Below are 71690 nucleotides of genomic sequence, written 5' to 3'. Positions count from 1 at the left end.
AAGTGTGCATATAAATTGTCAACAATAATATTAGACTAGGCATAAATCACATTGTGGCTCCTACATTGAGATAAGAGGTGTCTGCCCAACAACAACAATATAACAAGCTTGTACACAATGTGTGTAACCCTTTTTTGAATTGAAAACATGACTGCCACTTGTCCTTTATACAGCGACACTTTGTTTTTGTTTGTAGCACTGCAACTTGTTAACAAATCCCTGAAATGTGTACTCATCTTTTTTTTTATATTTTATATTTCCTTTGTTAGTTTTCTTTATAAATGAACATTAGGGAAAACAAAAGTAATTTTCAATAAATGTCAACGAATGCTTCAAAATGCTTCTATCTCCTACACAGACACTGAGAAATGCATGTATTTGTGAACGTTGATAATTCTGTTTTTCAGAAAACCTTCGGGTTTTAGTGGGTACGCTATTTACAACAATTCCTTAGTAGGTTTTGGAATGCGTTTTAGAGCCTGGGGGTCTTAACCCATTTAGGACGGGAAGCCCTTTTGGTGTTTTAAAGCATTATGTTATACTTTAGCTATTGAAAAATAGAAGATCTACAAGCTCATAGGTCTGCTATTTTTGAAAAATTGTGAAAATGTGCCTCAAATCTTTGAATATATATTCTTTCAGAGTTTCAGTTTGTAACTCAAATCTTTGCTTCTGGGGAGGGTCCCTGGAACAACATATTTTCAGATGCGGTCGGCGGCATATTACATATAATTTTTGGGGTCCTTGACATGAAATATTAAGAACCACTGATATAGAAACATGTGGTTTTTCAGAAAAAAATACATTTTAAAAAGACATTTTTTTAAATTTCCACTGAGCTTTTACCAGACATGTAGTAGTGTTGCTGAAGGAGCCATATGGAAAAACAACATGTTTTGGTTTGATTTAGTGAATGAAAACTAAAGCAGTCCAGCAGCATTCACTATTGCAGTGGTTCCCAAACCTTTTCATGCCAAGGACCCCCAAATGGACACGTATCAGCCCACGGACCCCCATTTGAAAAGATATGACGGGGACCCCCATAAGAGCAGGTTTTTACAGCTCTAGCAGTGATTCTCAACCCGTTTAATTTCAAGGACCACCAGTTTATAGCAAAAGGCCGATGTACACCTCAAAAGGCTAGTGACTAAGCGACCGAAACGTTGACCTAATAAAGAGCAAACGTTTTTTGGCAAGTGTGGGGGACCTTTTCTTTGTTTTTCAAAGATACGTACCCTTTTTAAGGACCCCCAGTTTGACATGCATTAGTCCACGGAACCCCATTCCTCCATGTATTGGCATTTCTATCTCTGAGACCCCAATTTATATTGTAAAATCAAAGTTAATTTAACTGAGTACGGTTCCATTTGTACACTCAGAGTTACAGACCCATAAGGGTCCATTTTGGTTCCAAACTATCATTTAGCTGGAACTCCCTCAAGGAACCCTGGGGGTCCCCAGACCCCACTTTGAGAACCACAGCACTATTGGATAGTATACTGTAACTGTTGCCTGATCCCAAAGTCACATGAATAATCATCATGGATTCCAGTTCTCGGTCGTCATGCCAACTGATTTCAGTCATTTGGATTCCAGAGCAGCCAGCATGATGTCATGATGTCATGATGTCAGATGTCCCACACCAAAAATAGTCTATTTTCGGTTATTAATAGTTATTTTTAAGATCATAGTGTGTTTGAAGTGGTCTAACTACTAGCAATAGAATATGATTAAAGAGTGTTTCTTGGTGCTTTATTTGATTGATTGATTTAAATATTTATTAACAGTTTGCAGAATTACAGTACATTTCAAGCACAAACTCAATACAAAAGACTGTTAACTGTGAGTGGACGACCCAATTAAGCATTACACTTGTTTACAATAGGGTCCACCATGTTCAATTCATCAAAACATTTAGAGACGTACAACTAGACACTTCTATATAGTCAAAGAACAGAACAGGAATTCATCATAGAGGTAAAAAGGGAAAAGAGACACAGTGAGGGAAAAAAAGGGAGGGGGGGCGATTCAGATTTTTACGGGGGCCAGTTTCGAATTGCAGCCATCCGTAGTTGCCCTTTGAGAGCGGTTTTGAAGGAGTCAAGGGATTTGCATGTCTTAATGACTGTTGGTAGGGCGTTCCACATTTTGGTGGCATAGGAGCGAAAAGAATTTAGTCCCTTGTTTGTGCCGAATCTGGGTTGTAGCCTACATGGTTCGTTGCACTCCCTCTGGTGTTGTGGGTGTGGACTTCGTTAACATTAAGGAAGTATCTAGACAGGTACATGGGTATCTTGGTGGAGTATCGAATCTTGTGGACCAGACCCATTGCAAGATGCTGTACTCTGTCGTCGACCCTAAGCCATTCCAGTCTGTCAAAGTGGGCAGGGGTGAGGTGGGTTCGGGGGGTGAGGCCAAGTAGGAGCCTGACCAGTTTGTTTTGGGAAGTCTGGAGCCTATTTCATAAAAGCAAAGTTCTGGTTGTCTGTATGAAAACAGCAGGAACATGGTCAACATACTGTAGTTACACTTACACCTAAATATCTTAATTCTACATATTGTGATAAGGCCTAATTGTTTAGCAAACAGATCAAGGACAAGGAGGACTTTATTTCATGCCGTTTGTCATTTGATGCGTGTAACGTGCGCCCCCTGCTGCTGAGAGACGGGTATCTCCATACTGCAGCCTGCTTGCCGTGTTGCCAGATTTTGGGAGAGAAACAAGCAACCAGTTCTAGGACAACAAAAGCACCAAAGGAGCTAAAATGTTGAGATAATATTAATATAATTGTGAAATATTTGGAATATTTTCGAAACATTCTAAAGAACACAAATCTGGTACGGTCGGGTACTCCCTGTCACAAAACATTTTCAGATGGGGGGGGGGGGGGGGTTATTAAATGGAAAGAGACACATTTTGGGCGTTTCTTGACCACTGCCTTGTGCACGTGGTTTAGAGAATAATAATAATAATAATAATAATAATAGTAATAATAAAGGAAACAAGTAAACCAACTACACTTTAGAAACAAGCATAAAAAATACGCAAACTGCAACTGCAACTTTACAGAAAAAACAAGCCCAAGGCCACTTGTAAATTAATAAGGGGACATCATGGCAACACTGAAGTGTACTACGGCAAGTCTACAGGGTCCAAATTAACTAATAACATCCTACAGTCAAAAATACAAACAAACATGGTGGCTAAAAACGAGGTTGGTGTTTTTATTACTACACTTTTAACAGAAATAAAGCGTTTAAACTAAAACATTTACAATTTTGCCATGCGGATAGTTTGTATACCAAACTGACGAGATCAATTCAAGACTCGTATATGTATTTAGTCTCGTATCGATGATGTTCACATAATAAACAAATGTCAACATCGATCAAATTAATCTACGACAGTCTTGATCTAAGATTCTAAGGCTAGGTGTATCTTTATTTGAAGACACAATGTTGACAACGAACGAGTGACGAGATTGTGATCATGATAGATTAGTGACACACACTCACAATGTATGTTAATGGTAATAACACATTTGTAACTAATATGAATGATGGACTTTTTCCACCCTTTATATAATTCGATTGATTGGTACATAAATGATAAAAATAGGTCCTACAGTTCAGAGTACATGTCATGGTCACAGAGTGAAGATGAATTGAAGATGAATTGAAAATGGTGGACCCTGTTGTAAACAAGTGTAGGCCTAAAGCTTTAACAGAGTATCGTCCACAACATTGATGATTGATTGATTGATTGATTGATTGAAATATGTATTAACAGTTTGCAGAATGACAGTACATTTCTAGCACAAACTCAATACAAAGACTGTTAACTGTGAGTGGACGACCCAATAAAGCATTACACTTGTTTACAACAATACAATACAATTTACCCAATTGTTCAATTCATCTTTTTTATTGAGTTGTGCTTTGAGTTGTGCTTTCATGTGAAATGTACCCATTATGCATACTGTTAATACATACTAATAAACTATATTTGTTTTTTTAATTACACATGAAAGCATACAGATTGTGCAGTTTGACCCACCAGTCTTGGAGATATGGCTTATAACATAAGCCATTTCTGTCTTTACAGAGATACTGAGAAAATGTCCACCTCTTTGTTCTGTGAGATTGTAAACACAATCTAATCTATTTAATTCACATTTCAGTGAATCTGTCTGGAGCAGGCATACATAATGACATCTCAGTTACCATTTCTTTCTAATTCAAAAGTAAAACAATAAGATCATTATTAAAGCAGATATATAACATTAAGATCTGAGGTTTACTATTTGCATGTAAAATGTACAGAAAAATAATAATAATAAAATATACTATGCCATTGAACAACCCACCCAGACAAAAGAAGATATTTCCATATTCCCAATTTAGTAATTAAGCCAATTCCCCAGACCCCAGCACCCCTGCTTATGTTATGTACGTGTACGAGTAGCCTCGGCACCCAGGCTTTTATTTTCGTTACTGCACGAGTGATCCATATGATATCCCTTTTAACCTCCACAGCCACAGTAAGTCACTGGGAGGACGGTGAAGACGGCAACGAGGCTCCTCTGATAACTCCAGCCATCAAGGCAACCACCTTTCTTTTCACCTGGACAGTGAAGGACCTACAGTAGCACATATGGAGGAGGTACAGTACACGCTCCCCAACCGGCCTCCTGGTCATTTTGTAGGGATCGTACCTACCAGGGACTTGCAGAGAGTGTCTGAGGGGCAGGGGCTGAAATCCCGTAAGAGGGCACTTTTGGACAAACATAGCAGATCTACAAGCTCACAACGCGTCGCGCTGCGATGCGTTGAGAGCTTGTAGATCAGCTATTTTCGGGGCGCAAACCCAGCACTCCTTAGTGGAGATGCGGTGTACGACAGTGGATTTCTAAACAAATTTGTTCAACGCAAAATGTACTGTGTTCAAGTTCAGGAGACTTCGGGGGGAAAAAAGCAATTCTCCTGAATGCTGCCTTCCTACATTCGTGGTCTGGAGAGGGCAGTTGTTTTACAGACGGGTAAAGGGGCAGGGGCTGAAGCCCCCTTTGATGTCTATGTGTGCTGTGCACGTCCCTGGTACCTACATATTTGACCAACTGCACCATCCATCCATCCATCCATCCATCCATTCATCCAGCTGGAAACGGTTATTACTACTTACTAGTTATTTATGACTTGCCCCCATTCAAATTGGCACACATTTGATCTCAGGTGGAAATCAACTTAATAAATGCCAGAGACGTTAAGACGAACTAAATCTAATTATGCACTGTTTGCCAGAGCCGTAAAGACGGCTTTTTTGAAGAAAAAAAAAATATATTTCTTTTTTTTGAAAATTCCTCTAATCTGGTGTGCAGGTGATGACATGCACAATATAATTACATTTTCTTTCTTTTATTTATAATGTGCTTCGAAAACTGGTGTCCACCAGGTGGCACTGTTAAACCGGGTAGCTAGCCTATAATTTTCGTTTTCTTTTTTTTTTTAAATGGGCTGGTAAAATATAATTCTTTTTTTTTTCTCCAGACCGTTTTCGAATGAAAAAATATGACTTGTTATTTGAATGTAGACTGTACGTTTCTATGAGCATAAAGAGGAAATAAATTAAAACATAAATTAATAGCAGTCCGGATAGGCACATTTCTATTGTACCCCCATTTGAGAAACAGTGAGCCTTTTTTTAACGCAGGACTGTTATTTTCCCTATGTTGTTCCTTTAGGTACATAGCAGCGTTTTTCTCAAAACAAACCCACCGCAGGTGACCAAATGCACGGAGTGCTGTTCCCTGTTCCACTGCCCGCTGTGCCCCACTCGCCGCTACAGGCCTCAGACGACAGAGGCCAAGGTCTTGCAGCACTTGGAGGTGCATAAAAAAAAATCAGTCCAATATGAAGGTTAGTTACTGTCTATATACGCTTTGTGGAGTTTGTGCTATGCCATTATTACCTGTTTGTTTGTACTGCTGCTAAGTAAACGTACTCGTAATAACACCACATACTAATGTTAGGAGGAATGCAAGAGCGCTCGCCCCAAACCACACTTGCCCCGGGTCAAATATGGCGTTCCTTCCTAAACCTTGCCTTATTCCTAAACGTAACCTCAGTAAAACTATACCAAACATAACCTTATTCCTAAACGTATCTCTGTAAACTATGCTGAAACATAACCTTATTACTAAACTTAACCTCAGTAAAACTATACCTTGCCTTATTCCTAAACTTAACCTCAGTAAAACGATACCAAACATAACCTTATTCCTAAACGTATCTCTGTAAACTATGCTAAAACATAACCTTATTACTAAACTTAACCTCAGTAAAACTATACCAAACATAACCTTATTCCTAAACGTATCTCTGTAAACTATGCCAAAACCTAACCTTATTCCTAAACTTAACCTCACCTCTGTAAAAACGAATACGAGAATACAACGAGCGTTCCTATTACTGTTAGCGGTATAGGGTTTATACTTACTTTCTTTTTGTTTTCTCGTTTCTTTAAAACACTTGGACTGACCCACCTCTAAACAATGTCTCTGTTTTTTGAAAGCCAGTCCATCTCCTTTTGTTTCTTACTTTCCTTGGTTTTCACCTCTATCTCCCTCCAGGTTAGTGTTATTTCATAGCAGGGAAACCACACAATGTTGCACAATATGATGCTTTGGTCTCTTTATAGATTTCTACATTACGAGATGCCATCAGGCCTGCAGGACTGGAGGATGCCATTTTCACTGCCCTTTCTGCAGTAAAACAATAATGAGAAGGGAGGATACAGAGAAGCACTTGACAAAGTGCCGACCACAGCCTGTTTTCCAGGTGCATATTTTATTAACCCTCTGGCACAGCTGGGTGGTTCTTTTTCTCCACATTATTCACTTATTGTTTTGATCATGTGTCCATGTGTCCATACATTTTGGATTTATTTTTATGTTAGATGTTCAAGCTTAGCTCCTGCAGTACTTTATGTCTAAAACACATGTGCAGACACAAAAGTTGCATTAACGAGTGTTACACAACAGGTGGTTTCGAGGAAGCAATCTGCCATCTAGCCGTGCTAGACTCAAAGCGAGCATGATGGAACGCCTATGATTGCTAGGCTAGTGATTTTCTTGGGACATTTGTGGTCGTAGTGGCTACATCTGTCATTACGAAAATATGTTTTTTTGAGCGAATATCTAGTTTTAATGAAATTGAGTTCACATGTTTTTTTAAAGGCTGTTCCTGCAGCAACGCAGGCGTGCATTAATGGCGGTAAAGCACACCCGCTCGTGTAATATTGCTTAATTAAGAGTCAACCAATGTACTATACTGTACATATACATTTATACAAACGTCCCAATGAATTCCAATCAATTTTGCAGCAAATGTACATATCCCTAATAGGTGTGCATTGAACACCCTTTTGTGTCTCAGGTAGAGGATTGTCTTCGGGAAAACAAAAAGCTAGGTGATGATCCCATCCCTGACAGACAGGACGACACATCCGATGACAGCAGCAGACAGGAGGAGGACTGCAGAGCAAGGTTATCATCCTTTTGGATTTTTCATTTTAGTTTAGTTCAAGTTCGTTTTCTTTTCGAATATTTTTTTTAAACGAAAACTAAGGACGTTTTGTCTATCATTTCAGTTCGTTTTAGTTTGTTTTGTAAACACAATACAGTTTCGGTTAGTTATCGTTTTTTTATATATATCGCTTTTTATTTGGTTCAATTAACAAAAAATACTTTTTTCAATTTTAATTTTCATTATTTTGTTAGTTTTCGACGCATCCTCGAGGAGGACGACTGCAGAGGACGGGAGGACGACAGCAGAGGACGGGAGGACAGCTGCAGCCCTGGCCTGGACAGCCCTCCCCGACGGGGGGACGACAGCAGCCCCGGCCTGGACAGCCCTCCCTGCAGAGTGGAGCAAGCAATTAAATCCACCACACGCACTAGCATTTGTCAACACTGCAACGTAGAGATCCTTACAAAAAACATGAAGAAACACATTTACAGGAGACACGCGGACACTGCTGTCCGAGACACTTATGCCGATTCTCATCATCGGGATGCCAGTGTCCCACCCACTGCATCCACTGTTGTTGAGACCAAAGGACCTAAACGCAGAACAGGAGAACACCCGGAGAAGAATGGCTACCACAAGCGACTGCTTGAAGAGTTGGATGAAGACGAATATTTCTTTTTAAGCTTACTCCCTGCCTGTAAACGCATGGCTCCGAGAAAGAAGGCACAGCTAAAACTAAGTATTATGCAGATGGTTGCACAAGCCGAGTTTGAGGACACCGATGACGGGTTGTTATAAATGCAATCGTGGTGCAAACTGTCTTTGTGTTATACCTGTCATTGTGCACCTCTGTTGACGAGACACATTTAACTATAATCATGCAGTTTGCATCGAAATTACATATTGATTGATTGATTGATTGATTGATTGAATACTCAAGAAATGTAAACGAGGGCGTGGCGGTCGCTGGGGTGTGGTCAGCACTGGTCTGCTGCACCTGGCCGGCAGGTCACTTCCTTCCCTGTTGACCGGGTGTGGCCAATGCTATAGCTGGTGCTGGTTTACACCTCGGTGATGGCTGCGGCTGGGGCGCCCCTCCGTGGATTGGTCTATAGCTGGAAGCCTGGAGGACAGGGGCATTGACTTGGCCAATCACTGCTGACCCGCCAACTGGAGAGTGCAGTGGTTGAGGGTTGGAAGGTTGGAGACCACCTGATGACCTCTCTTCCAGGCCAAGGCTTCATCCATTAGAAATGGATTATAACCACATCTTTTGTGTTGTATTTACAAACTGACATCAACAAATACAAACACTATGTATATGTACAAAGGAGTAAAAGAAAAAACGGTGTCCGTGAATGACACCTGCTTTAATATAACCGGTGTTAACCCCTACTACACGCAGCTTTGAGGATGTTTATTTTATGTAAATTGTACTGCATCTGCATGATCTGATGACAAACTAGAAAAAGTGCCCTTCTGGGCACAGGTCTCCACCAGGAGGATAGGAGTGTGTGTGTGATCTTTGGCAAAATGTTTAGGAGCATTATAAACGTGTGTGTGTGACGCGGCTTGGCCTGTTGTAGCGCCACCATGAGGCTGATTTGAAAACTGTCAAGTGGCATTTCTTCCAAAGCCTAGTGGGAATATGCATGCACAGTTTCACCACAATCGGACGCTGCGTTGAGTAGTTGTGGCGATTTGTACAAAGCGGGTACAAAGCGGGCTACTCCTGAAAAGTTTAGAAGCCAATCGTAGCCAATGAGGGTGGATTATGAGAAATCAAACAAACCCGTCTTGATCACATGACTATGAAGAGCATGTGTACCGATTTGCGTGAAATGTGGCTAAAATCTGAAGGAGTAATATCAGAAAATGTGTTTTACATATGTCGGCCTCCTGGTGGCGCTATAAAGATCAGATGTGAAAAATTCCAGGCAAAGGTTTTTCCTTGGCCTCTAGGGAGTTGGCATACAAAGTTATCCACAGATCCGTGCAGTTAGAGGTAAAAACACTTTTCGGCCAGTTATAGCGCCACCATGAGGCTGAGTTGAAAATGTTTATGTGGCATTTCTTCCTCTGCCTAGTGGGAATGTGCGTGCACAATTTCACGGAAATCACACGATGTGTTCATGATTTGCAGCATTTTGTTTGAGACTGAGCACTCCTGCGAACTTTGGAAGCCAATCTTAGCCAATCAGGATGGAGTCTGAGAAATCTGAAAGACCTGTTTCGTTGAATGGCTCTAGAGAGACTGTGTACCAATTTGCGTGATGTTTGGACAAAATCTGTAGGTGTACTGTCCAAAACCTTGTTTTGCACAAAGCGGCCTCCTGGTGGCGCTATAACAGGCCGTTCTGGATAATTTGGTGCAGAGGTTCATCGTTGGCATCCAGGGAGTGTGTGTTCAAAATGTGGCATCGACCGGGTTAACGGTGCCGGAGATTAGCTGTTCACAGACGGACGGACGGACAGACAGACAGACAGACAGACAGACAGACAGACAGACAGACAGACAGACAGACAGACAGACAGACAGACAGACACACACGGACGGACGGACGGAGTGCAAAACATACTCTCTCCCCATGCCTTCGGCCTGGTGGAGACAATTATTTCAACACAGTACGGATGTGAAAGTTTTGCATGTCAAGTAGTGTATATGGTATCAGGTATGGTCGCCCCTAAACCATCTCGCCCCTCGATTTTTTTCCGCTGACTGCTCGGTGCCGCGGTTCTTGTATTCTTTATTTTGTTTTACCGAGAATAAGGTTAGAAATAAGTTTAGGGTTAGGCGTAGTTTTACTGTGGTTAAGTTTAGGTATAGGGTTAGGTTTAGGCATAGTTTTACTGAGGTTAAGGTTAGGAATAAAGTTAGGTTTAACCGTTTAAGCATCATTTACTTAGGTCACTTTAGGAATGCCAGGCCGCGCAGTTCCGCCAGCTGCACGCCCGGAGCCAGTTGGTAAAGGGGCGACTCGTCTGGTGTTCGTGTATATCACTACACACACTTGCAGGAAACGGCAGGGCAGGATTATAATGAAGTGGCCACAGCAGGTGAGCTATGGTCAGGGCGGAGTGGCTGGAGTAGAAAGACAGACAGACAGACAGACAGGAGAGAGAAACAGGGAAAGACGGGTTGAGAGACAGATCATGACAGTAAATGGTGCTGTACAAGGTTTAGCCACTTTGAAAATAGCCGATCTACAAGCTCATAATGCGCACTGTGAGCTTGTATAGATTGGATCAAATGAAACTGGACGTTCTTGAGTACCTTTGGTACTTTGATACCAATACTTTTGTACTTTCACTCAAGTACATTTCGAATTCGGTACTTTTACTTGTAAACAGAGTATTTCTACAATGCAGTATTGATAAGCCTATTTTAGTAAAAAAAGAAAAGTGAACTTTCCCCTAGCTCTGGTCCATAGCCCTAATGTCCTTTGCTGCCGTTGCATTAAGGCTCTGCCACTCTTTGCTTCTAGCCCTCGCATGAAATGCAGACCAGCCTCTCCTCTGTAGCGGAAATATAAAAAAACGTTTTACCTACTCACCAATACAAAGGCGGTTTGTGTAATTAGAAAGCCTACTTTCCTTAGTGGATGCACTCGGAGCCCCCCCACCACATGTATAAAATGCACAGAAAGGGATTGTTTTTCCACCAAAAAACAAAACAAAAAAACTTTTAGTTACTCCACTGCCTATAGGCCTACCGCTATTGCCAAGAGAAAAATCTCATAGACAAGATTTTCCTTCCGGAGAAAAGAAATCCCTTTCTGGCCTAACTTTCCCCATAGTTATGGAAAGTTAGCAGAATTCTGGACCAATCTGGTAAATACATGTGTTCATAAAGATGTCTACTATCACCTCTGAATTAGTTCCAACCCAACTCCCTTGCTTTAAGTAGCATGTGATGGGTCAAACTATAGCACGAAAAACTAACCTTACGGCCTTAGCCACTTTTCCAAAATGTGATTGTATGTATGCTTGGAAGTTGGAACTCAAACTCAAAAGCACATTGGCTGGACCCGATTGACCCCTGTCCCATCCACCCATCCATCTTTTATTTTGAAGGCACCAGACGGAAGCCTCTTTTCTCTTCCCACCGCGGCTGACTTGACGCTGCTTGATGTGATGATGGCGGTTGTTTGTTTGGGTACAGCCAGGCTTCTGCGTGTGCATCCCGCATCCCTTCCATCTACAGCCGATCATTGATCAATCATTTGTGATTAATTACCCCCCGCTGGCCCCGGGTTCTGGAGGTTCATCATCACCACTGCCGTCCGTGGTTCTGTTCTGACGCTGATGTTTTTAATATAAATATATGCACTAGACTGACTGACTGACTCCATGGAATCCAAACGGGTCGAGATTCCTTCGGGGGTTCTGGACGACCTCTGCAGGTAAACCAATGATCATCACAACAGGGGAGGGGGGCATATAGCCCCTTTCGGGATCCTTGGTTACCGAGTCGACCGTATACAGAAAAGGTAACAGAGGGTCCCGAAAGGGGTACATGGGTGTGACCCGGCCCGGGTACCCGGCTGCTGAGTGACAAAAACGGGCCTTGACAGCCCATACATCCACACAGAAAAGTCCTATATTTGATTGCATTAAACGATGTTAAACTCACTTTGCCATTCCACTTGCCACTCACTTTATGCAGTTCCCCACTTACTTATCTTAGTCCCCTGGGACCCTGGATTTAGGCCAGGGACAGGGTTTATAGGTTTACTTTTAGGTTTATTGTAAGCTGGGAACAAATAACCTTTTTTTGCAGGGTAGGGAAGAACCACGTAGCCTATATGTACGGTAGCCGCAATTTGCAACTCTAGATTTTTTTATAATGGGATGAATCTAGAGTTGCAATACCCTCCAATGACTCCCCACTCATCATTTTGCGTTTGCGATCTGCTTGTCTTAAACGACGTTAAACTCACCAACATTGCAGCTGTAGTCCAAGCTTGAATTATTCTCTTTCAATCTGCCGAGCTTGTTTTTCATAAAAATCCCCCGTAGACATGTTATGAGCTACTTTCTGTCAAGAAATTCTGTGCAAGTGATTCTTTTTCTAAGTGCTGGAGTTTGGAAGCGCTCGTCGTAAGTCACTGAACGTCCCTACATGCATCTGTTTCGCATTTGCACATAATGCAGGAGGCAGCAGCGCGACCCCTTAATACAAACGAGCGCTTCCAAACTCCAACATTTCTTCTTCTTGACAGAAAGTAGCTCATAACATGTCTACGGGGGATTTTTATGAAAAACAAACTCGGCAGATTGAAAGAGAATAATTCAAGCTTGGACTACAGCTGCAATGTTGGTGAGTTTAACGTCGTTTAAGACAAGCAGATCGCAAACGCAAAATGATGAGTGGGGAGTCAATGGAGGGTATTGCAACTCTAGATTCATGCCATTATAAAAAAATCTAGAGTTGCAAATTGCGGCTATATGTACGGTAACACCCTGGTTGGTTCCGAATCATCCTGCAGGTTCTTCTGTCTGATCCACCAGTTGATGCCAATATATAGCTGTAGTCTTAATTGGACCATCTCAGAGATGTCTTCTGACTGTGTCTGTGTGTCTGAGACTGCTGTCTTCTCTCTGAGACTGACTGTCTTGTCTGCATGTGACATTGTGAATTTGGAATATGGAATTGCAGAGTGGGAGAAAGGCCCCTATAGCCTAATAAGATTTAGACTCTTGTAGATGTATTTTATCGATCAGTTATTAGTAGATTCTATTTCTTGATGATACTAATAGTTGTAGTTAGTTTTTATTCGTTTCAAGTCTAATAAAAACACATTATTTAGTTTTAAACTTATTAAAACTGTGTTAGTTTTAAACTCAATAAAAGATATTTAACAATTATTCATATAAATAAATTGACAAAAAACGAAAACTTATGGATCATTTTTAGCTAGTTTTGGAAACACAATACAGTTATACAGTTTCAGTTATTTTTATTTAGTTTTGTTTTCGTTAACAATAATAACCTTGCTGTGCAGTGGACAGGAGGATGACTGCAGAGGACAGGAGGACGACTGCAGAGGACCGGTGGACGACTGCAGAGGACGGGAGGACGACTGCAGCCCTATCCTGGACAACCCTCCCAGACGGGGGGACGACTGCAGCCCTCCCGGCAGAGTGCAGCGAGCAATTAAATCCACCAAACGCAAACGCACTAGCATTTGTCCACACTGCAACATAGAGATCCATTCAAAAAACATGAAGAAACACATTTACAGGAGACACGCGGACACTGCAGACGGCTGCAGCCCTATCCTGGACAACGCTCCCCGACGGGGGGACGACTGCAGCCCTATCCTGGACAACCCTCCCCGCAGAGCGCAGCGAGCAATTAAGTCCACCAAAATCACTAGCATTTGTCCACACTGCAACATAGAGATCCATTCAAAAAACATGAAGAAACACATTTACAGGAGACACGCGGACACCGCAGACGACTGCAGCCCTATCCTGGACAACGCTCCCGAACCGGAGGACTACTGCCGCCCTATCCAGGACAGCCCTCCGCGATTGGAGGACGACTGCAGCCCTATCCTGGACAACCCTCCCTGCAGAGTGCAGCGAGCAATTAAATCCACCACACATAGTATTTGTCCGCACTGCAACGTAGAGATCCATTCGAAAAACATGAAGAAACACATTTACAGGAGACACGCGGGCACTTCTGTCCGAGACACTCATGGCGATTCTCATCATCGGGATGCCAGTGTCCCACCCACTGCATCCCTGAGGGCTGTGGGCCCCTTTGCACCGCCTTCAGGTGCCCGGCCCACTGTTGTTGAGACCAAAGGACCTACACGCACGACAGGAGAACACCCGGAGATGAATGGCCTACACAAGGGTCTGCTTGGGGTGTTGGATGAAGATGAATATTTCTTTTTAAGCCTGGTCCCTGCCTGTAAACGCATGGCTCCCAGAAAGAAGGCACAGCTAAAACTAAGTATTATGCAGATGGTTGCACAAGCCGAGTTTGAGGACACCGATGACGGGTTGTTATAAAAGCAATCGTGGTGCAAACTGTCATTGTGCACCTCTGTTGACGAGACACATTTAACTATACTCATGCAGTTTGTATAGAAATTACATGATATATAGAAATGTAATCGGCATGAGGTTTATACTCTAGTCATACATTAAGGCTAAAATGATAACACACAAAAAGTCCTGGGACCCGTTTCCATTGTGGTCCTATGCACAATTCATCAACATAGCGTACAAAAACCATCAGTGAATGCACCTCCTTTAATATAACCAGTGTTAACCCCAGCTTTGAGGATAAATGGTAAATGGTAAATGGTGCATTTATATAGCGCCTTTATCCAAGGCGCTTTACATAGATTGTGCATTACATTCACCCATTCACACACACATTCATACACCGATGGCAGCGGAAACCATGCAAGGTACCAACTAGCACATCGGGAGCAATTAGGGGTTCAGTGTCTTGCTCAAGGACACTTCGACAGTAACTCTGGGGGAGCCCGGGTTCGAACTGGCAACCTTGCGGTTCCCATCCAGGCACTCTACCCCTGAGCCACCGCCGCCCATTATGTTTCTTTTGTAAACTGTACTGCAGGCTCTGATGACAAATTGTTTCAACACAATACGGATATGTGAAAGTGTTGCATGTCAACTCAAGTAGTGTATATCTGATCTAATGTTTGTGTATGACATGCTCAGAGAATACGGATGCTAGGGTTCATGTAGTCATCTACCATCATCCCTCAGTGGGCCAACGTGCAAAGAGTATATGCACAATATACACTTTACTCTATAGGAGGTTAAGATTGATGATCTACAGCAGTGGCATTCAACCTTCTCACTCAGGCTGTGACAGCCCCAAAATAATCATATTTGAACTGGGGACCCCCCAAAATAATCAGATTTGAACTGGGGACCCCCCAAAATAATCATATTTGAACTGGGGACCCCCCAAAATAATCATATTTGAACTGGGGACCCCCCAAAATAATCATATTTGAACTGGGGACCCCCCAAAATAATCATATTTGAACTGGGGACCCCCCAAAATAATCAGATTTCGGGACCCCCACTCTGACAAGCACAGGAAATGTAGGAGTTGAGTCATTACATTTAGTTTGACTTGGTTCCACAGTTAAATATTGTGAACACCGCAGATCTTGCGAGTGGTTGTAGATCAGGGTTCCCCAATAGGCGGCCCGCGGGCCATTTGCGGCCCGCGGAGCGCCCCCCCTGGCGGGTCCCAGATATAAATGGCATTAAATGGGGGTCAGTAGCCTATGCATGTCAAACTGGGCATCCTTTTCAAATGGGGTCCTACCCTGAAAATGAATTTTCAGGGCAAGACCTCGACCTCACGCGTGCGGACTCGGCCCCCAGCCTGGTACCCTAGTCAAAATATGGCCCTCGAGGAAAATTAATTGGGGAACCCTGTTGTAGATCAACTATTTTCAACTATTTTGGCCAATGTTTGACATTCAGGCCAATGTTTGACCTGTTTTATAGCATAGTCTATATTAAACTAATACAGTTGGGCGGGGAAGAAATATATAATAACAATAATACATTAATAAAGTAAAAGTAATCGAATCATAGCTCAGAAAATGAGTTATTTTCATTCCCCTCAACAAGCCACTTATAGTGTTTTCTATAACCCATTACAATGTAATTTTATGTTAGCGTTGTCCGTGGTCCCCCACCCGTCTCCTCCTTCTGTGGATGATGGTAGATGGATGGTATGTTGGTAACCAAATGGACCCTAGCATTCCTATTCTGGGAATGAGATAATAGGCCAACATTAGATCAGCTATGTTCACTACTTGACATACAACTAAATGTACTGTGTCAGGATGTGGAGCATTAAGCAGATTAAGCATTAAGCAGACTAGGCAGGGCATGTCTAACTGCAGCCATGGCCTGTCCATGTATCTGATTGGTTGAGGAACTCATGTTTGCATTTGAGCGCACACGCGCACACACGACACACACACACACACACAAAATATGTCGGTATGTTTTTGTCACATAAATCCACAGACCCTGACATTGACATGCTCATAGATCGAAGGGACAGTGGTGACAGAGCAACAAGGGCAACTACCAGAGGGCACTGCAAAGTGCCATCCAGATGGTTTGGTAAAACAGTCTTCTCTGTTCGAGCCTCCCATCACTGGAACGGTCTCCATAGTCCCTACAGAAGTAAGAGAGACCTCCAACTATCTGACCTTCACATTCAACCTGAAGAGGTGGCTAAAAACAAATCAAATCTGTAATCATGAGTAATGATCAGCTCTATTTATCACTGGTGTCACTTCTCACATCACTCTGTGGTTGTTCTGTCCCCTGTACCATGTTTACAGTTCTTGTATTGTATGTACTTGTATGTGTTTTTGTATGGATAGTTTTATTGTATTGTATGTTTTTGTATGGATAGTTTTATCATAATTTTTAAGAGCCTGCTCAGGGACTACCGAAGATGGAAATTAACTTCTGGCTAACTGGCCCATTTACATGGATGTGAAAACTGACGTGTTGATTAATTAGCATTGTCCCTGTCAAATAAATATAAGTCCAGTATTCACTAACCACTAGGCTACTACTTGGCCTCACTCCCCAAACCCACCTCACCCCTGCCCATTTTGACAGGCTGGAATGGAGTACAGCATCTTGCAATGGGTCTGGTCCACAAGATTCGCTACTCCACCAAGATACCCATCATGTAAATACTTCCTTAATATAATGTCAACGAAGTCCACCCACAACACCAGAGGGAGTTCAACAAACCATGTGCAACCCAGATTCGGCTCAAACAAGGGACTAAATTAATTTCGCTCCAATGCCACCAAAATGTGGAACGCCCTACCAACAGTCATTAAGACATGTGAATCCCTTGACTCCTTCAAAACCGATCTCAAAGGGCACCTACGGACGGCTGCAATTCGAACCTGGCCCCTGTAAATAAAGTTGGAGAACCCCCCCCGAACCCCTTTTTCCCCTTTCTGTATATGTTTTTCCCTTTTTACTTTCTTTATATGATGATTTCCTGTTTTTTGTTACAGAAGTGTATATTTGTACGTCTCTAAATGTTCTGATGAATTGAAAATGGTGGACCCTGTTGTAAAGTGTAATGCTTTATCATGGTGTCGTCCACACAGTTTTTGTATTGACTTGTGCTTTCGTTTGAAATGTACCCATTCTACATACTGTTAATACAATTTTCAATCAAATCCACTTGCAGGAAACGGCAGGCATTGTGAGCTTGTAGATCGTCTTTTTTTATACAAATTACACACTTGTGAAACTGGACATTCTGCATAATGAGTGTATACTTTATACATTTGGTACTTTAAGACAAGTACATTTTTATACAAATACTTTTGTACTTTTACTCAAGTACATTTTGAATTCCGTACTTGTTCTTGTAAACAACCTTCTCCATTGCAGTAGGCCTATTGATAGGCAGGCCTACTTTAGTAAAAGGAAAAAGAAAAAGTTAAAAGAATGTGAATGCTTTTTGCAAAATGGTCAAATCAGCCCTCAACAGCTTCTGGGGATTAACAACCTAGGCCTGTATGCAGGCAAAATTTACACATTTTTATTCTGCTTTAAGTAGCATGTGAGGGGTCAAACTAGGGGGGGTTCATGATTAGAATCATTGTTGCATGAAAAACACTCATTGGGCTACAAAATGCAAAAGGCTACAAAAGCCACTCTTCCAAATGTGATTGTCAGTAGTGGAAAGTGGTATTTGTACTTTACTTGAGTATTTCCAATATGCAAACTCCACTACATATCAGATCAAATTAAATATTGTACTTTTACTCCACTACATTTATTTGATAGCTTTAGATACTAGGTAGATTTGGAATAGGCCTATTACAAAACATACACTTCAATCAGCCCTATATACATTTTGGCCATTTGAAAATAGCTGTGAGCTTGTAGATCAGACATTCTGCATAAAGAGTACCTTACACTCTGGGTACTTTTAGTACATTTTGATGCCAATACATAATTTGTACTTTTTACTCAAGTACATTTTGAATTCCAGATTTATTTATTTTTTAATCATTTTCTTAAATCCATTTTTTTGTTTTAGTAATAATACAACATAAACATTACAGAGACTTTAGTTGTTCATGTCATGTTGCACACATGCCTAAAATAGCTCTTATTTGCGCCGCCCTCGTTGAAAACAATGCATTTCCAACTCCAGCTTGTCCCAGTTGTCAGTTCAGGCTGCATTCAATGAACAGCTAACTCTGTCACTATGGCTCTCGAGTCAAGCATCATAGCTTTTATTGTGAAGGCACCAGCCGGATCGCATATTTTATTCCCACCGCGGCTGACTTTGAGGTGACGTCGCTACGCTGCTGCTTTGATGTGATGATGGCGGTTGTTTTCCATCTACAGCCGATCATCTTTGATCAATAACTTTGTGAATACCACCCCCCCACCCGGGTTCTGGTCTGGAGGAGGTTATCGATCATCCTCCGCATCATCATCACCATCACTGCCCGGCCGGCGTGCATGGTTCTGTTCTGCCGCTGATGTTTTTAATATAAATACATGCACTGACTGACTGACTCCATGGAATCCAAACGGGTCGAGATTCCTTCTGGGGTTCTGGACGACCTCTGCAGGTAAACCTTAATGATCATCACAACAGGGTAAAGGTAACCTATATGTTGTTGATTCCCCAGCTGGTCCCACTTACTTTAGGTTTATAGGGTTTTTTTTAGGCCAGGGTTAGGATTAGTTTTAGCTGTAAGCGGGGAACAAATAACCTTTTTTTGCGGGGTGGGGGTGGGTTTATTATTGTAAGTGGCGAACAAAGAACTTTTTTTTGCGGTGTGGCGACATGGGGAAGACGATTCTGCCCTGCAGTGCAGAATCGTAGAAGCAGTAGAAGGCTATGGACCAGAGCTAGGGAAGAACCAACCACGTACCACCCTAGTTGGTTCCGAATCACCCTGGTTGGTCCAATCACATTTTAAACGAGGTGGACCCTCTTGTAAACGAGTGTAATGTTTTATTGGGTCGTCCACTCACAGTTAACAGTCTTTGTATTGAGTTGTGCTTGAAATGTACTGTAATTCTGCAAACTGTTAATAATACTGCTAATATTTCAATCAATCAATCAATCAAAACCCTGCCTGGTTCTTCTCTGTCTGATCCACCAGTTGACCATCTCAGAGATGTCTTCTGACTGATCGATTCTGTACTTTTTTATTTTTGTGTATATCTCTGAGACTGACTATCTTGTTGTCTGCATGAGACGTCTTCACGTAATTCTTCTCCTCCCACTCTGCATCTTCATGAATGTAGCCATACAAAACAATATGCACCCATGACCCATGCATCTTCATGAATGTAGCCATACAAAACAATATGCACCCATGCATCTTCATGAATGTAGCCATACAAAACAATATACACCCATGACCCATGCATCTTCATGAATGTAGCCATACAAAACAATATGCACCCATGACCCATGCGTCTTCATGAATGTAGCCATACAAAACAATATGCACCCATGACCCATGCGTCTTCATGAATGTAGCCATACAAAACAATATACACCCATGACCCATGCATCTTCATGAATGTAGCCATATACATCTAATACGAGAGTGAAATGAAATGAAATGAAATGAAATGAAATGAAATCTATATTTACCCAGGGTATCTGGGCTAAGCTCAAGAACTTGTTTCCAGCCAGGCCCTGCTCATAGAACACATTTCATCGTAGTGGTTGATGCCTTGTTCAAGGGCATTTCAGCGGTGGTAATTTTAACGTGTCGGACGGCTGATTCGAACTGGGAACCTTCCGGTATCTAGACCGCGCCGCTATCCGTTCGGCCACCGCTGCCACAAATGACAATGAGTAATGACACTCCCGTTGACTCTCATTGTAACAATGGAATGCGGAAGTGCTCATTCTATCTCAATGGAATAGTTCCAGCCATAGGAGCAATGTTTGGAACTATCGCCCATAGGCACCCGCTTTGCGGCGTGATCAAAGCGTGTCACCACTCACCACTCTCTTACTAGATTACTCTGGTTTACCCTAAAGCAGTGGTTTTCAACCAGTGGTCCGGGGACCACCCCAGTGAGTGGTCCTTGAGGGGGTTCCAGGTGGTCCCCAGCTAAATGAGAGATGTTATACAAATGGCCTTTCATTAGATCTTTAATTGTTTCATTTACGCTCTCAAGAGTTAAATTATTGTTAACCCATTTTGGGCGGGAACCCCTTTTGGTGTTAGCATTATGTTGTGCTTTAGCTGTTGAAAAATAGCAGATCTACAAGCTCATAGCGCGCCACGAGCTTGTAGGTCTGCTATTTTTTATCAACGTTTGCCTCAATACAGGCAGCAACGAATTGTGGACAATCTTATCCAACAATAACACAATAGTCTTAATTGTGGGACAGCGAGGCTAAAATGTCATCACACGGTGGTCCGTGGCTCAAATGTCATCACACGGTGGTCCGTGGCTCAAATGTCAACACACGGTGGTCCGTGGCTCAAATGTCATCACACGGTGGTCCGTGGCTCAAATGTCATCACACGGTGGTCCGTGGCTCAAATGTCATCACACGGTGGTCCGTGGCTCAAATGTCATCACACGGTGGTCCGTGGCTCAAATGTCAACACACGGTGGTCCGTGGCTCAAATGTCATCACACGGTGGTCCGTGGCTCAAATGTCAACACACGGTGGTCCGTGGCTCAAATGTCATCACACGGTGGTCCGTGGCTCAAATGTCATCACACGGTGGTCCGTGGCTCAATGTCATCACACGGTGGTCCGTGGTAGCCTGGCTAATAAGCCAGACTAATATCACACAACACTGTCGCGGTATATCAGTCTGGGCTGGCTCCACTTGGATTTCATTTCCCGGGGAACATTTTCTCTTTGACGCAATTGGTCAGAGCTACTGTCAGTCAAAGGTCTCAAGCATTGAACGTCACTGCACCAAAGCCCGCCTATATTGCATACCGTGTCCCGATTGGTCCGACCTGTTCTCTGCTGTAGGAAAGAGGCGTGCTACTGAGCCTCGCCAGACCGTAATCCGCTGGTAGGCAACTTTTTTTTGCCAACGGCTGATTCGGTCTGGTTTATTAACCAGGCTAGGTCCGTATCTCAAATGCTGAGTAAATAATGGGCCTTGAAATGAAAAGAGTTGAAAACCTCTGCCCTAAAGCCAAGGATGTTTACCCAACATTTGACTTTGTCAGAACTCAGAATAAATACATCTCTGACAGTCTATGGTTTAACCCATTTAGGCCTGACCTCAAAATTTAAAAAAAATATTCTAAATCCTCCAGTTTTCTGAAATAAATATTTTCACGATTTTTCAAAAATAGCAGGCGCGCTACGAGCTTGTAGATCTGCTATTTTTCAATAGCTAAATTATAACAATGTTTAAAACGCCAAAAGGGATTCCCGCCCAAAATGGGTTAATGCTTTAATGTCAGTGATTCTCATTTCTCACCCTTTTTGTTTTTTAATGTCAAGGACGGGACCCTTCATAGTTTGATATGTTTTATCTTTATAAAAGCCTGCAGTTGTTCATTTAAATTTGATAGTAACTCAATCGTCCATCATCTGCAAAGTAACTCAAGTTGTCAACTTGTCAAGTTGTAGTGGACTAATGTTGTGGAGTAGAAGGCCTATAATACTGAGAAATGAAATACCGTACACGAGTAGAAAGGTACACTTTTTACATTTCCTAAAAGTACTTAAAGGGGCATTCCACTCATTTTCAACATTTTACTATGTCATTAATATACCTTAGAGCTGTTGTGTGGAAATAATAAAAAGTCCCCCCGATTCTGTGTTTCCTAGAACTAGAGATCTGAAAAAAATCATTAACATGGTGAAACACATCTTGATGATGTCATCAAGATGCGTTTCACCATGATTTTTCACCATGATTTTTGAGTGGTGTAAACCACTCCTACAACTGGCTTTGTTAGTCTGTGCAGAAAAAATGAGCATGGTTGCTATGTTCACCCTGTTCACCCGGGTGTGATTTCATTACGTCAGACAGGCTATATAAGACCTTACACCACTCAGTTCACACGGGTGTGATTTTTTTCATACTTACAGTTCTAGGAAACACAGAATCGGGGGGACTTTTTTTTATTATTTCCACACAACAGCTCTAAGGTATATTAATTACATAGTAAAATGTTGAAAATGGGTGGTTTTCCCCTTTAAATGCACTTACATTACCATTTCCCGTATCTGTGAACATGGCTGGGTGTGTGAACCTGATTGTGTTACCTAAACTAGCAGTGATATATAAACTATTTTAATCTCTGGGAGTGGGACCCCATTATAGCCCCTTTTGGGACCCCCTTTACCATTTTTGAGTGGTGTAAACCACTCCTACAACTGGCTTTGTTGAGTGGTGTAAACCACTCCTACAACTGGCTTTGTTAGTGCAGAAAAAATGAGCATGGTTGCTATGTTCACCCTGTTCACCCGGGTGTGATTTCATTACGTCAGACATGATTTTTTTGAGTGGTGTAAATCACTCCTACAACTGGCTTTGTTAGTCTGTGCAGAAAAAATGAGCATGGTTGCTATGTTCACCCTGTTCACCCGGGTGTGATTTAATTACGTCAGACATGATTTCATTACGTCAGACAGGCTATATTACACCACTCAGTTCACACGGGTGTGATTTTTAGTTTACGTGTCTGTCCGTACCAAAACAAATGAGCATGGTTGCTATGGTCACCCAGTTGACACTTTGTTGTCTGTTGCATTTCTTATTCTTTTGTTTTGTTTTGGGGGGTTGTGATCCAGTCGGTTCATCCTGCACATCCCCAGTGAGGAGAGGGACAATGCCATCCGCGTGTGCTTCCAGATCGAGCTGGCCCACTGGTTCTACCTGGACTTCAGCATGATGAACCAACCGGGCCTGCCTCAGTGTGGCATCCGGGACTTCGCCAAGGCCGATATCCTTCTATCTATTCTGAGGGTAGCCTGGGCAGCATTCCATTTCGGGTTTATGATCCGGTCGGGAGCGGATGGTAACTTTCGTCATGTTTATAGTCAATGATTTGTAGTCATCTGGCAGGAAACCAAGGGGGGGAATCAGTACTATGACTTAAATTATCATCCGCTCCAGACCGGTTCACACAGCGATTTTAGAACACAGACCAGGCTGTCCTCCGAGGTGGAAAGCCTGGTGACGCGAGGTTAATCAGAGGGAGGGATGGAGTGAGGGAGTAAGGGAGTACATTTTAACACACGGTTGACGATACGATACATGAACGATATTGGTTCATTATGGCGATACGATACGATTCAATGATTTGAAATCGATACAGTAACTATTTAGCAAATACATTGCATATGTGTGAAACTTGTGTATAGCGCAGGTTTTTTTAAGGGAAAGATTTAATATTATGGATATAAACTAAGTAAACACAATGATTCTCTGGCAAATAGATGGACATTGTATTTGAACACATGGACAAACCCAATTGCAAAACGATTCGATACCGATTTTTTTTCCCATTGCAAAATGATACAAAGGCAAACGATACGATATTTGCTGTTTACATTTATATACTTGTCTTATATTTCGATGCAGTTACTATATCGTATGTTACTATATCGTATGTAGGGCGGCTGTGGCTCAGGAGGTAGAGCAGGTCGTCCAATGATCCCTGGGTCGGCGGTTCGAATCCCGGCTCCTCCTGTCCACATGTCGAAGTGTCCTTGGGCAAGACACTGAACCCTACATTGCCTCCAATGAGTTGGTCGGTGTGAGCTCGCCACCATTGGTGTGTGAATGTGGGAAGTGAGGACGCTGGCGTCGACTGTTCGCCGCTTCACCTCCCAATGTATGAATGAATGAACCATTGTAAAGCGCTTTGAGCACTTGGAAAAGCGCTATAAAAATGCAATTCATTATTATTATTATTATTATTACACCCCTAGAGTAGAGTGTTTACCAGCCACGTAGACATCAAGACCATGAATTCAGCGTTTATTATGGTGAAAGAAATGCAAATCCTTTCCTTTCCATGCCGTACCCAAAGGCAGTATTCAGGAGATTTAATCCTTACCTTCACAAAAAAACATGCAGTAATCCTGGTCTCTAAACTACCTGATGGAGGCGCCTGATGGAGGGGAAAGGAACTGGTCGGAATAACGTGTTCCTCCACACGCTACGTCCTACCGGGGAAACTTCCGCCTGTCAGGTGAAAAAGAAGCAGCTTGGACTCCTCATGCATAGAAGGAAGCATGAGGTCACTCCCCAGGTTGGCAGAGGAAGTGTAGTGCCCGGGATTACATTAGAATTGACACTGGGTGAAAGAATGGGTTGCAAAATCGTGGGATAAAAGAAACGAAAGAAAGAAATCCATGTTATACGCCTCATCTCCAGTAGATAAGGGGGCAGCGTTGCACCCCGAAAATAGCTGATCTACAAGGTCTCAGCGCATCCCTGTTGTCCAGCATGGCTAGTGTTCTCCTGGACAGCAGGTCCCTGTTGTCCAGCATGGCTAGTGTTCTCCTGGACAGCAGGTCCCTGTTGTCCAGCATGGCTAGTGTTCTCCTTGACAGCAGGTCCCTGTTGTCCAGCATGGCTAGTGTTCTCCTGGACAGCAGGTCCCTGTTGTCCAGCATGGCTAGTGTTCTCCTGGACAGCAGGTCCCTGTTGTCCAGCATGGCTAGTGTTCTCCTGGACAGCAGGTCCCTGTTGTCCAGCATGGCTAGTGTTCTCCTGGACAGCAGGTCCCTGTTGTCCAGCATGGCTAGTGTTCTCCTGGACAGCAGGTCCCTGTTGTCCAGCAGTGCTAGTGTTCTCCTGGACAGCAGGTCCCTGTTGTCCAGCATGGCTAGTGTTCTCCTGGACAGCAGGTCCCTGTTGTCCAGCAGTGCTAGTGTTCTCCTGGACAGCAGGTCCCTGTTGTCCAGCATGGCTAGTGTTCTCCTTGACAGCAGGTCCCTGTTGTCCAGCAGTGCTAGTGTTCTCCTGGACAGCAGGTCCCTGTTGTCCAGCATGGCTAGTGTTCTCCTGGACAGCAGGTCCCTGTTGTCCAGCAGTGCTAGTGTTCTCCTGGACAGCAGGTCCCTGTTGTCCAGCATGGCTAGTGTTCTCCTGGACAGCAGGTCCCTGTTGTCCAGCAGTGCTAGTGTTCTCCTGGACAGCAGGTCCCTGTTGTCCAGCATGGCTAGTGTTCTCCTGGACAGCAGGTCCCTGTTGTCCAGCAGTGCTAGTGTTCTCCTGGACAGCAGGTCCCTGTTGTCCAGCATGGCTAGTGTTCTCCTGGACAGCAGGTCCCTGTTGTCCAGCAGTGCTAGTGTTCTCCTGGACAGCAGGTCCCTGTTGTCCAGCAGTGCTAGTGTTCTCCTGGACAGCAGGTCCCTGTTGTCCAGCATGGCTAGTGTTCTCCTTGACAGCAGGTCCCTGTTGTCCAGCATGGCTAGTGTTCTCCTGGACAGCAGGTCCCTGTTGTCCAGCATGGCTAGTGTTCTCCTGGACAGCAGGTCCCTGTTGTCCAGCAGTGCTAGTGTTCTCCTGGACAGCAGGTCCCTGTTGTCCAGCATGGCTAGTGTTCTCCTGGACAGCAGGTCCCTGTTGTCCAGCAGTGCTAGTGTTCTCCTGGACAGCAGGTCCCTGTTGTCCAGCATGGCTAGTGTTCTCCTGGACAGCAGGTCCCTGTTGTCCAGCATGGCTAGTGTTCTCCTGGACAGCAGGTCCCTGTTGTCCAGCAGTGCTAGTGTTCTCCTGGACAGCAGGTCCCTGTTGTCCAGCATGGCTAGTGTTCTCCTGGACAGCAGGTCCCTGTTGTCCAGCATGGCTAGTGTTCTCCTGGACAGCAGGTCCCTGTTGTCCAGCATGGCTAGTGTTCTCCTGGACAGCAGGTCCCTGTTGTCCAGCATGGCTAGTGTTCTCCTGGACAGCAGGTCCCTGTTGTCCAGCATGGCTAGTGTTCTCCTGGACAGCAGGTCCCTGTTGTCCAGCATGGCTAGTGTTCTCCTTGACAGCAATACACTTTTCCAACACTGTCCGTTCCTGTTGCCTCATGGGCAAGATGTCCAGAAAGTCATCGAACAGTGGAAGGAATATAAGATGGGTGTCCCCACCTACGGCGCCATCATTCTAGACGAAACTCTAGAACACGTGAGTAAATGGATTCTAGCACTGGCTCTCATTGTGGTGTCTGTCCGCCCCAGCTAAATGATTGATACGTTATGATCCGTACGCGTCTGCACCAGCACCGTAGACATGTTATGAGCTGCTTTCTGTCGATGCATTCCGTGCATGTGATCGTTTTCAGTGTTCGAGTTTGGAAGCGCTCGTTGGAAATCACTCATTGGCCTTGCGTAGTGCGCACCACCTGTTTTGAAATTTACATTAATCCGGGAGGCAGCGAGACGTTGCGTTACTGAAAACACTTTTCCAACAATTCCAACAAAGTTCTTGACAGAAAGTAGCTCATAACATGTCTACTATGGTAGATTTCTATGAAACAGAAACATTGCAGATAGAAAGAGGATAACTCGAGCTTTTCGTACAGCTGCAATGTTGGTGAGTTTAACGTCGTTTAATACAACCAGAGAACGTCTCTGTTTGGGTGTATGGTCTGTCGATGGCTGGTTTTGTTGCAACTCTAGATTCAACCCATTAAAAAAAACTCTTATCATCATACATCACATTCCGTGCTCGGCCAATCAGCTGAGCACATTCCGTGCTCAGCCAATCAGCTGAGCACATTCCGTGCTCGGCCAATCAGCTGAGCACACTCCGTGCTCATACACACTAAACGTCCTTTCCAAACGGGCAGTGATTTAACGCGCCTATAGTTTATAATTTTCAACGAGACCTCTTTTTTTTTTTTTTTTTACGCGCGGAGAAGTCGTGGGGCAACAACGCAAGCATATTCACGTGGTCGCGTTTTTTTTTTAATGTTTAATTTTCAATGTTGCAACACTTATAGACATATGGAATACGGCATTTCAACGGTAATATCGGATATCGTATATCGCAATATTCGGCATTAATACCGAGATATGACATTTTGTCCATATCGTGCAGCCCTAATACACACACAAAGCTGTGCATAGGAGGGTCTAGCCTAGCGGCCCTCAAAAACTCTGTGTTGCAAATTGCAGCCATGTGTTATCCTTTAGTAGTCGAGAAAAAAGAGCCATATAATGTCACTCCTACTAACTTTGATGTCACTCCATTGTAGGTTTTGCTGGTTCAGGGTTACTTGGCAAAGTCAGGGTGGGGATTCCCCAAGGGAAAAGTCAACGAGGATGAGGCGCCGCACGACTGTGCCGTGCGAGAAGTGAGTCAGTCACTCTTCTGTTAATACATTTTTGACCTGAGGACGATTCTACAAAATGTCTTCTAAATCATGACAGTTTTCTGAAAAACCTGTGTTTCTCTCTATGTCAGTGGTTCTCAAACTATTTAATGTCGAGGAACCCCAAAATGATTTGTAATTGGCCACCGACCCCCATCTGAAAATATGTAGTTCCAGGGACACATTTCCGGGTCATTGTCACTTGTCAGTCATTTCTTTGTATGCCAATTGATTGTCAACTAAAATGACATTGCTTTGACAGCCCCGATAGATGCCAGGTCATTTTCTTTTTTTTTCTTTATAATTTTTATCCCATGATTTTGTAACCCATTTTTCACCCCTGTGTCAATAATCTAATGTGATCCTGGGCTCTACACACCCTCCGCCAACCTAGTCCCCATATCTGGGGGACATGGGGAGAGCAACGGACTTGAACTCATGCTTCCTTCATGCCTGAGTGTCCAAGTTGCTCCTTTACACCTGACAGGGGGGGAGTTTCCCTGGTTGGATGTAGCGCGTGGAAGGAACACGTTATTCCATCCAGTTCCTTTCCCCTCCATCAGGCGCCCCGGCTGGCCAGGGGGAGGGGTTTTTAGAGAGCAGGATTACTGCATGTTTTTTGTGAGGGTACCTACCCTAGGGGACACGGGGAGAACATGCAAACTCCACACAGAAAGGCCCTTTCGGTCATTTCCTTGAGTGTGCAGGTGTATAACTGAACTGAAATCAGGTGTAAAACCTCATTATGTCTATAACAGATTTACATTTCAGGATTCAACTGCAAAAACTAGCAAACGTAGCAGATCTCCAAGCTCTAAACGATGTTGGTTCACGTCACGCTTTGAGCTTGTAGAGCTGCTACTTTTGATTAACCCATTTTGGGCGGGAACCCCTTTTGGAGTTATTGAACATTATGTTATAATTTAGCTATTTAAAAATGGAAGATCTACAAGCTCATAGCACGCCACCGAGTGGCGCGCTATGAGCTTGTAGGTCTGCTATTTTTGAAAAATCGTGAAAATATGGCACAAATTTGGAATATATATTTTTTCAGAACGAACGTTTTTAACTCAAGTATTTGCTTCTGGGAGGTCCCTGGAACAACATATTTTCAGATGGGGGGGTCGGCGACCAAATGCATATAATTGTTGGGGTCCTTGACATGAAATATTGAGCACCACTGATATAGAAACATAGACCTGTATTTCAGAAAACTGGAGGATTTAGAAGACATATTTTAAAGTTAGCATGTGGAGATGTAAGCGGTTTCTGCGACCGCTCCTCTGTGACTCTGACCGTGGTCTTTACAGGTTCTGGAGGAGACGAGCTTCGACATCAAAGATCGTATCTCTAAGGACGTGTCCTTAGAGATACGTCCAGGGACACCAAGTTCAACCCCAAAACCCGCAAGGAGATCAGGGTACATATCGTATATATATATATATACCCACGTCTTTCACCCACCCGCCTTCTGCCTAATGTTGGACGTTTTTCATTAAGACTGGCAACCAACGATTATTCTTTTTAGTGATCATTCTATTAGTTTCTCGATTAGTTCAATTGAAATCTAATTGTTTTTTTTAAATCAGTTAGTCTAACTGGTGCCACGAATATGGAAAATAGTCGTTCCAACAAGCTTGTTGATCCTGTACATATGCTATTTCTGCTACTTCTGAAAATTGATTGATTAGAATTGGTTATTCTTGTAATCGATAAAATCTATTAGTTTGATTCACTATTACATCCCCTAGTAAAAAAACCCTTTGTAGATCTGCTATTTTAGCCATTTTCTAAAAAACAACAATTGAGTGTTTTATAATCTAGTTTGATTAACTGTTGCACCTCTAGTTATAATTAAAAAATCACACCCGTGTGAACTGAGTGGTGTAAGGTTTTATATAGCATGATCAGCTGTGGTCTGACGTAATGTCTGACGTAATGAAATCATTATTATATAAGGTAAGGTATTATATAGCCTGATCAGCTCTGATCTGACGTAATGAAATCACACCCGGATGTGTTCCCTCTTGTAGAACATGGAGTGGTTCCCCATTGAACAGCTGCCTCGTCACACGTCGGTGTTTTCCCTCTTGTAGAACATGGAGTGGTTCCCCATTGAACAGCTGCCTTGTCACACGTCGGTGTTTTCCCTCTTGTAGAACATGGAGTGGTTCCCCATTGAACAGCTGCCTTGTCACACGTCGGTGTTTTCCCTCTTGTAGAACATGGAGTGGTTCCCCATTGAGCAGCTGCCTTGTCACACGTCGGTGTTTTCCCTCTTGTAGAACATGGAGTGGTTCCCCATTGAACAGCTGCCTTGTCACACGTCGGTGTTTTCCCTCTTGTAGAACATCGAGTGGTTCCCCATTGAGCAGCTGCCTTTTCACACGTCGGTGTTTTCCCTCTTGTAGAACATGGAGTGGTTCCCCATTGAACAGCTGCCTTGTCACACGTCGGTGTTTTCCCTCTTGTAGAACATGGAGTGGTTCCCCATTGAACAGCTGCCTCGTCACACGTCGGTGTTTTCCCTCTTGTAGAACATGGAGTGGTTCCCCATTGAGCAGCTGCCTTGTCACACGTTGGTGTTTTCCCTCTTGTAGAACATGGAGTGGTTCCCCATTGAACAGCTGCCTTGTCACACGTCGGTGTTTTCCCTCTTGTAGAACATGGAGTGGTTCCCCATTGAACAGCTGCCTTGTCACACGTCGGTGTTTTCCCTCTTGTAGAACATGGAGTGGTTCCCCATTGAGCAGCTGCCTTGTCACACGTCGGTGTTTTCCCTCTTGTAGAACATGGAGTGGTTCCCCATTGAGCAGCTGCCTTGTCACACGTCGGTGTTTTCCCTCTTGTAGAACATGGAGTGGTTCCCCATTGAACAGCTGCCTTGTCACACGTCGGTGTTTTCCCTCTTGTAGAACATGGAGTGGTTCCCCATTGAGCAGCTGCCTTGTCACACGTCGGTGTTTTCCCTCTTGTAGAACATGGAGTGGTTCTCCATTGAGCAGCTGCCTCGTCACACGTCGGTGTTTTCCCCTGTTGTAGAACATGGAGTGGTTCCCCATTGAGCAGCTGCCTCGTCACACGTCGGTGTTTTCCCTCTTGTAGAACATGGAGTGGTTCCCCATTGAACAGCTGCCTTGTCACACGTTGGTGTTTTCCCTCTTGTAGAACATGGAGTGGTTCCCCATTGAGCAGCTGCCTTGTCACGTCGGTGTTTTCCCTCTTGTAGAACATGGAGTGGTTCCCCATTGAGCAGCTGCCTTGTCACACGTCGGTGTTTTCCCTCTTGTAGAACATCGAGTGGTTCCCCATTGAGCAGCTGCCTTGTCACCGGAACGACATGACGCCCAAATCCAAGCTGGGGTTGCCTCCTAACAAGTTCTTCATGGCCATTCCCTTCATACGGTGAGAGAGAGAGTCCTTTGCTTATGAGGGGCCCTGTTAACCTGACTCCGCCAGATGGGGCAGCAGAGAGTACACTGGGTTCCCCCCTCCTGCTCCCATCTGGGAACTCTCAGGCAGACTTGATGCCCGGCCACAAAACGGCCTGGCCAATCAGCAGCAGCTTCTAGCAGCTTCTAGCAGCAGCTTCTAGCGTCTAGCTGCTGCTGATTGGCCAGGCCGTTTTGTGGCCGGGCATCAAGTCTGCCTGAGAGTTCCCAGATTGGAGCAGGAGGGGGGAACCCAGTGTACTCTCTGCTGCCCCATCTGGCGGAGTCAGGTTACCTGTGCCGTGTCCACACAAGAAACCCCTATAAAATAAATTGCTCAATACTGACAGCCGGTCAGCAAGTGGATTCATGAATGTATGTATATACTAGACAATAGACAATATTTTAGGCCAATACAAATATTGGGTAATATTATTGGGTAAACAAAAGAAGCCTGTCGCCTGACGGACTAAGTGGGAACAGGAGCTCTTCTCTGGCGTCGTCTTTACCATAGAAATGCATGGCAGCTTTTACCCATCTAGGACTGAGACCAGATTCTACAAAATGTCTTCTAAATCATGACTGTTTTTTGAAAAACCTATGTTTCTATATCAGTGGTTCTCAAACTATGGACACCAAATCTTATACTGTATGTATTTGGCTGTGGACCCCCCCCCCCCCCCATCTGAAAATATGTTGGTCCAGGGACCCCACAGAAGCAAATATTTGAGTTAAAAACATTTGCTGTGAAATAATATATATTCAAAGATTTGCACACGTTTTCATACATTTTCAAAAAAATAGCAGTTCTACAAGCTCGTAAGGCGCCACAGACTGAATGTTTAGACCCGAGACCAGATATTTTATATTATATTCTGTTTTCTGAAAAACCTGTTTCTATGTCAGTGGTGCTCAACCTGTTTCTATGTCAGTGGTGCTCAACCTGTTTCTATGTCAAGGGTCCAGGGACCCTCCAGAAGCAAAGATTTGAGTCGTATATATTCAAAGATTTGCGCCACATTTTCTACAAGCTCGCAAGCACGGCACTCGGAGCTTGTAGATCTGCTTTTTGTCTCAACAGCTAAAGTGTAACATAACGCTTAAAACACCAAAAGGTGGTTCCCGTCCTGAACGGGTTAAGTAACATGAATAGATTGAGGTGACGTGGTTGTTTGACCTTTGACCTGTGCGTTGGTCCGCAGGCCGCTGAGGGAGTGGATCGCCAGGCTGAAGGGCGAGTCTACCGACAGCGACGACGACTTCCCTGGCAGCGCCGGAGCGACCTGCAAACCTTCGGAGAAAGCCCGGTAAACTGTTTTTCTTTTTTTTTAATTATTATACTTTTTGGCTCAGAGCCTCAGCCTGATGGCCTCAAAATACTTAATATCTCCCCCAGTCCAGAGGGATATATCCTTTTTGGTCTAATGGACTTTCACACGGGAGACCCGAGTTCGAATCCCGAGCGGTACTAGGGTTGGGAAGATGCGGCTACTGGATTGTGAAATTCTTTTGGGTGCGAGCTGGTGTGAGCGTTTTTTTGCCAGTGCTTACACACCAAAACAAACCTCCAAAGCGGTATTTGGAATATCTTGGTTGCAGAGTTGAAAAGAACATGTTTTGTGTTGGGTTTTGCTTATCATTGTACTGGTGCATGAGTCAATATATCGTGGACATCGCCACCACTCCAAATGAGTTCATTAACTTTAGGGAATGTAGCGCTTTGTTCTTCTTTTTTTCATGTACAATGTATGTTTTATTTTTATTTGTTGAGTGGTGCAACCACTCCTATAGACACCTATGTTTGTCCCTGGGTCTGTCTGTCTGTCTGGCAGAGGTTCATCGTTGGCATCCAGGGAGTGTGTGTGCAAATTAAAATTTGGCATCGACCGAGTTAACGTTGCCGGAGATTAGCTGTTAACACACACACACACACACACACACACACACACACACACACACACACGGACACACACACACACACACACACACGGACGGAGTGCAAAACCTACTCTCTCCCCATTCCTTCGGCCTGGTGGAGACACAATAAATTCACTTGTTTTTTTTTCTTATTTATCAAAAGTCTGATTTAACATATTTGGTCCATTTAGTCCAAATCCAAATATCTTTTCTTTCTGAGTTCTGAGTGAGTTAGACAGTTTATTTTTTGTATATATCATGAGTAATCTAAATTCTTTGTTTTCATGTCCCCGTGTAGGTCCAAACACAGACGGCCACAGCTTCCGGACGCGCTGCTGGGAGACGTGTGGGGCAAAACCAGGCCGCAGAAGACCCTGCTGGGACCGCTCAGCCAGTACGAGCTCAACGAATGCATGAAAGCCAAGGTCAGACTCCCTTCAACAGGCAGTGTTGTTTTTGTCGACTAAAACTAAGACGAAAAATGTTTGTCGACTACCTTTTTTTCACTGAGGAAAACTAAATGGAAACTAATTGAAAACTAAGCATCAAATTATTGGCTCAGGGATGCGACAAAAAACAAAAGAATATCCATGAATTCATGTCTCCATGAATTCATTGTCAAGCAGCTACTGTAGATGTGTGTCTATTGGTTTGATTGATTGAAAAATCAATCAAACAGTTTTCAGAATTACAGTACATTTCAAGCACAAACTCAATACAAAGGCTGTTAACTGTGAGTGGACGACCCAATTAAGCATTACACTTGTTTCCAATAGGGTCCACCATGTTCAAATCATCAAAAACATTTAGAGACGTACAAATAGACACTTCTATATAGACAAAGGACAGAACAGGAATTCATCATAAAGGAGGTAAAAAGGGAAAAGAAACATATACAGTGAGGGAAAAAAAGGGGTGGGCGGTGGGGGGGATTCACGTTCAGCTCCGTTAATTTGTTTGTTTTCCTTGGAGGAGCTGCGTTGGGTCCCCAAGTCGGCTCCGTGGCCGTACCTTGAGTTGGCTGTGTGGCCGCGACCGTCTCTTGTGTTGTCCTTGTGTTGGGTCCCCAAGTCGGCTCCGTGGCCGTACCTTGAGTTGGCTGTGTGGCCGTGACTGTCTCTTGGCTTTACTGTTGACAGTTGAAGCTGTGACTGAGTTACAGTTGGAAGTGCCTGTCTGACGATTTGTTTTCATTATGTGGTCTTTGTCGCCATCCTATGGACAAAGATAATACTGCAAGTGAGATTCATCACCATTAGCAAAGGTGTTCATTTGTCACTCACTCATACACGCATTCTCCACAGACTGTGTTAACATATACAAAATAATTGAAAATATGATAAAGTCTGCACACTGGTTAAACATGCAGCTCCACTTTGTTGTGTTGTGCTCTTAATGTTTCGATCACCAGATCTTCCATCAATACGTTTCTGATAGCAATATACTTGGAGAAGAAATAACCACGCATTGATATCTAAGCGCGTTGGACAAGCTTTCTTAAAAGCAAGTGTCAAGTGCAAAGTAAAGTAACATTCCTCTTTTTGGTCCCCCCCCCCCCCCCCCATAGACTCCAAACATGAAAGGCAGTCGCAAGTCCCAAGATTCTCCGAGCCTGAAGAAAGGAGCCAATGGCAACGGGGTGAGAGCAGAGCAGAACCTCAAGACTGAGTTTCTTAGTAGCTCCAGAAAGATCTTGAATGTCATGTGGTGTGATCAGGCTCTCATGAATGTCATACCTTGATGATGATGATGATGATGTTTTTGTATTATTCCCACAGAAAGAAGAGCGCAAATTTCAACCCAGAAGACTACAGGACAACTTTGACAAAGGTACATTCAGTTCAGAGAGAAAGAAACTTTAGTTTGGGCTTTGGTAGAACCTGGGGTTGTGCAGCTGCCTGTCTGGCCCTGGGGGAGATTGTCCATTATCTGTCTGGCCCTGGGGGAAATTGTCCATTATCTGTCTGGCCCTGGGGGAGATTGTCCATTATCTGTCTGGCCCTGGGGGAGATTGTCCATTATCTGTCTGGCCCTGGGGGAAATTGTCCATTATCTGTCTGGCCCTGGGGGAGATTGTCCATTATCTGTCTGGCCCTGGGGGAAATTGTCCATTATCTGTCTGGCCCTGGGGGAGATTGTCCATTATCTGTCTGGCCCTGGGGGAAATTGTCCATTATCTGTCTGGCCCTGGGGGAGATTGTCCATTATCTGTCTGGCCCTGGGGGAAATTGTCCATTATCTGTCTGGCCCTGGGGGAGATTGTCCATTATCTGTCTGGCCCTGGGGGAAATTGTCCATTATCTGTCTGGCCCTGGGGGAGATTGTCCATTATCTGTCTGGCCCTGGGGGAAATTGTCCATTATCTGTCTGGCCCTGGGGGAGATTGTCCATTATCTGTCTGGCCCTGGGGGAAATTGTCCATTATCTGTCTGGCCCTGGGAGAGATTGTCCATTATCTGTCTGGCCCTGGGGGAGATTGTCCATTATCTGTCTGGCCCTGGGGGAGATTGTCCATTATCTGTCTGGCCCTGGGGGAGATTGTCCATTATCTGTCTGGCCCTGGGAGATTGTCCATTATCTGTCTGGCCCTGGGGGAGATTGTCCATTATCTGTCTGGCCCTGGGGGAGATTGTCCATTATCTGTCTGGCCCTGGGGGAGATTGTCCATTATCTGTCTGGCCCTGGGGGAGATTGTCCATTATCTTTGGGTTGTGCAGCTGCCTGTCTGGCCCTGGGGGAGATTGTCCATTATCTGTCTGGCCCTGGGGGAGATTGTCCATTATCTTGGTGCTGTTTCCTCTGTGCTCTGTAATGGAGGAACCACGAGTCGTGATTCACTCTCATTCTATGGTCAAACAGATCTCACAATCACATTTTACACAATTGTTACAATTTTATATATATATATATATATATATATATATATATATATAAATCTTTTTTAAATAATGACTGCTCAAAGTGAATGGATTCGCTACTGCCAGTTCCTCTCTGACCACCTACCAAAGTTACTTTTACCACTTTAACCCAGGGCTTCCCTATTTATTTATTTTTTTGGGGGGGGAACAAATCTATGTACTAGCATATATTACCCATTTTTCTCCCCAATTGAGTCGTTAAGCCAATTAATTCCTCCCCCCACACACATGTGTCTGTTGTGCATCCTGCTGACTCAGCTCCCAGGGTTGGAGCGCCCGGTGCAGTGTTGTTTTTGGCAGCAAATATAGATTTTAGTTTTAGTCATAGTCTCTTGAATAGTTTTAATTTAGTTTTAGTCACATTTTAGTCACCTGGAATGTTTTAGTGTTAATCTAGACACTTGGTTGTGAAAAAAAAAAAACGCTATTTTTCGTGCTCGGACACAGCCAGGGACCCATGGACCCAGCCAGGGACCCAGCCAGGGACCCAGGGACACAGCTAGGGACAGACACACATAGCTCCTTAATGAAGTGGTTGCACTTATAGCAGCTTTAATCTTGTGCTCTCTCCCACAGAGCCGGTTTTCTGCAGTCCCACCAACGGCCACCTGGCGCTGTACAACAACAGAGACTACGAGCAGCTGTTCTCGTCCCGATCGTTCCTCAACTTCAAGTTCGACTGGGAAGCCGTTATGAAATGTTTCGACCCGTGATGATCGACGGAACGTCCGCGCTAGCTTGATCGGTGTCGGCTGCTTTTTGGTGTGTTTTTTTTTTAACGCCATTGCTCCAAGGAAGCGGGCCCAAATAGAACAGTAAATCTCAACTTTTTTCTTTTTTTTTTAACTTTTTTCTTTTTCATTTCAAAGACCGCCACTTTGATATGCATTGGGCCACGGACCCCCATTCGATCCCCAATCTGCAATGTAAAGTCCTCACGGTTAACGTGACTCTTTAGAGTGTGCACGTGTCCTTAATGGTTCCTTTTGAACACACTCTCAGAGTTACAGAGCCGTACTAAAACGTCCATTTGGACCCAAAGTTGAGAACCGTTGATCTAGAAGAGGGTGTGTCTGTCTCTGTCCAGCTAATCTCGCGAACCACTTTACTGAATATTTTTTCGTGTGTGTGTGTGTGTGTGTGTGTGTGTGTGTGTGTGTGTGTGTGTGTGTGTGTGTGTGTGTGTGTGTGTGTGTGTGTGTGTGTGTGTGTGTGTGTGTGTGTGTGTGTGTGTGTGTGTGTGTGTGTGTGTGTGTGTGTGTGTGTGTGTGTGTGTGTGTGTGTGTCGGAATTCATAATGTAAGATCTACTGTCCCGCCTTCACTCCATATTTGGGCAAGACTGACCTGACCAATCTATGACATCAGAGGTCAGACAGAGATCCATCCTCCAGAGAAGCCATGCCGTCGTTAGACCTAGTCTTGTTTTCCTTTTTTTTTTCTTTTTAAAATGATTTATATTTTATTGAAAATGTTATTTTTGTACGCAGGACATGATAATGATTGGAATAATACATCGCACACGACGACAATAAGAACGACTACAAAAAAACAATAATGGATAATTCTAATAATTGTCCAATTATGGACAATATAAAACAACAATGGATGAACAACAAAAGAAATAAAAACGATACAAAAACCCACAGTTGCTTATCTTGATTCATCAAAAGGAATGGTTGACGTGCTGAACGAGTGTGGAGTTGCACTCTCCTCGAATTGAGACAAACATAATACTAAAAAGAAGAATGCACGTTTGAGAATCATTTAACCCATTTTGACCTGAGATCAGATTCTAAAAATGTCTTCTACATCCTGGCAGTTTTCTGAAAAAGCTATTTTTCTATGTCAGTCATAATGCTAACACCAAAAGGGGTTCCCGCCCAGAATGGGTTAAAAACTAGAAAAAGTGCCCTTCTGGGCACAGGTCTCCACCAGGAGGATAGGACTGTGTGAGATGTTTGGCAAAATGTTTAGGAGTAATATAAACATGTTTTTTTGTTTTTGTTTTCATTTCATTTTGTTGAGGAAATGCAGAGCCAGATCACTCATCTCTGAGAATAGAATTCTGGATGACATGTGCAGCATTTTGAACGAAACGGGCCACTCTTTGGAACTTTGGAAGGCAATGTTAGCCAATCGGTGTAGAAGCTGAGAAATCCAACGGACTCGTCTTGATCACATCACTACAGAGATGTGTACCGATTTGCGTGATATTTGGATGAAATCTGTGCGACATAAGCAATGTGTTTTGCAGAAATCGTCCTCATGGTGGCGCTATAACCGGCAGATGTGGAGGGATGCAGGGACAATGTTTTTCCATGGCCTCTAGGGAGTGCGCATACTTAAGTTGTATACAGATCGATGCAGTTATAGCTAAAAACAGGAATTGGCTTGTTATAGTGCCACCATGAGGCTGATTTGGGAAAAAATGAGTGGCATGTCGTCCTCGGCCTAGTAGAAATGTGCGTGTATAATTTCACGGAAATTGCTCACTGTGTTTGTGATTTGTGGCATTTTGTTCGAAACGGACCAATCATGTGAGCTTTGGAAGCCAATCTTAGCCAATCAGGATGGAAGATGGGAAATGGTGCAGATCCGTGTTGATCACATGACTATGGAGATAGTGTATACCGAATTGTGTGATGTATGGATAAAATGTGTACGAGTAATCTACAGAAATGTGTTTTGCCTAAATCGGCCTCATGGTGGCGCTATAACAGGCCGTTGAAGAATATTTGGGGCAGAGGTTTTTGTCGTTGGCATCCAGGGAGTGTGTGCAAAGTTTGGCATGGATCGGGCCAACGGTGGCAGAGATTAGCTGGTAACGGACGGACGGAAGGAAGGACGGACACACACACACGGACAGAGTGCAAAACATACTCTCCCCATGCCTTCGGCCTGGTGGAGACAACAATGCCATAGGCCTGACTCACACGGTCGCAACAGATTGATGTATGCTTGTTGTATGAGATGTATAGCTGATGCAAGCTCGCAATGCATTTCCAATGGGAGTCACATGGTTTGACACAACATTTGTGTTGTATGAGGGGGAGGGGGGCAGTCGAAACACAGCCGAAAGCCATACAACAGCTTGTCCAAAATGTTGTATCAAACCATGTGACTTCCATTGGAAATGCATTGGGGCGGCCATGACACTTACATCTTGCTTACATCTAGCATGCATCAATGTTGTATGCTAGATCGAAAGGTGTGAGGAGTGAGGCCTTACACTTAAGTAACTAGTAACTAAAGTTTTCAGGTAATTGTAGTGGAGTAAAAGTACAATATTTACCTCTGAGATGTAGTGGAGTAGAAGTAACAGTATTGGAAACACTCAAGTAAAGTAGGCTACAAATATCGCAAAATTGTACTTAGCCTAATAAGTACAGTATACTCAAGTAAATGTCACTTTCCACCACTGGGAACCAAATGCATCCTTACAGGTTGTGAGTGGCACAAATGCAACGTGAAGAAATTTAAGGGAACTTGGAAAGACAAGTTCATTTCAGATGTTTTTTTTCCTAGACGAGAAAATTAAAGAAGGAACTGAAACCTCAGCCAATGAGCTGACCATGCATATACGGCCCCAGGAAGAGGAGACTTCACTGCGGCCGTGAGGGCTAAATGGGGAACCGCAATAAACCGTAAACATGAAACTGCATCACAAGCACCAAGCATGGATGGCATCAATGTTTTACTGTACGTTTTGTCGCATCGACAACTGTGATGGTGGGAAATTGGACAAAGACACACCAGTGAAGTGGCAAGAAAGACAGAACTGAAATCTTCAGTCATATGACTGAGATTTCGTGTGTGTGTGTGTGTGTGTGTGTGTGTGTGTGTGTGTGTGTGTGTGTGTGTGTGTGTGTGTGTGTGTGTGTGTGTGTGTGTGTGTGTGTGTGTGTGTGTGTGTGTGTGTGTGTGTGTGTGTGTGTGTGTGTGTGTGTGTGTGTGTGTGTGTGTGTGTGATTTATTCATGCCTTTATTCATATTAAACTAGTGTTAGTTTACTGTTAGTTTCAAATTATTTAATTATTCCGTTTGCATTATTCAAATTAGCAGCCTATAAAACATAAAAGTAGCAGTGATTTTCTCTGGTGATTTTATTGTGTTTTAATCTATAACTAATTGTGTTGTGGTTTATTTAATTTAACGCTAGTATGTCCATTGAAACCAAAGATCTAGTTTAATCGGTTTAGGTTCAAAACATATATTTTCTACCAGCATTAATGGTATAAGTGTACAATTGTTTTATTACAATTTCTCATGTATAGCTGTAGCTCCTCATACCCACTTACGCAGGGTCTGTACCCCAAAGATTTTATCATAATTTATGTTTTGTAGTGACTTAAAAGTGAGGTTAAAAGCATAAAAGGTTAGTTTATCACACTGATATAAAATAATCTTCTATTACGACCAGTAAGACGCCTGACTGCGAGAAGCCACCTTGGTGGTGAGGTCGCGTGCACGCATCCGCCTGGGTGACGGCCGAATGCCGCTGGTGCTTTGGCATGGGGGGGTCAGATCAACATGGAATGAATTCTGTACTGGCCATATATGGAGCGTGTCTTGAGTGAACAGGGTTTGATGAGGTCAGATCAACATACGGAATGTCAGAACAGGAAGGACTGGTGGGGAAGGGTCAACATATGCAATGTCAGTGCAGGTCAGCATGCAAATATGGAGATCTAAGGGTTTGAGGTCAGATGTAGAGTTGCTGGCCGCAGTATATAGAGAGATCTAGATCTGATGATCCAGTCATCTCCATGTATGGTTATCCAGGGTTAGATGAGGTCAGTGTCGTGATCTTCATATATGGAGATTGGAGATAACCATATATGGTGGCGTGATGTTTCACAAGGCGTGAGAGGCGTGACCATATATGGATGTCACAGTGATGTCACGAGGCGTGACCATATATGGATGTCACAGTGATGTCACAAGGCGTGACCATATATGGATGTCACAGTGATGTCACAAGGCGTGACCATATATGGATGTCACAGTGATGTCACGAGGCGTGACCTGGAGGTGTGATGTCGTGAGGTGTGACCATATGGAGGCGTGACCATATGGAGGCGTGCATGGGGTGACTAACGGACGGACGCACAGGAAATGCAGGTTTTCATAGTAAATTAATAACGTGACGTTATTATTGTAATTATTTAATATCAGGACTAGTTCTGACCCTTCCGGGTCCATTTGGTTTCATTTTACGCTCTCGAGAGTTACATTATTGTTAAACATCTGCATTACTTAATTTACAAGAAGTCGACACAATTAGAGAATGTAACATAATTATTATTTTGTTGTTGGTTTGCCTGTTATCTCTCCTAATGGTATACCAACATCAATACAGCATGTCATCAAATGGTGGTCCGTGGATCCAATGCTGAATAAATAATGGGCCTTGATATGAAAAGGGTTGAAAACCACTGGTATCGGGGGCACAGTTGGTAGTGCTGTCGCCTCACAGCTAGAAGGTCCTTGGTTCGATTCCCGCTCGGGGCGCTGTGGGTGCTGGCGGCGTGTTTCCTCCTCCGCGTCATCAGTGCCCATACCCGAGGCGGAGGTTGGCGAAAGGGCCTTTCTGTGTGGAGTTTGCATGTTCTCCCCGTGTCCCCTAGGGTAGGTACCCTCACAAAAAACATGCAGTAATCCTGGTCTCTAAACTGCCTCCCCCTGGCCAGCCGGGGCGCCTGATGGAGGGGAAAGGAACTGGTTGGAATAACGTGTTCCTTCCACGTGCTACGTCCAACCAGGGAAACTCCCCCCTGTCAGGTGTAAAGGAGCAACTTGGACACTCAGGCATGAAGGAAGCATGAGTTCAAGTCCGTTGCTCTCCCCATGTATGGGGACTAGGTTGGCGGAGGGTGTGTAGAGCCCAGGATCACATTAGATAATTGACACAGGGGTGAAAAATGGGTTACAAAATTGTGGGATAAAAAATTATAAAAAAAAGAAAACCACTATGAATATCCTTCCCCTATAGCCTGGCTCCAGTCTGTCTGCCACACCCATTAAAAAAATGTTCTGGGCATGAAGTGAAACGAAAGGACAATTCAGGCTATATCCCTCCCTGCCAGTGCTGACAAGTGAAACAACAGAACCCTCCCACCTATACCCGTTCCTTGTGTCACCCCATATGCTGCTACAACACTCTATATAAGAACAGAATTCACACCAACCTTCCACCAACTCTCCATCCCATATACGGCAAGGTAAGGACTCTCTCTCTCTCTCTCTCTCTCTCTCTCTCTGTCTCTCTCTCTCTCTCTCTCTGTCTCTCTCTCTCTCTCTCTCTCTCTCTCTCTCTCTGTCTCTCTCTCTCTAACTCTCTCTCTCACACACGCACGCACGCACGCACGTACACGCACGCACGCACATTTTAATCATTTATTTATGTCCACATTAGAGATACAAGGACACAAATATTTACTGTCTGTCTGTCTGTCAGTCCGTCCGTCCGTCCGACCGTCTGTCTGTCTATCTGTCTGTCAGAATGCAGTTCCTGCTAGTTGCCGGTGTCATCCTGGCGGTGTCCAGCGCTGCCACCCTCACCCTGGAAGACCTGGAGTTCCACGCGTGGAAACTCAAATTTGGTGAGACTGAGACCCAAACCACACCAATGACTCGTCATGCGACTCCTTGCAACCAAACGGTTTGCGAGTAGTTGCATGCCATGTACGTAGTTGTATGATGCAACCACGGTTAATGGTTATCCCCCAATGGCAGTTGCAAGGAGTTGCGTTGGTGTGACATGTCCTTAACCCCATTCAGGACGGGAACCCCTTTTGGTGTTTTAAGCATTATGTTATACTTTAGCTATTGAAAAAGGAACAAACACCCGCACACTGTCTTCAAATGCAGTGACCAACTTTTAATAGGGAAACAGCAACGTTTCGGCCATATTCATCAGGATATCTTTATGAACACAAAGACAGTGTGCGGGTGTTTGTTCCTTTTTCATTGTTGGGCACCTCCTGAGAACCATGACATAGAAACATGAGGGTTTATGGCCCGTAGCACTTGCCCTAGCCTATCCCCCTAGATAGCACATTATGTAGACTTAGATAGTATTTTAAACAGACTTATAGCTTGTTACGTAGACAGCTCTAGAATTGCACTTTATGTAGTCATAGCACTTTATAGTACACATGTATAATATATTATATAGTATAGTATGTATAGTTAACATAGATACTCCACTGTTACGTTCTTAGTTTACGCATGATTCATGATAACTACTTTTTATATATGTGATGTATGCCATGCTTTTGTTATTGCTTAATGTAAATCGCTCTGGATTAAGAGCGTCTGCTAAATGCCTAAATTGTAAATTGTAAATTTATTCTGGGGGTCCTTGACATGAAAAAGGTTGAGAACCATGACATAGAAACATGAGGGTTTTTTAAACTTACAGTAGTTACTTGACAGCAATGGAAACAAGTCAATGGGGCTTTCTTGGTTTCATGATTTTATCCTTTTTAGCAGACCTTGTATTGTGCTTAATAATTGTCCATCATGCAAACTGTTAAATAAAGTAAACTATATAGAAGTGTACATATGTGTAAGTCTCTAAAGGTTATGATGAATTGAACATGGTGGACCCTATTGTAAACAAGCGTAATGCTTTATGGTGTCGTCCACAGTTGACAGTCTTTGTATTGAGTTGTACTTGAAATGTACTGTAATTCTCCAAACTGTTAATACATTCTTCAATCAATCAATCAATCAATCAATCAAAAACCCCTGATCTCTCATTCTATCCAGGAAAGGTGTACAGCTCTGCGGCAGAGGAGGCCCATCGTAAAGATGTCTGGCTCAATAACCGCAAACTGGTGCTGGTTCACAACATCCTTGCGGACCAGGGAATCAAGTCCTTCCGCCTGGGCATGACCCCCTTCGCTGACATGGTAGTGTTTCTGTTTGTTTTGACAGCAAGTTTTAATTTAGTTTTAGTCATAGTCTTCTTGAATGAGTTTTCATTTATTTTTAGTCACATTGTAGTCAGCTGCAATGTTATAGTGTTTGTCTAGTTTTAGTCGACTAAATATCGTAATATATATATATATATCGTAATAATACATATATCGTAAAATATATCGTTTAGTCAACTGAAATGTGTTTTGGCTGGGCTTTCTGGCGTCGTAATGGCAGATTTTCGACTTGATTGCATGCTGGAAATAGCCAATGTAGGCCTACAAGCTCACAACGCGAACATGTTATTCCAATCAGTTCCGTTCCACTTCATCAGGCACCCCAGCTGACCAGGGGGAGGCAGTATAGAGACCAGGATTACGGCATGTTCTTTTTTTTGTGTGAGGGTACCTCACAAAAAGTACAATAGTTGAGTAAATGTACTTAGAGTTTCATTTCTTCTGACCCATGTGAACAGGACAGAAAGGAATACGGACGCTTCATCTCCCGAGGCCGCCTGCGCTCCTCCAACTCCTCCATGCCTCGCCGTACAGGCTCCGCCTACCTGCCACCGGCAGGTACGTGGGACAATCCAGAGCCATAGAGTAAGACAGAGTTACGACAACTCCGTTCACATAATGGGGCCAGTCCAATGGCGGCTCTTCTACATAGACTTCTATTGGCGAAGTGCTATAGGCGAAGAGTGACAATATCCTGGACCGGAAGTTATGGCAGAATGCACTGGACTCAGGCAACAGCCCAGCGTTAATGATCTTAAATCCCTTTTATGTTAGATCATTATTTTAATAATAGTACAACTTAAACATTACAGACAGTAGATAGTTGTCACTGTACTACCGTAATACTTTAAAACAGTTGTCATGTTGCACACATGCCTAAAATTGCTGATATTTTCGCCGCCCTCATTGTAAACAATGTATTTCAAACTCCAGCTTGTCACTCTCCTGGCTGCATGAACAGCGCTCAGTTTTCTGCCCCCTCAATGTCGTAACTCTGTCCTACTTTATGGCTCTGGGTCCATCATTAGGGCTGTTATGAATCGTATTCATGAAAGGTAACAAAAGTATATTCACATGCACATATAGAAATATTCTGTTACAATTAAAAGAACGAAATTCAAAATGTAAATGTCCGGATGGACAAAAGAGAAAGTACTCATTTTGCAGAATGTTTCAAGTTTTCAAATCTTTAGAAAATAGCCGAAATAAGTTGGTTAATGCATGTTTATGTTTGTGTCTTTATCCAGTAACTGTAGTTATGAGTAGAAGTATGACTTTTATATAGATTATTTTTTAATGGACTGAGCTGGATTGCTAATCAATTTCGTTGTCTTTCACAATGACAATAAAGATATTCTGATTCCGAAGTACAGAGCTAACTCAGGTCCAGTGTATGACAACGACAACCATAGATTAATATCTCCATGATAATGATTATTGTGAGCGTGACTCGAGATGAACGATAATGAATGATATTATGGTTTCATACCTCCAGGTGGCATCAAGCTGCCCACTGCAGTGGACTGGAGGGACATGGGATATGTCACTGATGTTAAGTACCAGGGGCAGTGTGGTTCCTGCTGGGCTTTCAGCGCGGTATGCTGCGTGTGTGTGTGTGTGTGTGTGTGTGTGTGTGTGTGTGTGTGTGTGTGTGTGTGTGTGTGTGTGTGTGTGTGTGTGTGTGTGTGTGTGTGTGTGTGTGTGTGCGCGTGCGTGCGTGCGTGCGTGCGTGCGTGCGTGCGTGCGTGCGTGCGTGCGTGCGTGCGTGCGTGCGTGCGTATTATTATTCATTCATTCATTCATTCAGCCTTTGTTTTTCTCTGAAATATATTGAGGGCAGGATCATCATTTCCAATGATGCTGACTCAGAGATTACAAAACGCACATATGCGGCACTGTTTAAATCTGAAATCTTGAAAAGAACACTTTTGTTATTGTTGAAGACAGAAAGGGTAGGCATTATACTGTTTTTGTAATGTTAGTTGTGACTTAACTCTGTACATGACAAGACCGAAATAAAACTATATATAAAAGATATGTCTTTGTCCTTGTCTGTCCCACCCACCTCCAGACGGGTTCTCTGGAGGGACAGCACTTCAGACAGACGGGGAAACTGGTCTCTCTCAGCGAGCAGCAGCTGGTGGACTGTTCCGGAAGCTACGGAAACCAGGGCTGCGACGGAGGATATGTGGACAAGGCCTTTGATTACATCAAACAGAACGAAGGCCTGGACACCGAGGAGTCCTACCCCTATGAAGAAGAAGTCAGTGGTGGAACAATAAGTGTACTCTACTGTACTCTGAATTCCTTTACTACATCTTAAAACTTATATCTTCATATAATTGGCCATCACTGATGCTCATGATAATAGGCCTATCTACCTCTGAGACAAAGCACGAGTAGACAGAAAATTGTGACATATCATCAAAGTCAAAGTCGTACGATTTGTCACACACGTTACTGCAGTGAAATTTTGTTCTCCGTGCCACGCTCGGAAATCATTTGATTCGTTGATATGACCCCCCCAATCCAACCCATTGATGCTGAGTGCCAAGCAGGATAGTCACCATGTCTGTCGACTCACACAGACATAAACAGCAGGATAGTCACCATGTCTGTCTACTCACACAGACATAAACAGCAGGATAGTCACCATGTCTGTCGACTCACACAGACATAAACACCTATAGATAAGCGGATGTGCGGATGGCACGCTGGGCTGGCCAATCACAGACTTATCAATTCAATTGAGCTTTATATTGGCATGAGAAAACAAACGTTTACATTGCCTCTGATTGGCCTATACCGAACGCCCCCTTCTGTGACGCACGCAGAAGCTTGCCTTCCCTGAAATGGCGCCCGAGATACAGACGCTATGACATCATGGATAGGCAGGTTTGGTCATGTCAACGATTTCCGAAATGGCGCCATATTATAATGAGCATTAGTGAGGACCTGGTACTGAAACGTAGCCACACCGTCATGTAAAAATAAATAAAGAAACAAATAAACAAATAAATCAAATTATACTTGAGTACAAGTGCCAGTTATTATTATGCAGAGCTAGATAAAGGTTTGTCAATTTAAAAAAAAATACTTTAGCACCTTTATTTTACAGTTTACACTATACTCTAAGTATATTTTCACTTTGCAATACATTTGAGCATAACCTCCTTCCATAATACTCAAGTCAAAATGTTTACACAGGCGTGGTTCCCAAACTTTTCAAATCGAGATCCAACAGACAGATTAGACGCCCGGGACCCAAACTAGGGAAAATTAGCAGATTTACAAGCACATAATGCGTCACATCGCGGCACGTTGTGAGCTTGTAGATCGACTATTTTCATTACTATTTTTTTATTTATGGAATTTCTTAGATTTGTTTGTTAAAAGAAATTAATTGAATATAAAGAAATAATCAGATTTTCACTCGAGTCGTGACCCTTAAAAAATGGGTCCTCCAGTCCTGACCCACTGTTTGGGAAACAGCGTTGTGCATGATCGTGCTGTTCCTATATACTTCTACTCGACTAATAACCGCGAGTGCTCTTTCGTCCTTCCTCCTTGGCGCCAGGGCGGGGATTGTCGCTTTGACCCCAACACCGTGGGAGCGACCTGCAGCGGCTGGGTGGACCTCGCCGGAGAGGAGTTACTGCAGAATGCTGTGGCCTCCGAGGGGCCGGTGTCTGTCTACATCGACGCCGACCACGAGTCCTTCCAGCACTTCAAGTCAGGTGAGAACCATGCAGCGCTATTGTATACTGAAACTAACATGGCCGAGCGGTCCGGGCACCTAGGCTGGTAATCCTGGCCTGACAGCGTGGCGCAGGTTCTTGTCCCGAACCCGACGACCTTTGTTGCGTGTGTCCCCCCCCCCCCCCCCCATCTCTTTCCCCCTTTCCTGTCAAACTACTGTTAATCTGTCAATAAAGCCCCAAAAATATTGTAGAAAAAAAAAGCACAACTTTATATGTTTAGGCCCTCAAAAGCGCAATTCATTTTCGATAACATTTCCAGTAGAACTCAGGTACTATTTCTTCTGTTCTATTCTATATTAATTTTTTTTTTACAAAGCTAAATAAAACGTGAGTTAGGATTAGGTATATTTAGAGATCAGGGTCACTGTATCACAGGTTAGGGGTAAAAAATAAAATGACATCAAAATCTCTTCTAAAATGATGATGTCCTTAAGTTACAAGTAGTACCGTAATTACGTGTGTGTGTGTGTGTGTGTGTGTGTGCGTGTGTGTGTGCGTGCGTGCGTGCGTGCGTGCGTGCGTGCGTGCGTGCGTGCGTGCGTGCGTGCGTGCGTGCGTGCGTGCGTGCGTGCGTGCGTGCGTGCGTGCGTGCGTGCGTGCGTGCGTGCGTGCGTGTTCCTGTAGATGATGTGTATGATGAACCAGAGTGCAGTCAGTCTGACCTGGATCACGCTGTCCTGGTGGTGGGTTATGGTACTACAGAGGATGGACTGGACTACTGGCTAGTGAAGAACAGGTAAAACATATAACAGTACAGTACAGTACAGTACAGTACAGTACAGTACTGTACAGTACAGTACAGTACAGTACAGTACAGTACAGTACAGTACAGTACAGTACAGTACAGTACAGCAGTACAAAAATGGTGGGACCTGATTCTTTCGTCCTTCATATTTTTAAAATAATAATGTTAATGTCTTGGTGCACATGTATATGCACTACCCTGACAGTTGGTATAAATGTGTGTTTGTCTAGCTGGGGAGAGGGCTGGGGTGACATGGGCTACATCAAGATGAGCAGGAACAAGGACAACCAGTGTGGGATTGCCACAGCAGCCGTATACCCCCTCGTCTGAACGACCAGCTACCCCCTCGTCTGGGGGGGGGGTAGGCCTGTTGTTATTGTCTGTCCTGTCCTGTCTTAACGACGATACGTCAAATAAAGAGCAACAATTTTGTTCCAAGTTCCTGACAGTGTTTCATTTCCAATTTCTGTTGTCATTCAGAGATCCCCTTTTAAATTTAAATAGTGATGCAAATAGCTGATGTACCACGTCAGGCCCACAACACGTCACATTGTGATTCTTATAGTGAGCGTGTAAGGCTTGGTTATAATGGAAACATATACCGTATACAACGAACCATCACAGAACTGGAAAAGCTTCAGGTTCTGGACAGGTTCAGCTTCCGGGTTAACACTTTGTATAGTCCAACAGAGGGAGCCCGCATCAGACTTCTGGCATGTGTGCTTGGGGATCAATTCAATTCAATTTCATTAAAAGTGTGTGTGTGTGTGTGTGTGTGTGTGTGTGTGTGTGTGTGTGTGTGTGTGTGTGTGTGTGTGTGTGTGTGTGTGTGTGTGTGTGTGTGTGTGTGTGTGTGTGTGTGTGTGTGTGTGTGTGTGTGTGTGTGTGTGTGTGTGTGTGTGTGTGTGTAAGGCCTGTTCTGACATCATTCAGGCATAAAGAGGTCACAGACTTAATATCTGGGTGGGGCATGCATTTCCAACTTGCATTGTTAAAAATGTAACATGCATGCGCCTCAAAACGTGTGTTTTTTCTTTGATATTTCTGTAACACACACCAACTCAAGATGACACCAAGGGTCATCAAAAATTCACAATGCAATTAACACATTTGTACCCATTTCTGTTTAGTTAAATGTGATGACATTTGGGCGTACAGCAATGAATACTGTTTGTTTATATTTTTGAAGATACAGTAGTGCAGGACACCCATGCAGCATTTATAGGCTACTCCCACTTGGTGGAGATGCCAATACATTAAAATAGCCTGAACAGTGTCCATAACGTATAGCCTACTCTAGTCTAGTCTATACACATATCATTTATGAATTAGGTTAATTATATTAGGTAGTCCTAATATAGAAGACCTACTGTTCCACTGACTGAGGTATAGGTGTAACGGCCTATTTTGACATATTTCACTTTGACTATTCTCTTTGTTTGGTAAAATTGAATAAACATATAATTATTAATCAAAACTAAGTGTGCTTTGCAGATGGAGACACAAAATGATTGTTACGTTATTGTCAAAATACAACCTAGAAAGTAGAGCTGCGTATTATAATTACAGTGGTTCAGGAGTCTGGACAATATTACATTCACCCATTCACACACACATTCATACACCGATGGCGGCTGAAGCCATGCAAGGTACCAACCAGCACTTCGGGAGCAATTTGGGGTTCAGTGTCTTGCCCAAGGACACTTCGACATGTAGACAGGAGGAGCCGGGATTCGAACCGCCGACCCATGGATCATTGGACGACCTGCTCTACCTCCTGAGCCACAGCCGCCCAAACCCATTGCACTTTTATTATATAATTACTGTATGTAGTAGTGATTGCTGTCATTTCTTGTTCAGTAGTTCAGCTGTGACCTGTGTTTACAGATGCAATGCAGTCATGACATTATATGAACACTTGCTGGACTGTGAGCTGTGTTCAGAATATAATGCATTCTGTGTTCAGAATGTAATGTTCAGATTGCATTTAAGCACAAAAAAAGAGTACATTTGCACATTACAGTAGGTCTCAAGTGGTGTTTTTGAACTGTAGTAAAATATAGACGATGTTTGTATTATCAAAATGACATGATACATTTTTGTGTTTTATTGAAATGTAATATAAGTTGGTTGAATACATGAAGTTGGACATTTATTTAACTTTACAACAGCAGTGACAACACAGAAATATGTGTGTGTGGGGGGGGTGGGGGGGGGGGGGGGGGGGGGGCATTAATTTGCATAACTATATTGGGGAGAAAAATAGGGTAAAAAAATATTGCTACTCTAAATTTAAGTAGCAATAACACAATGTGATGAGGTCAGCACATTTGGACACATTAGGGCAAGTGGCTATGGCCTTTTCATGTGTGCATGTGTGAGTGTTTCAGATATATATTATATGTTTCACTTTTATGCGTGCAAGCATTTCGTATGCATGACACAGTTCGAAGTATGTGTATGCGGGTTGCTCATATGTGTTCAGATGAGTATTTCATATAATAACTAGAAAAAGTGCCCTTCTGGGCACAGGTCTCCACCAGGAGGATAGGACTGTGTGAGATGTTTGGCGAAATGTTTAGGAGTAATATAAACATGTTTTTTTGTTTGTTAGTTTTTTTGCAACAATTTTCTTCATTTTGTTGAGGAAATGCAGAGTGCCTGGTGACGCCAATTGGATGATTTGAGGCATTTTGTTCCAAAAATGTGTTTTGCAAAAATCAACCTGTTGGTGGCGCTATAACAGGCCAATGTGAAAAGGGTGGGATATATTCCTCAGCCTAGTAAGAAAATGTGTGAAAGATTTCACGTAAATTGCATGCTGCGTTCATGATTTGAGGCTTTTGTTCAAAACGGGGCAATCTTGCAAACTGTGAAAGCCAATTATAGCCAATTAGGATGGAATATGAAATATCGGACAGATCCGACTTGAGCACATGACCATAGAGATACTGTGTAACGATTTGTGAGATTTTTGGACAGAATCTGGAGGAGTAATATCAAAAATGTGTTTTACAAAAGTCGGCCTCCTGGTGGCGCTATAAAAGGCAGATGCGGAAAATGCAGGTCAAAGATTTGTCCTTGGCCTCTAGGGAGTGTGCATGCAACGTTTCACGCAGATCGGTGCAGTTTTAGGTAAAAAATGTGAAAAGCTGCCTCATGGTGGTGCTATAACAGGCCGTTCTGGAAAATGTGGGGCAGAGGTTCATCATTGGCATCCAGGGAGTGTGTGTGCAAAGTTTGGCATCGACCGGGTTAACGGTGCCGGAGATTAGCTGGTAACGGACGGACGGACGGACACACGGACGGAGTGCAAAACATACTCTCTCCCCATGCCTTCGGCCTGGTGGAGACAATAACATGAAAAATCACACTCACATCTAGCGGCACGCGTAAAAAGACAAAAAATACATGAATGAATATAAAAAAAACAACATGCCTTGCACTGCACCGACACGCGTGTCACGTGATCGGCTGTAGCCAATCCGAAGAAGAAAGCACAGCAGTCCACTTCCTGTTTCTGTGCCGTTTTAAAAAGCCTTTTTGAGCAGTGGCACACCATCTCCTATGCCCAGCAATGTGTGTCTGTCTGTCTGTCTGTCCGTCCGTGCGTCCTTCTGTATGTCCACCTGAGCAGGACCTTTGACCCCTGTCTGAGCAGGACCTATTGACCCTGCAGCTGTGCTTGGCTCCAAGGCACTCCAAGGCACCACACACACACTATAACACAGTATTATTATAACACACAGCCACTATGTAATTATAACGGGGCGACTGTGGCTCAAGAGGTAGAGCAGGTCGTCCAATGATCCATGGGTCGGCGGTTCGAATCCCGGCTCCTCCTGTCTACATGTCGAAGTGTCCTTGGGCAAGACACTGAACCCCAAATTGCTCCCGATGTGCTGGTTGGTACCTTGCATGGCTTCCGCCGCAATCGGTGTATGAATGTGTGTGTGAATGGGTGAATGTAATGCACAATCTATGTAAAGCGCCTTGGATAAAGGCGCTATATAAATGCACCATTTACCATTTACCATTTTATAACACACAGTAATATAACGATAAAAGTATAGTTCCACCGCTCAGTTCACACAGGTGCGATTTTTCTCAGAATCTAGGCTGCATCCACGGTGATTGAACAGAACGCCGACGTTCTGGGATCATTTCTGTGTCGAGGTTACAATATTAACGCTTCTGAACAGGAATAGACATTAGTATAGACGGACGGAGTGAGTAATGGCGGCTTTCAGAAACGGAAGCTGGCGCAATGCTGGGAGGGGGTACTATTGGCGAAAGTAAGTAAATGAAAGAATGCAAGCACATTGAAGGTGGTGAAAGTAGTCTACGTTGGTGCCAGAGCACAGCAATGTCGTGCGAGGGGTGTGGAGGCGCGCGGAACCCAACCCTAAACCTAACCTCACAATAAGCCACGGGTTAGTTTTAACCTGCCACAGCCCACAGGTTAGTTGTAACCTGCCACAGGTTAGTTTTAACCTGTCATGAGCCCGGCCGTGGGTTAGTTGTAACCAGCAGTGCATGTCGGGAGCGACGGTCTAATAAACGTATGCACCCCAGAATGCAGAGGGGAAGCCAGTGATGTATGAGGGCCAGAAAGCACAGTCGGGAACAGCAGTTCGACCTGAACTGCAGGTGCACATTTTTGTGTGTTTTTTTTGTAGGCGTGGAAGTCTGGGAAATGTAATAATAGATGAGGCTGTCTGTACAGACACATTTACCAGAATAGCAAAATAACAAACTTAACCAGTTCTTCCAGGAAGGAATATCTAGGTTATGTTTGGTTAATCAGAACTGCAACAACAACAACAGAACTACATTCAAGCATTAACTAACTAAAACACAGACCAACCAGTATGCTCCTACTGTGGAATATATTGATTTGTTGTTGATTTGACCCTGTGTTTCAAGGGTTTATTAGAATAAACTCAGATATCAGTACCGACTATAAGTTAGCCAAAGCATAAACAATACATTGACACTCACCCCTGTGTGGGCCTACAGTATAGCTTTGAAGCTGCACACACGCACAGCCATTCAGTTTCCGCACCTTGCTAATAGAACCTGCTGATCGACACTGACTCGCTGAGCGTCACTGCTTGAATTAACAGGAATGACCGACCTGGTTGGACGTGCTAAGCAGCCTATAGGTGTCAGACATTCTTCCAGGAAGGAAGGTTATGTTAGTTCAACCAGGTGTGGCAAGGAATTTACCCTTCAATAATACGCCATCCTGATGATGTTAAAATTTATAACAATGAATCAAAGTAGAATTGTATTATTATGAGACTGAGACATGACACATGAGTTCCCCCAATTGTTTATTTCTCCCAATAGGTATGTTTGTTTGTGTTTTTTTGTCCTTGGTCATAGTTTCAAACTCACTTTGGGTGTGTGTAATTAGGTACTGTGTGTGCAAAGAAAGAGGCAGTATTTATTCAACTAGACCGGTGCCCAGCTGTAGAGCACCGAGTCAGTAACGATGGAAGTTGGAGATCCATGCCCCACTCGGCCAGTGGTGTCATGGTGATTTTTTTCTGGTACCACGGAACGTCACGAGCACGCATGCACATGCACGCATGCACATGCACGTGCACGCGCGTGCATGTGCACATCGCAGCATGCACACAGAACAGCTGCATAGCCTAAGCCTATTGTTAAATAGTGAATGAGAGTTTTAGACACACAAACACAAAAGTAGACTTAAAATAGTCAGACAAACATCTTTACTGCACACTAGCGAAACTAAAAAGTTTGCTTTGGACGAATTAATCTGTTCTTTGATGGAGGAGGCGGCATTCTTCTTGGGGCAGAACACCACACAGCATCAGTAGCCTACTGTAGCCATAGCCTACTGCTGCTGTAAGTGCATGTGCATGCTTACCGTATAGGCTACGTGCGCTCAGGAATAAACAGTTAAAGCTGTTGTTGTGCAAAGTAGTAGCCTAGCTATTTGAATTCGGCACAGTACTTGACACGGTGTGACAAGTGTGGTTTACTGGGGGCGCCAGTAAACCTAGACCACTGGGTACACATCTGTCTGTGTCCCTTTTATGCCCATATATACAGATTTCTGTATCTGTCTCTCGGTGTCTCTTTATTCCTATGCAGTTCTGTGTCAGGCATGCCAAAATTTGGAGTGGTGTGATGTCAGAACAGGCCAGCTCTATATATGGAGCATGGGCGAGGGCCCTATCCAGAGACCGGAAAGAGGCCTTTTGTGGCGGTTCTGGACAACCGTGGGTCCGACCGACTCGACACCGGACACTGCACTCCCTGTGGGGGTGTGGAACGCGTGTGTCGGAGATGACACACGTGTGTGACACGCGTGTGTCAAAGTGCTCAATCTTTTATGGGATAGAACAGGCCTAACTAGAAAAAGTGCCCTTCTGGGCACAGGTCTCCACCAGGAGGATATGACTGTGTGAGATGTTTAGGAGTAATATAAACATGTTTTTTTGTTTGTTAGTTTTTTGCAACAATTATCTTCATTTTGTTGAGGAAATGCAGCATTGTATGGCAATTGGATGATTTGAGGCATTGTGTTCCAAAAATGTGTTTTGCAAAAATCAACCTGTTGGTGGCGCTATAAGGGTGGGATATATTCCTCAGCCTAGTAAGAAAATGTGTGAAAGATTTCACGTAAATTGCATGCTGCGTTCATGATTTGAGGCTTTTGTTCAAAACGGGGCAATCTTGCAAACTGTGAAAGCCAATTATAGCCAATTAGGATAAAATATGAAATATCGGACAGATCCGACTTGAGCACATGACCATAGAGATACTGTGTAACGATTTGTGAGATTTTTGGACAGAATCTGGAGGAGTAATATCAAAAAATGTGTTTTACAAAAGTCGGCCTCCTGGTGGCGCTATAAAAGGCAGATGCGGAAAATGCAGGTGAAAGGTTTGTCCTTGGCCTCTAGGGAGTGTGCATGCAACGTTTCACGCAGATCGGTGCAGTTTTAGGTAAAAAATTTGAAAAGCTGCCTCATGGTGGCGCTATAACAGGCCGTTCTGGAAAATGTGGGGCAGAGGTTCATCGTTGGCATCCAGGGAGTGTGTGTGCAAAGTTTGGCATCGACCGGGTTAACGGTGCCGGAGATTAGCTGGTAACGGACGGACGGAAGGAAGGAAGGACGGACGGACACACACACACACACACACACGGACGGAGTGCAAAACATACTCTCTCCCCATGCCTTCGGCCTGGTGGAGACAATGAACGTGCATAGGTAGGTTACAAAGTGTCTCTCTCTCATTAGTATGTGTCAAAGTGTTTCATTATTACTCTGGCCCAGAGTAATCTATTAAGAGAGTGGCGACACTGGCGTTGACTCCCATTGTAACAAAGAGATGCGGAAGTGCTCATTATATCTCAATGGGATAGAGACACATGTGGCAGCGGTGGCCGAACGGATAGCGGCGCGGTCTAGATACCGGAAGGTTCCCAGTTCGAATCAGCCGTCCGACACGTTAAAATTACCACCGCTGAAATGCCCTTGAACAAGGCATCAACCACTACGATGAAATGTGTTCTATGAGCAGGGCCTGGCTGGAAACAAGTTCTTGAGCTTAGCCCAGATACCCTGGGTAAATATAGATTTCATTTCATTTCATTTCACACGGGGACTACAAATTCCACGCCCCCAAATGAGACAGCGTCCCCACTTCTGGTCCGTTTCAACTGTGTACTGCAGCTGCCAATGCAATCCCTATGAGAGGCATCATAAAATACCCTTATTTCACTGGTTCATTACTGAGGCTGTAGCGATTTATTTTGTGTTCGAATAATGTGTCCCATATGTTTTATTTGTCCTTTTTAATGTCATATACCTGCCATCTCAATATACAACCCACAATGTACTATAATATACTCCATAAGATTGTAAAGACTGCTAGCATCGGATATATTGAAGTTTCCCTGACGTATGATTTGTACGTCACGCATTAATCCTTATAAATACCGCTAGATGCGGCATTCCCCAGCGACGGATCGAGCGACCACGACAGAGTCCAGCGTTGTAAACGGTTAAACGGCCGGTCTTCATCATGCCTAAAGTGTGCTGCGTTCCTCTTTGTAAAAACAACAAAGAAAAAAACCCAGACTTGATGTTTCATCAACTTCCAGCTGATCATGAAAAGAGACAGAAATGGCTGCACCCATCCACTAGTAAAAAATCTGTGAAACCATCCAGAAGAAGTTTGTGAACTCCACAAGTGGTGGAAATTAAGTATTCAAGTGAAGCTTATGAAGGTATATGTCACAGTGAAAATAGCCTTGAAACTTATGATAGTCAGTCATGACGCAACTTCACCCTGTCTTTAGTGCCTTGCTACATTTACAACGTTTAAGTGTACATAAGCGTTCAGATTTCAAATATAAAGTGCTCACCCCCGGAGCTACGGATGTTATACATTTGTACGTTTATTAGCACCCGTGTAGTCCTTATATTGTTCAATAAAAAGCATTTTTATCCGACGGCTGGCCAATTTCTAATTTTTTCGCTATATGCTTTCAATACGTGCCCTTATCGGTTGGGAGGTGTATTGCACTCATGCATTATTATAACCTTTATAGAAAATGGTCACCGATCGGATTAAAATGCATTTTCTTGAACAATACGGGATGCACGGGTGTTAATAGCAGCCCGTTCAAAATTCTAACATCCGTGTCCCCGGGGGTGAGCACTTTATAGGCTATTTGAAATCTGAACGTTTACAAATGCACATAACTTAGCCAGGCGCTCAAAACAAAGCAAGTCACGCCACGACGCACGTGAAGGACGAGCGTCATGTGAACCATTAATCCTACTGAATATGATATAGATTGACAATATCAAGAAGGCAGGCAAAATCATCTGAGGAGCATATGCTGCTATATAGGATTACACAGACTGAAATTGACTGCCTGAAAAGTAATGTATTATATTATTCTTCATGAAGCTCCCAATTCCCGTGAAATTGCAATATATTGGCTATATAAATAAATAGCCCATATATTGTAATATGTATTAAAACTGTAATAAATAAGATAGATTCTAATGGATATTTTATTATCTATAAACCTGGAGAATCCACTAGATAGTTGACAATATCTGGATATGTCACTCCTGGCCATTTAGTCGGGTCATTTTCCCAACTACTTTTAGGCAAATCATATGGACAAATTGATAATCCAACAAGTTTTATTTTTTCTTTGTACCGTCGGAGCTCCGCGGCAGGTAAAGAATTCATATACGCCTGCATGTTCACACCATGCACCACAAATACGGATAATGTATCTTCAAACTCGGCGGCGCTTGGAACGTCACTTATAAGCGACAGGTAATCAGTCTGTCAACTCAGCTCTGCTCCGTTAACATTATGGGTAACTCATTCAAGTGGTAAATTAAATGTGAAACAAGTCATCTATTGAGAAAACAAAAAAATATGTTGACAAAGACACTTCATACATTTGGAAACATATTTTTATTCAAATCAATATAGTCTTCAGTTCATGTTGTATTATTTTAAAAGTAGGCTAACTACAGTGGAATTTCAATTGACTTCTATGGGCTGGCATGCAGTACACTGGTCTAACGGACCAGAAGTGGGGCCGCTGTCTCATTTGGGGGCGTGAAATTTGTAGTCCCCGTGTGTCTCTATAGTTCCAATGTTTGGAACTATATCCCGCCCATCCGCCCCGCTTTGCGGCGAGATCAAAGCGTGTCGTAGCGGGCTCTTTAAAATCCTCCGGTAGCCACGCCCCCCCCCCCCCCCCCCCCCCCAACACACACACATACACACTGCTGCAAACACACCGCGCTCCGTGTTTTGTTTGGTAGTAAAACTCATAGTTATAAATAAACAAGAGTAAATAAATATGAGTGAAAAAATAATTATAAACAACTTTAAATGTAACTTCTGGAGGCATATGGAAGTAGAGTGGAGTTGTTGGGAAGTCTGTCGAGTCACAACAACACAAACTTGTGTGTAACTGACTGTTTGTTTATAGTTTATAGTCTAATTAATTATCGTGAGTCCAACAACTGCGTCACTCGTTTTGTTTCCAACCTGTCCTATGAGTCCAGGTGAGTTATTAAGCTAGCTACCTACAGTAAAAAGTTATATCTGCTTTAATATCAGCATTACACGCACCTAATGTTGGGTCACTCATGACTGATGACTTTATGATTATTTTAAAAGCACATATACGCAAAGACCCGCCCGGCAGCATTGTTTAATGCAATTTGTGTGTGTTACAAGTTTATTTTTGTTGAATTAGCCTACTCATGACAAAGTTGTAAAAGTCAACAGTAGCCTATGTATAAAAGCTGCAGCACCCTAGCAGACAATACACTAGTTCTGAATTAAATAACTACAAACAAGAATCATTCATGGGTTATTATATTGGCCCTCCAAAGCTCACACACACACACACACACACACACACACACACACACACACACACACACACACACACACACACACACACACACACACACACACACACACCTTAGCCATAAATGGTTTTAATGGTGTAATGCTTCGTATGTTTTTATTTTTATTCTTTTGCATTTGCTCACTGTAGCACTTTACGAATGTAACACTGAGTACCACAGACGAATAACAGTCTAAGTCCACACTATTGATCCATAATATATAAATGATAGATAAGGGTTCAGGACACTGAGGCCTTTTCGTGGAGAGGTCAGTCTGAAATTTGGACTTAAGACTGTTTTTCGTCTGTGGTAAAAAGTGTGTTATAAATCAAATCCATTGTTATTATTATTATCCATGGACAGTGCTTGGACTATAGCTCACTTTTATATTTGTATAGCCTGCTTTGTCACATTATAGGCCTACTGTAATATAGGCCTAACAGTCAGTCACTTCTAAATGTGTACAGTATTATACACTGGATTTATGGACGCCTTACACTTGTAGTTGTTCATTTTGTCCACATGAGGGCGTTAAAGACTGTTGAATAAAAATAAACAGATCAGGGTCATATCTTAACACCCTATTACATTTCAATGGATTTAGATGAATGTTCTGTTTTTGTCCCATGCTGTTAGGCCCAAACCACACCAATGATTCACCATGCAACTCCTTGCAACCAAACGGTTGTAACGAGTTGCATGTTGTAGTTGCATGCAACCATTATCCCCAATAGCAGTTGCAGTTTTCTGAAAAAACTATGTTTCTATATCAGTGGTTTTCAAACTATTTCATGTCAGGGACCCCCAGAATTATCTGTATTTGGCTGCTGACCCCCATCTGAAAATATGTTGTTCCAGGGACCTCCCAGAAGCAAAGATTTGAGTTGAAACGTTCGCTCTGAAAGAATATATATTCAAAGATTTGCGCCACATTTTCACGATTTTTCAAAAATAGCAGATCTACAAGCTCGTAGAGTGCCGCGCTATGAGCAATGAGCAATCTATGTAAAGCGACTTGGATAAAGGCGCTATATAAATGCACCATTTACCATGCCGCGTAACAATGTAGGCTATTTTAAAGTTTAGAGAGGCTATATGTCATTGTAAATGTCACTGGAAAGCAGCGACTATCCTCACACATTTTGTCACCAAAACTAAACTTGACAGAACAGACTAGGGAATTCACAGCTAACACACACACAGCTAACCTTTCGGAAGTGTAGAAGAACATACCGGTAGAATATTTAATTTTAAGAGTTATGTCACTCACTCACTCACTCACTCACTCACTCTCTCCCAACCTGCTCCACAGGTACAAGAGCCGAGGTGAGAGCATCCATCAGTGGACTATCACGGTGCAGATGACATCAGCCTGCTATCTGACCACGGGGAGCAGGCACAGGTGCTCCTGACCAGACCAGAGTGGAGACAGACTGTTCCAAGCTTGGTCTGTTCTGATATAAATGACAAGAAAACGTACACTAGGTTATTTATCACCGTGCCATCCACCTCTAACGACCTGAGGCAATGCACCGGAAAAAGTAATTGACTTTATAAACAGCTGGACTCATGGGTCAACGTGACCTTCCCAAAGTTCCTGACCACTCACTATACTACACCAGAATGGAATTGTTTTTACGCCTCCTCAGGAGACTCGGATCTCAGATCTGAACCAATTTGATTTGGCGTTAAGTTAGGAACCCATTGTGACCGCATGCCCCTCGCTGACGTCGACCCCAGGCAGGGTTCGAACCTAGCCGCAATTTGCAACTCTAGATTTTTTTATAATGGGATGAATCTAGAGTTGAGCATTGATGATCCCCACAAGCGGTCAGGGCGCCTGTTCAGGGGAGGGAGGAGGTGGGGGGGATAGCGTGTACCTCCACATGCGTTACGCCCCCCTAGTGAGACCTTTCACTGTCTGGTGTAAAAAAGATGTTGGCTTGATGGCCCGGGTATCGGAGGAGACACAAGGCTTTCTTCACCCTCCCAATGACTGATTGTGGGGGTTAGCAGAGATGGAGTACTTGTAGAGAGGCTGGGGAATTGGGAATTGGCTATACTAAATTGGGACTTGAAGGGGAGAAAATGTTTTTATTTTTTCTTGAAGGGGCATGTTTTGCACAATAAGTCTTTATTACATACATTATGTCTGCCCACGATCTCTTTGATTCATACAGTAGGCTACGTTTATTTACCTCAGTCACTGATACTAAATCTGATATTTTATTTTTATTTTTTCTATGAACCTGTGACTATGAACCTGTGACTGTTATAAAACGGAAATAAAAAGATTTTGAAAAGAAAGAATCTAGAGTTGCAATACCCTCCATTGACTCCCCACTCATCATTTTGCGTTTGCGATCTGCTTGTCTTAAACGACGTTAAACTCACCAACATTGCAGCTGTAGTCCAAGCTTGAATTATTCTCTTTCAATCTGCAAAGCTTGTTTTTCATAAAAATCCCCCGTAGACATGTTATGAGCTACTTTCTGTCAAGAAATTCTGTGCAAGTGATTCTTTTTCTAAGTGCTGGAGTTTGGAAGCGCTCGTCGTAAGTCACTGAACGTCCCTGCATGCATCTGTTTCGCATTTGCACATAATGCAGGAGGCAGCAGCGCGACCCCTTAATACAAACGAGCGCTTCCAAACTCCAACATTTCTTCTTCTTGACAGAAAGTAGCTCATAACATGTCTACGGGGGATTTTTATGAAAAACAAGCTTTGCAGATTGAAAGAGAATAATTCAAGCTTGGACTACAGCTGCAATGTTGGTGAGTTTAACGTCGTTTAAGACAAGCAGATTGCAAACGCAAAATGATGAGTGGGGAGTCAATGGAGGGTATTGCAACTCTAGATTCATCCCATTATAAAAAAATCTAGAGTTGCAAATTGCGACTAGGTTCGAACCCACCACCTTCCACATGAAAGGCATACACTCTAACCACAACACTACACCAGAATTCTCTGTGCAATACTAAACATCAACCAGGATGAACATGTTGCCAACAACATCTGTATATGGGGGGCTACCAAGGCTGAGTGAGAAGATGGCAGCTGGGAGAAGGAGGCCGGTCGGTGCTATGGCACAGGGAGATGTATGGAGGATGTGTGGAGGATGGAGATGACTGGAGACGCTGTTGGAGGGGTCATCGTGAACTAGGAAGAAGGGGGTGCACTATCTCTCTATCCAAAGTTTGACCCTGCCAGTTGGAGACGGCTCAAGGTAGGAACCTTAATGATTGTTTTGTTTTGCTTTGCTGCTGCTGCTGCTTGTGTTGTACGCTGTGTGGATAGTAATGTATGGGTATGTAGTAATGTAACCAACTATGTCAACTGATTTTGGACCCAATGACTGGGTGGCAGTGAGACATGTTCAGTGACTGTGTCTGGCTCTGGAATTGAATGCTGATGTGAATCCATTTAGTTTTTTTAGTTTTTTTTGTGGCTTTCGCCTTTATTTTATTATTTTTGTAGAGTGATAGATAGAAAGTGGGCTGACAGGAAATGGGGGAGAGATGGGAGGGGTGACATATGCAGTAAAGGCCGTCGGGATCAGGAGTCGAACCCGCGGCACACTGCCAGACTGGACTACCAGCCAAGGTGCCTGGACCGCTGAGCCACGGCCCAGGCTGCTGATGTGAATCTACACTAGTTTGTATGCTGTGTTGTGTCTGCCGTTGAAGGTAGTGAGTTGTTGGGGGAACGCACAGTATAAGTATGTGTATGTGGCTCTTGATCACTCATAATCCTATGAGTGAGTTTGCTATTTCCTTTAAAGTTCAAGCTTGAGGTTTGTGGATGTTGTGATGTTGTGACTTGAAGATTGTGTGTTGTGGCAAAACCTGTGTACTGTTATGTAGGCATATTCCTCATGGCCTTCTTTCTTTCTTTCTTTCTGTCGTTGTTCCTTTGCTGTCATTTTGTGTTGTGTATGCTGTGTCTATTTTAATTTGTAGCATGGTCATGGGCGCATTGGCCAAAGGGTGGCGCTATAGCACTCAATTGAAAATGCAAACTTTGAATGCGCATAGCTCATGAACCGCTTGACCGTTGGCAATAAACCTTTGATACACATGTGTCTCCTCATGCCGAACAACCTTCATGCTCTGACTTTTGACCCCTGACCTTTAGAACAGCCACCATTTTGAATTATATGAAAAACAGTTAAAATCTATCTCCTCCCAGAATCTTTGATCAAAATGCACGAAAACGTATATATATATATATATATAAGTATGTAAACTTTGGACCTATACGGACGGGACACAAAATCGTAGTATATTTTTTGTAACCTCCTTTAGATGTGTGCAAATGTTGGTTTTATTCTGTAGCCTACTGTAGCACTTTGAGATTTGTTTCAAAATGTAAAGTGCAAAATAAACTAAATGTATTATTACTCCAGCTTTACAATACACACAAAGTGCCAGAAGCATCAACTTTTATTTCACTTTCCTGGAGCAAGTTTTGATTCTGTGTTTTTAAAGTTTTTTAAAATAATTGATGTTGCTTGACAATGAACATTGACTATGCCTTGGTGGGGGCTCGACCCATGATGGACTATGCCTTGGTGGGGGCTCGACCCATGATGGACTATGCCTTGGTGGGGGCTCGACCCATGATGGACTATGCCTTGGTGGGGGCTCGACCCATGATGGACTATGCCTTGGTGGGGGCTCGACCCATGATGGACTATGCCTTGGTGGGGGCTCGACCCATGATGGACTATGCCTTGGTGGGGGCTCGACCCATGATGGACTTCTTAGTGTTTAGTTCAGGTCTCAGCAGCATGGTATAACACTTTGGACCAAACAATGCCAACAATAAACCAAAACTAGATGCTAAAATAGCAAACACTTCCACCACATCTGCATATTTGCCTGGAGAGCTGATGTATGCTGGGATGAAGGCTATCCACACGGCACAGAAGATCAACATGCTGAAGGTGATTAGCTTGGCTTCATTGAAGTTGTCTGGGAGATTCCTTGCCATGAATGCCAGGACGAAGCTGAGGAGTGCCAGTATACCAATATAACCTAACAACACTGCGAAAGCAACTGTTGATCCCACAGCACATTCATAGACTATCTTGTCACTGTGGTATTGTGTGTTTTTATGAGGAGTCGGCGAGGCAGACACAAGCCAGACTATGCAGATTATCGCCTGGATGAAAGTAAGAGCCAGAACTGTTCCTCTTTGCTGCATGGCACCAAACAACCTCAAGATGTCTCCACTCCCAGGCTTGGAGGATTTGAACACAGCCAACACCACCATGGTCTTTACCAGGATACACGAGACACACAGCACGAAGCTGATCCCAAACGCCGCATGCCTCAGTTGACAAGTCCAGAGTCGGGGACGTCCGATGAACAGGAGTGAACACATGAAGCACAGTTTGAGTGCCATTAGGAGTTGGAAGCTGAGTTCGGAGTTGTTGGCGCGCACCATGGGTGTGTTTCGATAGTGGATGAAGATCCCCAGGACAATGGCACACATACACGTGCCTAGCAATGCGATGGTTGTCAAGGAGATGCCCATGGCCTCGTGGTAGGAGAGGAACTCCACGGCCTTAGGGACACAGCGGTCACGCTGGGGATTGGACCAGAAGCCCTCTGGACAACTGGTGCACTCTGTGGAGTCTATAACAAGGAGGGGCAATGTTAAATGGACATACAAGTACAGCAGAGTGTTGATTTCGTCGACTAAAACTAAGACGAAAAATGTTCGTCGACTACCTTTTTCCACTGACGAAAATTAAATGGAAACTAAATTAAAACTAAGCTATGATGACTATTTCGTCAACAAATAGAAACTAGACTAAAATGTTAGGAAGGGACTAGTGGACAAGAGATCCAGTATAAGTCATTTTACAATTAGTTGCATGCTGAAAATAGCAGATCTACAAGTTCACAACACGTCGTGCTGCGACGCGTTGTGGGCTTGTATATCTGCTATTTTCAGCATCGATTTTGGCGGGCATCGAGGCCCGCCAAAATTTTTGTTCGACTAAATCAACTGCAGATTTAGTCGACTAAAATCGTATGATATTCAGTCGACTAAAACTAGACTTAACACTAAGACATTACAGGTGACTAAAATGTGACTAAAACTAAATAAAAAAACTAGAGGGTATGCACATACTTAAAAGTGAATGGCACATCGAGTGGCAAATCGAGTGGCAAAGCAACATGCAAAGTGAGTTTAACATTGTTTAATGTTGTTTAATGCAATCAGATATGACTTTTCTGTGTGGATGTATGGGCTGTCAAGGCCAGAAAGTAGTTCTTTGCCACTCAGTAGGCGTTCCTGCATAACTTCCTGGTTTGATGATGATGTCACGCGCATACCCTCTATTCAAGAGACTAATGACTAAAAGATGACCTACTGACACAATGTAAACCTACCAGACGACCTACTGACACAATGTAAACCTACCAGTCTCATTGTGTCTACTGACACAATGTAAACCTACCAGTCTCATTGTGTCTACCGACACAATGTAAACCTACCAGTCTCATTGTGTCTACTGACACAATGTAAACCTACCAGTCTCATTGTGTCTACTGACACAATGTAAACCTACCAGTCTCATTGCTGATCTCTCCCTCAGAGCAAGCGATGCAGTCAAAGCAGCAGACTGGTTCCCCTTTCCTTATGGCCACACGGGTTCCAGGGGAACAGCTCTCAGCGCGGCACACTGACCGAGGAGGCTACAATTTACAATTTAGACATTTAGCAGACGCTCTTAATCCAGAGCGATTTACATTAAGCAAGAACAAAAAGCATGGCAATACATCATAGTAGTTATCATGAAACATGCGTAAGCTAAGAACATAACAGTGGAATATATCTATATAATGAAACTATATGTATAAACTATACATAATATACTATACAGTACTATATCATTAATACATATACTATAAAGTGCTACATAAAAAGCAATTCTAGTGCTGTCTATGTAACATGCTATAAGTCTGTATAAAATGCTATCTAATGCTATCTAAGTCTACATAAAGTGCTATCTAAGGGGCTAGGGCAAGTGCTACGGGCCATGATGGAGTCTGAAAAGGTGGGTTTTCAGACTACGGCGGAAGATAGGGAGTGAGGCTGCAGTTCTGATTGTAATGGGAAGTGCATTCCATAGTTTTGGAGCCAGAAGGGAGAAGAGATGAGGAAAGCCACAGTGATCAATTTCAGTCTACACCCGCGTGAAGTGAGGGGCGCTCTTGTGTTAGTGGCAGCGGTGGCCGAACGGATAGCGGAGCGGTCTTGATACCGGAAGGTCGCCAGTTCGAATCAGCGGTCCGACACTTTAAATTCACCACCGCTGAAGTGCCCTTGAACAAGGCATTGAACCACTACGATGAAATGTGTTCTATGAGCAGGGCCTGGCTGGAAACAAGTTCTTGAGCTTAGCCCAGATACCCTGGGTAAATATAGTAATAATTTCATTTCATTTCATTTCATTTCATTTCATTTCATTATACATCATCATACCGCATCTCATGAACAACTGCATTTCTGTGATTGGTTGGTTAAATTTACGTCATATTTGGCGGACATTTGACCTGATTTCTCCTTTCATTATCAACGGCAAATATTGAGACGTGTGGGGACAAAAGCTGTTTAAAGGAGGGGCTAGAGCACCCCTCAAAAATAGACAGTAAGCCGATTTGCTCAGCCACGTATGCCGTAAATTCTCCATTCATTGTCAATAGGAATGTAATGTTTGTGTAGGACGAAAATCTACACTAATAGCTAGCGCCCCTCAATAGTATGTTTTAACCCTACAACACTAAACACGGGTGGTTTTCACCCGGACAATTGTATTTTTGTAATTTTCATAATGTTGCTGATGTCTGAGGTGGGTGGGTCTTTCAGTATACCTTCATGATGCTCAGTGACATCATCATAATGTTGCTGATGTCTGAGGTGGGTGGGTCTTTCAGTATACCTTCATGATGCTCAGTGACATCATAATGTTGCTGATGTCTGAGGTGGGCGGGTCTTTCAGTACCTTAATGATGCTCAGTGACATCATAATGTTGCTGATGTCTGAGGTGGGCGGGTCTTTCAGTACCTTCATGATGCTCAGTGACATCATAATGTTGCTGATGTCTGAGGTGGGCGGGTCTTTCAGTACCTTCATGATGCTCAGTGACATCATAATGTTGCTGATGTCTGAGGTGGGCGGGTCTTTCAGTACCTTCATGATGCTCAGTGACATCATAATGTTGCTGATGTCTGAGGTGGGTGGGTCTTTCAGTACCTTCATGATGCTCAGTGACATCATAATGTTGCTGATGTCTGAGGTGGGTGGGTCTTTCAGAACCGTCATGGTGCTCAGTGACATCATAGAAGGCAGGTTTGTTTCCCGGCCCACATCCCTGGCTTTTTAACAGGCAGGTGTTTTGGTGAATTTCACCCATGTTTAGTGAAGTGAAAAATCCCACACACCCACAATGGGATTTAATTTATTTGGACCATTCTGGACCATGTCCCAGGAATGGGTGGACATGATGATGTACGATGATAAGAGCGCCCCTTACTTCACACAGGTGTGATTTTTTAGGAATATCTTTTTGAGTGGTGCAACCACTCTAAGGAACAGCAATGTCCTAACCTATGTGACTATGTCCTAACCTATGTGACTATGTCCTAACCTATGTGACTATGTCCTAACCTATGTGACTATGTTTAGAGTACCAGTAGGGGCAAAAGTAGCGCTGTTGTGCCAGAAACAGAGAGAGAGATAGTGTTGCACTGTTGCCTGCTAATTACAGAGAGAGAGAGAGAGAGAGACAGAGAGAGAGAGGCAGGGGGAGAGGGGAGAGGGGAGTTGCACCACTCAGTTCACACAGGTGTGATTTTTAAATAATACCCACGTTTTTTCACAGATTTTGACCACCTACGATAGGGCCCTCCATGATATCTATGTTTCATCTTTTTTGTGTGTGAAAGTATTGATGAAATAAGAGCCATGTATTGTTGTTGTACATTGGTGGCCAAAATGAAGCCACCTGTTATAACACAACCATGAGGCGAATTTGAACAATTTGATGGTGGAGTGTTTTACAAAGATTGGTCCAGCCTGGTCTGAGATTTACCTGCACACACAGACACACAGACACACACGGACAGGGGAGAACACAGAATCTCTGCGTCCCTGTCTGGCGGCCTAGCAGAGATAATAAATTACATTCACATCGTCAGCTCAACATTATAGCTATTGTAGAAAGAGGAAGTGACCTTTGTGGGATTTTCACTGCTCCAGAAAATCCTGTCTTCATCAAGGATGAGTTGTTCACCCGCGGAGGCTGACTTCTTGAACACACCTACAATCTGCTGACTGGTGCTTCCATCAGGGAGCAGTGCCCAGTTTACCACATCATATATTGGTAAAGCGTCACCATTCTCGTCAAACGATACATCGTCACCAAATGACGTGGTGAAGTTGACCTCTTCCAGGTAATACATAAGCTAGAAGAAATGGCGACGAGCAAAGTTATGAAAAGCAAAACACGACTGCATACAGTATACACCATACATGGGCAACTGGCGGCCCGGGGGCCACATGCGGCCCCCACCTTCACTTAATGTGGCCCTCAGGTGAATGTCAGAATACTGATATAATATTGGTTTCAGCTGTTTACAATTCCACAACATGCGAACATGACCCGCTTTAATTACTTCAGTCTAAATTAGTAGCTCATTGCTCAACACAAGTATAATTAAAGACATTTGAAATTACATAAAAAAATGTAAATTTTCAGGATTCCAATTCAAAAATAGCAAAAAATAATTCAAGATTTCAATTCGAATAATAGCAAAAATAGCCGATCTACAAGCTCAAAACGCGTCGCAGCGCGACGCGTTTTGAGCTTGTAGATCGGCTATTTTTACTACGACAGTAATATATGGCCCTAGGGAGTGAGTGTGGAAATATAGTGGCCCTCTCCATCGTCAAAGTTGCCCACCCCTGGTATACACAATAGTGAAATAGTTATTTCACTTCAAATAAAAAAAATAAAAAATAGAAAGGAAGGAACCAAAAGGCTGGGCAACAGGATGAAACATGATGTGTCCATGGGTGTGGAAAGGACCACTGATTCCAAGAATTGGATGATAGGGCTGTCAGGATAGGATGGTTTAAGACAGAGGGAGGTCACAGAGGAAGTAGCCTGGAACTCACCTATGCTATTTATGGCATAGGCAGCTCCCGGCAGGTTCCGCCGGGAGAAACTATGCGCAGCTGTGCGACATGAGACTAATTACTTAGAGCGACACAGAGAGAGAGGAGTGTGTGTGTGTACATGTGTGCGTGTGTGTGTCAATTTAACAAAGGTGCAGACGAACATGATATAAAATATAATGCTAGCAAAAGCGCTGTTCTAATATGTAGAACTAAAGAGGACAAACGCCTTAACTTTCCTATCTTTAAACTATCAGACAATAGTCTTGAGGTCTGGAATAAGTATAAATATCTTGGCCATTTTATTACGGATCAAATGACAGATGACGATGATATTTACAGACAATGTCGGAAGCTGTATGCTCAAGCAAACACTATTGCCCGAAAGTTCTGTCATTGTTCCACTAAAGTGAAAGTGTCCTTGTTCAAGGCATATTGCACACCGCTTTATACTGCACACCTGTGGTCATGTTATAAAAAGTCTAGCATGCACAGGTTGCAAGTTGCATATAATGATGCCATGAGAATACTTCCTTCTTAAACAACCCAGAGGGGGCAGTGCTAGCCAGATGTTTGTCACTGCTGGAGTGAGGACTTTTAAAGCACTCCTAAGAAATCTAATGTTTAAATTTATGAAAAGGCTGGATGTGTCAACAAACAGTATCATTGTAGTGCTTTCAAGCCCCTCAGTGAGCTGTTCACGTTATACATCTAGTTTAAGGGTATACTGGCTAAAATGCCTGTATGTTCTACCTGTGGGTTAAGTTATGTAAGTTTTGTATTTGTTTTACATGCTTTTATGATTTTTATTGCCTGTTGTATCTCTTGTATGTTAACCCCGTGTATGTATCCCTATGGACCTGAGTCTGCTAATAAAGTTGAATTGAATTGAATTGATCAGAAATCAGCAGAGAGTGAGCGATGTTTGCGCTACTCTATGCCGGATTGAAGTGGACTCGATCCCAGACTTTTTTTTCCTCCCTGGAAATAAAAACGTCTGGGTTTCCGAGGCTACAGAGGAAGTGATAGGCAGCCCCCTTCCTATACAAAGCCATTGTAACTAGCCTCAGTCCAAAAGGGGAACTATAATTCGCCCAGGGTCCGCAGAGAGGTGTGCGGTGGTCCGGTCATCGACCACGGTCCGCCTATTAAGGACCCCTGTACTACATTGATTTTTTTTAATACCAATATCATATTTACTTCATTCAATTCAAGAATTAAATTCAAAATTCAACTGTGTGAATGAATCCCGCACCTGCCATGGCTGTATGGTCTGCAGAGTGGCACAGCTGTGCCCAGTGAAAGGCCCTCGTCCTGGCACACACCGCAGGCCGTCATGGAGGGCGTGGGCCAGGGTGTACACGGCCTTGTACACGTTGTACATGAATCCGTTGGGCTCGTCCAACAGAGAGGTTTTCGCCGTTCCCAGGTCCTCTCGTCCCGTGCACGCCCGTCCCCCGGCGTCCACCCACTCCGACGGGAGGGGCGCAAATTTACACCGAAACGTGCGCTCCCAAAACTGCCTCACCTGGAGAGGAAACGCACCGTCAAGACCCAAGATCTGTTCACACTTTCCACAAAGGCTGTAACGAAGGAAACGCTCTGCGTTTTGAGCATTAATACGGTCTGCGGCTTGCTGACAGCGTCGTGACAACATCATGTAAAACCAGAATGTGAATGATCTCAGTGTTAAAGGAGAGTATTCCCACATCAATTAGAGTATATGCTCATTTTGACCTCACTGCCTTCATGCGACCATGGGGGGCAGTGTCTTGAGTGTACAGGGTTTGATGAGGTCAGATCAACATATAGAATATCAGAACAGCCCAGCTCCATATGGATATAAAGGATGGCAGCGGGGGCAGTGTCTTGAGTGTACAGGGTTTGATGAGGTCAGATCAACATATAGAATATCAGAACAGCCCAGCTCCATATGGATATAAAGGATGGCAGCGGGGGCAGTGTCTTGAGTGTACAGGGTTTGATGAGGGCCCAGCTAGGGCTGGGCCTGTTGAGAACTCTACTTTTCGCCGGCTGCACTAATAACTTCATGGGGCAGGCCCGTCTACAGTTTGAATGGACAGGTATCAGTCAAAATAATCCCTTATCCGACCTACGGTCACAATTACCAGAAACACATAGAGAGCTAGCCCTTATGACCATAAGTCGAGGTATGTAACTCTGAGAAGGTTCAAATGGGTCCAATTGGTTCCATTTGTACTCTCAGAGTTAAGGGGGTCCTTGCAAATAAAACATTTGAGAACTATACTAGTACTAGTTGGACTCCTAATGTGCCATAGTGTTGTAGTAAATGTCATACATATTCTGCAGAATACCTGGTGACTTGGCGTTTAGTAACTGGGTGTTCTAAAATCACACCTTTGTGAACTGAGCGGTGCAACTATACATTTATTGTTTAGTTACTGTTCTGTACTGTATTGTAGCGTACTGTGCTCTGTACTG

The 71690-nt window shown here is 43.5% G+C and overlaps 5 protein-coding genes and 1 long non-coding RNA gene across 7 annotated transcripts in view; 4 read left to right on the top strand and 2 right to left on the bottom strand.

Moving 5' to 3' along the window:
• Window positions 1–3146: 3146 nt before the first annotated feature.
• LOC306941964 (uncharacterized protein) lies at window positions 3147–8891 on the top strand. Its single transcript, XM_079527609.1, has 6 exons — window positions 3147–3215; window positions 4537–4663; window positions 5742–5916; window positions 6698–6837; window positions 7435–7544; window positions 7779–8891. Exons 2-6 carry the CDS (start codon window positions 4655–4657, stop codon window positions 8323–8325), a joined length of 981 nt encoding a protein of 326 aa, XP_079383735.1. The 5' UTR covers window positions 3147–3215; window positions 4537–4654; the 3' UTR covers window positions 8326–8891.
• Window positions 7785–11579, bottom strand: LOC306941965. Its single transcript, XR_013792221.1, has 3 exons — window positions 11471–11579; window positions 10431–10609; window positions 7785–7916 (listed from the first exon to the last, which is right to left on the bottom strand). It is a non-coding gene; the product is annotated as an uncharacterized lncRNA (long non-coding RNA).
• Window positions 11580–11789: 210 nt separating this feature from the next.
• LOC306941962 (uncharacterized protein) lies at window positions 11790–14854 on the top strand. The gene is made up of 2 exons (XM_079527608.1): window positions 11790–11930; window positions 13533–14854. The coding sequence occupies exons 1-2, from the start codon at window positions 11878–11880 to the stop codon at window positions 14551–14553; spliced, it is 1074 nt and encodes a 357-aa protein (XP_079383734.1). The 5' UTR covers window positions 11790–11877; the 3' UTR covers window positions 14554–14854.
• Window positions 14855–18891: 4037 nt separating this feature from the next.
• LOC306941709 (m7GpppN-mRNA hydrolase-like) lies at window positions 18892–37808 on the top strand. The gene is given in 12 exon segments (XM_079527323.1): window positions 18892–19178; window positions 23357–23508; window positions 26563–26690; window positions 27763–27861; window positions 29190–29250; window positions 29253–29299; window positions 31172–31284; window positions 32513–32617; window positions 33526–33652; window positions 34795–34866; window positions 35006–35057; window positions 36722–37808. Coding segments are annotated over 12 exon segments (1146 nt in total). The 5' UTR covers window positions 18892–19125; the 3' UTR covers window positions 36859–37808.
• A 4477-nt stretch (window positions 37809–42285) lies between these two features.
• Window positions 42286–48946, top strand: LOC306942339 (procathepsin L-like). Of its 2 annotated transcripts, none has more exons than XM_079528187.1 (9): window positions 42286–42368; window positions 42649–42749; window positions 43921–44063; window positions 44546–44645; window positions 45583–45683; window positions 46159–46350; window positions 47665–47824; window positions 48473–48584; window positions 48824–48946. In XM_079528187.1, exons 2-9 carry the CDS (start codon window positions 42650–42652, stop codon window positions 48921–48923), a joined length of 1008 nt encoding a protein of 335 aa, XP_079384313.1. In that variant the 5' UTR covers window positions 42286–42368; window position 42649; the 3' UTR covers window positions 48924–48946. The 2 variants fall into 2 exon arrangements, with proteins under 2 accessions (XP_079384313.1, XP_079384314.1); XM_079528188.1 differs by having other exon boundaries at window positions 42358–42368; window positions 42645–42749.
• A 15122-nt stretch (window positions 48947–64068) lies between these two features.
• Window positions 64069–71690, bottom strand: part of LOC306942691 (extracellular calcium-sensing receptor-like) — a gene marked incomplete at both ends in the record, with an annotated part of 19712 nt that continues 12090 nt past the window's right edge. Inside the window, 4 exons of the mRNA XM_079528700.1 lie at window positions 64069–64089; window positions 64316–64671; window positions 65616–65742; window positions 70483–70755. Of these exons, the coding sequence (XP_079384826.1) occupies window positions 64069–64089; window positions 64316–64671; window positions 65616–65742; window positions 70483–70755 (777 nt within the window). The remainder of the gene's footprint in view (window positions 64090–64315; window positions 64672–65615; window positions 65743–70482; window positions 70756–71690) is intronic.

Source organism: Electrona antarctica (genome assembly GCF_951216825.1).
Source record: "Electrona antarctica genome assembly, chromosome: 18".
Lineage (NCBI taxonomy): Eukaryota > Metazoa > Chordata > Actinopteri > Myctophiformes > Myctophidae > Electrona > Electrona antarctica.
The sequence above is the reverse complement of the archived record's forward strand: the minus strand, read 5'-3'. Positions and strand labels throughout refer to the sequence as shown.

What these genes read in the sequence shown, in the direction of transcription:
- LOC306942339 (XM_079528187.1), top strand. Translation starts at nt 42,650, where the DNA reads ATGCAGTTCCTGCTAGTTGCCGGTGTCATCCTGGCGGTGTCCAGCGCT. An exon ending in CGCCTACCTGCCACCGGCAG is followed by an intron (nt 44,646 to 45,582) that starts GTACGTGGGACA and finishes TCATACCTCCAG; the next exon opens with GTGGCATCAAGCTGCCCACT. An exon ending in CTTCCAGCACTTCAAGTCAG is followed by an intron (nt 47,825 to 48,472) that starts GTGAGAACCATG and finishes GTGTTCCTGTAG; the next exon opens with ATGATGTGTATGATGAACCA.
- LOC306941962 (XM_079527608.1), top strand. Translation starts at nt 11,878, where the DNA reads ATGGAATCCAAACGGGTCGAGATTCCTTCGGGGGTTCTGGACGACCTC. An exon ending in GTTCTGGACGACCTCTGCAG is followed by an intron (nt 11,931 to 13,532) that starts GTAAACCAATGA and finishes CTTGCTGTGCAG; the next exon opens with TGGACAGGAGGATGACTGCA.
- LOC306941964 (XM_079527609.1), top strand. An exon ending in GACCACAGCCTGTTTTCCAG is followed by an intron (nt 6,838 to 7,434) that starts GTGCATATTTTA and finishes TTTGTGTCTCAG; the next exon opens with GTAGAGGATTGTCTTCGGGA. An exon ending in GAGGAGGACTGCAGAGCAAG is followed by an intron (nt 7,545 to 7,778) that starts GTTATCATCCTT and finishes TTATTTTGTTAG; the next exon opens with TTTTCGACGCATCCTCGAGG.